The sequence below is a fragment of the Pinus tabuliformis genome, chromosome 4_1 (assembly GCF_031772625.1).
Source record: "Pinus tabuliformis cultivar Carrire ecotype Pingquan chromosome 4_1, CPIR1, whole genome shotgun sequence".
In the NCBI taxonomy this organism is placed as follows: domain Eukaryota; kingdom Viridiplantae; phylum Streptophyta; class Pinopsida; order Pinales; family Pinaceae; genus Pinus; species Pinus tabuliformis.
Window position 1 is genome coordinate 249,733,792 of NC_142303.1, and position 72,089 is coordinate 249,805,880.

Here is a 72,089-nt window from a genome sequence, read left to right on the forward strand (position 1 = left end):
TAAACCCATGAGGGTTTTAGACAACAAATTTATCAAACTTCCCAGAAATAAAAAGGAGTTTTGGAAAACCTATGTAGTGGGGCAGAGACGAGGGGTGATACCCTAAAGGTTGTCCTCTGGAGATCCCCATGGGAACCCAACTACTCCCCTAAATCAAAACCATTCATTCTTAGTTATGTTCATATATATATATATATATATATATATATATATATATATATATATATAGATATATATATAGCAGACAAAATAAATAACAACCCAAGCTAAGAATGCAATAGGAATATTCTACCTAGGCCAGCTGCCTGCGATGTAGGGTCCTTTTGCTGGGTAGAACTACTCCAGAGATAGAACCTACAACAGGAACAATGCCTGGATCCGGTGAACCATCCAAATGGAAAAATAGGTAACTGGTTGACAGTGTGAGTTGCCTCTGAGTAGAATAAAGAGAAGAAGCAGCGGCCATCACCCTCTATAGTAACAAAACTAGGCTATGAAGGAAGAAGGAATCGACACTGAAAAGAGAATACCCTTCACCCATGAACCTGTGAAATCTACGATAGTTGAAGTATTCTATTTTACCTGAGCATGGATGTAACAAGGGTCTGGTAAGAATTGTAATGGAGGGATGAGCGAAGCTAGCCTCTCTGTAGAAGCATTGGAACAAATGACAGTAAACCTCAAATACCTAGAGGGTAGGTACACTTATCCAAAGAAAACAAATCCAAGCCATTGAGAGCCTCTTTCCAAGATCAACAGTGGAAAGAGTTCCATAAGGATTACTAAGATCGTGGATAGCTGGAGGTTGGTATCTCGGGTTCGAGAGCCATCCAACACCATAGCGAGGGTTAGATTTGTTGGTTAATGAAACTTTAACCAATGCATTTAAGACCCAAACCATCAAGTGGTAACCAAATTCCAAGAAAAGATTTGCTTATAAATGTCATTAACGCTAGGTAAGATGAGAAGGTAAGGTTAGGTACTCATGTACCTTTTAATAAATGATGATAGATTAATTCAATAAACGATATTAATTAATAAAAATGTTTTTACTGTGTTAAGTGCGGATAGATGTGTTACACACCTCAATGGATTTGATCCCTCTCGACCCTTGCTGGATGTATACTTAAGATGAATCTATACTTGTTTTATACTTTCTCTCTATATACATATACATGAAAATGATATTGGAATAAATGAGTTAATATAAATATTCAAATAGTCTATTTAAGTGTTGTATTAAAATATTTTTAAAAAAATATAAAAATTATACATTTCTTCACATTCAAAAGTGAAAACATAAGGTGTTTTTTTTTACTTTCAAATATTTTATCTTTTTAAAGTTAATATAAAACCAACCTAGATCCATATTAACTCTGGGTCTATCAAGCGCCGAGAGGGATCAAATATCTCGAGGTGCAAACCTCTTTTTTGAGTGCAAAACTTCAGGAAAGGTTTTCTCCTCGAGAGATTTGATCACTCTTAGAGCTTGACAGATCCGAAGTTAAGATGGATCTAGGCTGGTTTAGTCGTGTGCGGCCAAAGAAAATCTAACAAACATATGATTGATTTTATCAATAATATGTAAATTCATCTAATATTAATATAATTATTTTAAATATGCTAATCACGTCTCAGATTAATATGGTCATTTTAATTTTAAACTTGCTTAGTTACCTTAGTTTGTTGATATGATAAATATTGTTAATAACTTTAATGATGAAATGAAAATTTTGAATGTAAAGTGACAATGTAATAGTGTTGAATGATAGAAATTGTGAATAATAAGAATATAGTCGATTATAAATAGTCTTCATTGTGATTAATATCAAACTATTTTCTTCTACTATTCTTATTGTCACCCCTAATACTTTTGTCATGTTTTCATATCGATTGTCATCTTTTCATATCTATTATATGAAAATGATAGGTTAAATCATAAACAATTTAAATCTTTAGCTCAAGCTATTCTAGTAATCATCATACCTTGTCTCTCTTTATCTCCAATATTAATAGGTTGAATTACTATAACACAAAAATAAATGTACATTGTCAATAATTTTTTGTGCTTACAGTGAAATCAATGCACAATGTTAACCCAATCACTTTAAAATTTTTAGTTTAATTAAACTATATTTAAGATACTAGCTATTGATGATGATGATGGTGAACGTCCGCTAAGACCAAGCATTGGTCTATCGGACCTAAAGAAATAAATTATTTATTTTGATTTAATATTTTATTCCTATGCTCAAAAAGCTTGGAGACAAGCCTCCCAAGCTCACTATAATTTTGACATTGTAAAAGGCTAGGAAGGTCAGTATTGGAACAAATACTGTGAAACTGAGATCTAATGTGGTTGTACACGGGGCACTCTAAGAGGAAGTGGTTTTCATCCTCGATGTTCCTATTCTCACATATATGGCAGATCCTTTCCATCCATGGCATTTTAGGAACTGCCCAATGACCTGTTTCACTATGGAGCTCATGAGAATTCGTTCTAATCTTTGATATATTAATTTTCTTCTTTGAGCTAGTTAAAATACAGAGATATTTTTTATCTTCTAGGGTGGGGTTGATGACCTTCTTATAATAACTTAATTTTCTTTGAGCCTGCTAAATCTTTCTCACACCACATTTTTTCTTTGAACTTAGAAGTAACAATATCTTTAATGTTATTTATGTTTTGCAATGCATAATTCTCGTTGATCTCCCAATAGTTTAACCAGGCCCTTGTGTATTTATGCCACCCCCAATTGAGCCTTAGGTGGTTTTGGCTGGAATTTAAAGCTAGCTTAGGAAGTCTATGATCATCTATGTTATTGAGTTTGTGCTTGTACAACAGAAACCTAATCATGGCTAGACTCTCAATAGGGGAAATACCTGCTTAGGAGAATAGGATAGGGTGTATTACTTTTAATTTTCATGTTATAAGTTATAAAACGCTTTCGGATTTTCTCAATATTTCTCCATGATTCTTTGGAGATGCTGCAACCCCAAACCTCATAGCCATATAAGATAACAAGAGTGACTAAAGTTTCAAAGAGGAACCTCTTTTTATCCCACATTACGAGGCTTGTTGTTTTACAAGTATTTTCAAGACCAAAATAAGCTTTCCGGCCCCCATTAATCATTTTCTCAATGTTATGGTTCCACTTGAGCTTGTGATGAATATCAATTCCTAGGTACTTGTAAGAATACACTTCCTCCAAGTTAGTATTGTCATACATAAAATTAGCGTAAGTGTCCTTCTTGGATTTGATAATCATAACTTTTGTTTTGTCAGTGTTAACAATCATACCCATGGTAGAGCAGAAATCCTTAAGAAGCCTGAGTTGCTTATCAAGATTAGATGGGCACCTTTCCAAAAGAACAATATCGTCAGCATAGAGAAGAAGGATGACAACTATCCCAGCTAAGATCGTGCCATCAGATCCTGCTTCCTCTAAATAGACTTCGAGCTTATCGATGTAAATGCCAAATAGGGTAGGGGAGAGGGGGAAACCTTGTTTAACTCCGATGTTACACTTAATATCTTTCGGCCACCCCTCATTGCTCTTTAGCTTGGCAATTACATTCTCGTATAACCTTATTCTCAACTCAAGAGGAACCTTTAGCTCTTCTAATCTATTCCAAAGGTTGTATCTAGGAACCTTATCGAAAGCCTTTCTAAAGTCCACAAAGCAACAAAATAAATTGGATTTATCATTACGACATTCCTCCATAATGATCCTAAGCGTAACGAGGTGGTTGTTGTTGAGTGATGCCTTCTGAAACCTGCTTGGCCTTTAGCCCACTTACCTTCACTTTCAAGCCATATGCTTAACTTCTTTTCCAAAATACTACCATATAACTTGGCTAAAAGAGGGCTGATCATAATTGTCCGATAATTAGAGGGGTTATTTGTATCCCCACTTTTAAAAATAGGGATAATGAGGCTCTCAGTCCAAGGTTTAGGGAACCCTTGCTTGACTGCTTGATTGAAAAGCTTGTGGATGTGGGGGATGACGACAAGACCTCCAATTTTTAAGATTTCCGCCTGGTAACCTTCAATGTCCTTAGCTTTCCCATTAGCGAGGCGATTAACCCCAAACTTAATGTCTTCTAAAGAGAAAACTTGTTTCGTTGTGAGCAGGGTTTCCAAATTATCCATGACATTTGGAGATTCATAAAGCTTTTTAAGATACGAATTCCAATCGTGAAGAGAAATTTTATTATTATTTTTAGTTTTCCTAGTCAGATTTCGCCTCCAAAATTTCTTAGGAGACCTTAGAGAGGTGTAAGAGATTCTCCTGTCTTTGACGAATGTACTACCTCTTTTTCCTTTTAGTTAGGGCTTTGTATATTTTTATCTTGTCCCTTTTAAGAGATTCATCAACAGCTTCCTTAATTGCTCTCCTCGCACTTTTAAAATCTTTGTCATACCATGGATTGGTTTTGCTATTTCTTTTATTATTTGAAACTTCAATTGAGAACTTGTTAATAGAATATGAGAGGATTGTAGTAAAATTATGATAGAGGTCTTCTATGTTGTTTATACTAGATAAAGGAAGCAAATTGGTTTTTAATTCATTTAGAAAGAGATCATTTTTATTTCTATCAAATATTAAGTTCTTTTAGCTGTAAGTATTATTTTTTTTGGGAACTCTATGCATGACAAATTTGAGAGTTATAAGTAAAGGTCTATGATCAGAGTCAGGTTCGTGGACGTTTAAGATGTAAAAATTTATTATTTCATTGTATAATGGGAGATCGAAAATAACGTAGTCTACCACGTTGCTACCAAGTCCATGGATGCAGGTCATCTTGCTGGAATTGGGCCACTTCTTCAGACCGTTGCAAATTATGAGATCCTGAGACTACAGAGCTTGACTAGCTCCAACCCAAACAAATTTTCCCCGAGGTCATCAGCGCTCCTTTTGTACCTACTAGCTAGAATAGGGTCTTCGTTTGACCAAAGAGGATTAGGGTTGGAATGATTGCTTAGAATAATAGCTTGGTTTTTTGAAGTTCAAGCATTAAAATCACCTATGAAAAGGATATTATCGTCATACCTTAGGCTAGAAATATCATTCTCTAAACCATTGTAAGGGTTAGTTTTATCTAGATTCTTCTTCTTATAGAAGTTAATATTGATGGGGGAAAATAACATATTGCTATGTAGGACTTTTTATTATTAATGTCTCTGATCTCTATCCAACTATATTGGTTGTGAGGGTCATTTTTATAAATCCTAGCATGGGGGGAGATGTTCTTCTTAATGTAACAAGTTATTCCCCCAATGCCTCTATGGGAGGATTGCTTGTTCCAGGTAGACCATAGCGTAAATCCATCTATGTTACGGACCTTAGATTCTTCATGCTCCCAAGTTTCAACAAGCAAAATAATATCAACATCATTTGAAATCCAACTTAGCTTGGGGCCTTTGTTCCATGGGAAGCCCCAATAGTTCCAAGAAAGGATTTGGAGCATGTTTAATTTATATTGATTACTATATTTTTGGTTTCTATCTCGAATAAAGGCTTTTCTATTTCTGATTATTTCCCATTTTCCTTCCTTTCTAGCTTAGTTTACCTTTTGAACCTCCTTTCTTAATTCTGCTTGATCTTCTGGAATGAGATCTTCATTTATGAATATTCTCGTTTCTTTTAGACTTGAGGTTTTACTAAGTATGTCGTACTTATGATCAGTGGAGCTCACCTTTATGCGGATTAGTCTTCCTTTATTCTCGGTTAATTTCCCCAACTTTGTTGCTTCTGTGAGACACACTATTTCAATTTGTAATCTATTATGTAATTCTGTCAGGGCTAAGGCTAAAGTATCCTCATCTACTTCCTCTTTTAAACCGAAGATTATAAGGTTCAAGGCCCTTTTGTTACGTTCGTGGTCTAATTCTATTAATTTTTTCATTTCATCTTTAATTGGTTTGATATCTAACTTATCTACCACATTATTTAGGGTGAGGTGGCTATTAACTTTTTCTTCTAGTTCTTTAATCATGTCTTTCATTTTAAGACTCTCTAAAGTATCAGCATCTCCTTGCTGGGATGGTTGGTTAGTATCTTGGTCTTGTTTTTCTATAACCTGCAATCTAGTCTCCATTGCCTCCATTTTATTCTCCAGTAGTTCTATTTTATTTTCTATTTGTTTTTGGATCGTGTCTTCAAGAGATGCAAATTTATTTTCCAGCATGGCTTCTCACTCTTTTTGTAGCATGGCTTCTCTTTCTTCTCTATGTTTCTCTAAAGACTCTATATAATCATAAAGGCCTTGTAGAGTAACTGTGCTAGGTCTACCCTTGGTAATCTTTGGTAACTGTGGTGAAATATTCATACTTGAAATTATATGAGCAAATATGTATTATAAAAAGAAAAAGATAAGGAATGTGTGCACCTGATATCCACAAACCTGACTGCAGATCGCCCGTGCCCACCGCAGCCCGCAGACCGAAGAATATATGTGAAGAATATATAGAGTATGTTTTTAACTCTTTCACCGAGCCTCAGAACTCTGTCACCAAAGTATATATAGAGTACGTGTTTAACTCTTTCACCGAGCCTCAGAACTCTTTCACCGAAGAATATATGCAAAGAATATATAGAGTATGTTTTAACTCTTTCACCGAGCCTCAGAACTCTTTCACCGAAGAATATATGCGCAGAATATATAGAGTGTGTTTTAACTCTTTCATCGAGCCTGAGAACTCTTTCACCGAAGAATATATGCGAAGAACTATATAGCCATTGTAAACTATTACAACAAAAATATTATTATTAATTTTGGTTTTACTTAACCCTTAGAGTTTCTATCATTTACAACCAAAATATGAGGTAGTTTTTCTAAAATTATGTATGCTCTACAAATCCCTAAGAAATTGGTAAGCCTTCGAATATCAAATGTATTAAATTTATTAAAATTCAATACAAAACAAACTCTCAAACACTCTAACACACTAGAGCGTTTGATAAGAGACTAAGCATATGCTCAACATATTCCCTTGAGAATCAATCCAAAGCATTAATTAAAAAAATAAAAATAAAAATCAACATCTTTATCCACTTTAAGTTGAAATAAAAAACTTCCCACTAACCAACATTGCTGTTACTACCATCGAATAGTCCAAAAATATAATTATCATCTATATAAATATTTTTTATTCAACAACTAAATTGAGCAAGTTCGATGCCATTCTTAAGTGCAAAAGTAATGTATCCACCCATAAAACACTGTCACCAATTAAAAAAATTCAATTTATCCAATCAAAATACCTCTACTTCTCCATATTATAGTCTTACTGGCTTGAGACAGTGTGTCCAAACTGAAGTACATGTAATTCTCATTTGAGTTCAACTCGGTGGGCTCGGACCTCAGAGTTTTGATTCAAATTCGGAATTGAATATACGATTGGCATACTCCAAATCAATAAACATTATCTTGACTACATTATTAGATACACTCGCATGTATTTTTAAAAGTATCTTAATAGATATTATTGTATATATTCTCAAAAGTGTTAGCCAAAATGTTTATGTTTATGTATTATATGGGAACTTTTTAGGTTAACATTTCCTATTAAAATTATAAAATAAACAAGTTAATATTAAAGGTTATATATTAATATTATATTAAAAATTAAATGAATTATATATTTAGTTTTTATTTTTTATTGAGAAATAATCGAAGTTTTTTTTACTTGCAATTACTTATTTTTTTTACAATAAAATATTTATTATGGTTTATATATGTATGATTGGTTAATTTTATTTAGAAGTATTGGAAAACATCAATGTTGGCTGGATTGATATTAGTGTCAAGGTAAAATATTTAAATATTTTTAAGAAGTAATATAATTTTATATCAACTTTAGAGAGATAAAGTAAATAAAAGTAAAAAGTATTATATTTCACTTTTTAGTATTGCGAAGATGTATCATTCTTATACTTTTTAAAAGATTTCAATACAATATTTACATAGACTATGTCAATGTCCAGATTAACTAATTTAATTCAATATCAAATATGTACTAATTTATCTCAATATATCTCTCACACACATAATTTTAGTCTTAATCATCATAAAATATTTCAATATGCAAATAAAATAAGTAATTGAAAGTAAAAAAATATAGTTATTTTTAATAAGAGTGAGATGTGTAACTCATTATTTCTAATAAGAGCGAGATGCGTAACTCATTCAATTCGTAATATAAAATTAATATGTGGAATTTTTTTTAATAATAATAAAAATTCAATATGAGTGATAAATAAAAGATTTGAAGACTCAAGATGTAATATTGATGTGTATTTAAAAATATATTAATAATAAAAATATTTTAATATTAAAAATGTGGTTAAAAATAAATTATTATAATGCCTATGTTAGATACAATATTTTAATGTCAATTTAAATAATGAAAATTATAATTATATATATCAAATCTAGTAATGGTAGAGAGATAAAATATTTAGATAAACCCTTTTTAAGGCTTTGCAAATTAAAACAACTTTTCACCTCAAGAGATTAGATCCCTCTGGACCCTTGCTAGAGTGATAGTTAAGATGAATCTATACTTGTTTTATACTTTCTCTCTATATACATATACATGAAATTGATCTTGGAATAAATTAGTTAGTATAGATATTCAAATAGTCTATTTAAGGGTTGTACTGAAATATTTTTAAAAGCTATGAAAATTATATATTTCTTCACATTCAAAAGTGAAAATATCAAATTTTTTTGTTTTTTGTTTTTTGTTTTTTTTGCTTTTTTACTTTTATTTGTTTATCTTTCTAAAGTTAATATAAAATTATGTTACTTCACATGGATATATTTTATCTATGATTGGAACTGAGATTGGAATATTTTTACCACATCTCCTTCATTCTAACCATGTATATTCATTTTTATTTTTTTTATTATAGACGATATTATTTTTCATTTTATTTAGAGAATATTTTACTCTGTGTTGAGTAAAGAGAAAATGACACATCACTCTCATAATGCCCCCATAGACACAATTGAATGCATACTTATATGTCATACTATTTACATATAAACAAATATTTTATATTAAGTTAACAATTATATTATTCAACTTATATATATATATATATATATATATACACTAGCTTCAATAAGCCTTTTGTATAATATTTTGATTATGTACAAATCTCCTTCATATAAATATATGTTAAAGTAGTCATATATTCAACGGGAGGGGTACAACTTAGAATTTTTTTTTGAACTAACTTTAGAGTAAAGACATAGCCAAAGGTTATTGTGGATATTAAAATTCTTTATTTGTTTGTAATATGAAGACATTAATTGAATATACAATAATTTAATATTCAATGATAAAAAGAGAAAGAGATGGGGAGAAAGAGAGAGGGAGGTGGGAATGAGAGAGAGATGGGGAAAAAGATAGAGGGAGGTGGGAGGGAGGGATAGAGAGAGATGGTGGAGAAAGAGAGAGGGAGGTGGGAAAGAGGGGGAGAGAGAGGAAGGAAAAGAGAGAGGGGGGGGGGGAGAGAAGGAGAGAGGGAGGGAGAGAGATGGAGGGGGAGAGGGAGGGTAGGAAGAAAAAATAGATATAGAGATAGAGATGGAGAGAGAGGGAGCGATGAGGGGCAGATGGAGAGAGAGAGAGATAGGAAGAGAGATGGGGGAGAGAGAGAGAGGGAAGGAGCGAGAGAGAGATGGGGGAAGAGAGAGAGATGGAGAGAGGGTAGGAGAGAGAGGGGGAGAGAGAGAGAGAGATGGGCGAAGCGGGAGAGAGAGCGAGAGAGAGATACGGGGAGAAAGAGAGAGGGAGAGAGAGAGAGAGATGGGGGGAGAAAGAGAGAGGGAGGTTGGAATGAGAGAGAGAGAGAGGAGAAAGAGAGATGGAGGTGGGAATGAGAGAGAGAGAGAGATGGGGAGAGAAAGAGGGAGGGAGGTGGGAATGAGATAGAGAGAGATGTGGGGGAGAAAGAGAGATGGAGGTGAGAATGAGAGAGAGAGAGAGAGATGGGGGGAGAATGACAGAGGGAGGTGGGAATGAGAGTGAGAGAGAGGAAGGAAGAGAGAGATAGAGAGAGATGGGGGGGAGAGAGAGAGATGGGAGGAGAAAGAGAGAGATGGGGGGGGGAGGAAAGAGAGAGAGACGGGGGGAGAAAAGGAGAGGGAGAGAGAGATGGGAGATAGAAAGATAGAGGGAGAGAGAGACGGATATAGGGGAAGAAATAGAGAGGGTAGTGGGAATGAGAGAGAGAGAGAGAGAGAGATGGGGGTTAGAAAGATAGAGGGAGGTGGGAATGAGAGGGAGAGAGAGGAAGTAAGGAAGATAGAGAGAGATAGAGAAAGAGAGAGGGATGGGGAAGAAAGAGGGAGGGAGGTGGGAATGGGAGGGAGAGAGAGGAAGGAAGATAGATATGAAGGGATAGAGAGGGAGGGGAAAAAAAAGACATATAGTGGCAGAGGTGGAGAGAGAGAGGTAGTGACAAGGGAAATATTGAGAGATAGAGAGAGGGAAAGATGAGAGAAGGAGGGAAGAAAGAGACAAGGAGAGGAGAGAGAGAGGGAGAGAAGGATGGAGAGAGAGGAAGACATAGCGATGGAAGGGGGGACAGGGGGGGAACGAGAGAGAGAGAGAGATGGAGAGAAAGGACATAAGAAATAGAGGATGGGAGAGAGATAACGAGAGAGGAAGGGAGTAAAAAATATAGAGAGATAGACGTGGAGAGAGAGAGAGAGGGTGACAAGTGAGAGATGGAGAATGAGCGAAGGGGAGAGGAGAGAATGAAATAAGAGGGAGAGAAGGAGAGAAGAGAGAGGGGGAGAAGGGGAAGAGAGAGAGTGGTAGACACATATATTTAGTGGGGAGATAACATGAGAGACAAAAGGAGAGAGGGAAGGAGATACTAACAAAGTTAAAGGGTGAAGGGGAGAGGGAGAGAGAGAGAGAGAGAGAGAGAGAGATGGGGGAGAGGCAAAGGGAGGTGGGAGAGAAAATGAGAGAGATAAAGGATGAGAGAGACGACATAAGAGAGAGAAGTAGAGAAGGAGGGAGGGAAGAAGAAAGACATAGAGAGAGAAATGTGGAGAGAGATAGAGGGAGTGACAAGGGAGAGATGGAGAGAGAGTGTGGGAGAGAAGAGAGAGGGAGGGAAGAGAGAGAGAAGGGGAAGGGATATATATATATATATATATATATATATATATATAGAGAGAGAGAGAGAGAGAGAGAGAGAGAGAGAGAGAGAGATATAGATATATATTTGGAGAGAGAGTATGTATATTTGAGGGGTGAGATAGAGGGACAATGTGATAGCCCCTTTGGGCTAATTCCCTCTTGTAATCATTTGTAATATTCTTGTGATTGAAACATAAATGGATAAGATATTGGGACACATATTTCAAAGCTTGGGGAGAGAGATTTCTTGGGAAAATGGAGGAATCTTGGTTACTTTAATGAAAACCATGAGAGGTTGATTAAAATGATTTAATGGGGCTAACTATGTTTTAAATTTAGTTGGAGAAAAGAGTATGAGCCGATGATCCTCTCGACAAGTCCACAAGTAAAATAGGACAAAATTAAGTTTTGAGAATGGGTTGCACAGGTAGTGAGGTCATCCTGGGCAAGTGCATGACCATGAAACCACATATGGTTACAACAATAGTATGGAGGGTCATGGAGAATCTTGTCACAAAAAGGATAATGTTGCACAGGTAGAGTGGGCTAGTGAAATTTCAAGGATAGACAAACAAAACCAAAATTCAACCAAGAACGTAGGTAATTGATTGATTCATTCATTCATTCATGAAGGGATATTCAACCGTCGAATGGAGGGATATCAATTAACGCATGGAGGCATTGAGTATCCATTCACGTAGGCATCCAAGCATTCATGTATGGAATTCAGGAATTCATTCAAGGGAAGAGGAATCATGAAGGGCCAATGCTCGAAGGGGGAAAGAGAGGACGAAGAGAGAGTTTGAAAGGAGGGAGATTTCTCTAGTGGTAATTTGGCTGAGAAACCCTATCGAGCATGCTGGCTAAGAATCATAAAGTAGAGACTTTCCTTAAGGATGATAAACCCACTCAAAATTTTGTTGGATTGATAAATCTACCTTCTAAGAGAGAGATACAAAGGTATTTGTGGGACTGATAAACCACTAAGTGTTGCCTTACGACTGACAACATTGATGCTTGTTCTCACTAATAAATTTCCTAGAGGGGTAGTCTTTATGCTCATACGACAACTTATCCAACTAATAAACCTTCCATGCTAAAATGAATATCCTCTCTTGGAATTGAACTGAAACTCTCTATGCTTGCAAGAGTCCATGCATTGATTCTCACCAACGTAAATGGATTTGAGGTGTAGAAAACAAGAACTACTAAGAACACATGTGAGAAATATATATGTATGTAGGCTATGTGTGTGTGTGTGTGTCTGTGTATATATATATATATATATATATATATATATATATATATATATATATATATATATATATATATATAGCCAAGGGGTGGACCAGTGGTTAATAGTTGGTGACATGTCATATCCCACATAAGCTTAACAAGGTGACATTGTACAAACAATACTATGAAATAGACCAGTTAGGAAGATAATATGAGATAATTAGGAGTACCACATGGGTGCCACATTGCAAATCCCAATGATGTGGCAAGAGGTTATTGGCTAAAAATTTAAATGGCACAAATTTTGATACAAGTTTCAGATTAAGGGAAAATCCATACTATCAGAAGCTTTCATCGAGTCGAATGAAATGGCGATTTTTATTTTAACTTTTGAGGATTTTAAAAATAGATAAATTTGATGACCCCATTTCCATAATAACACATTGGGGTTTGGGTCATCCATTGCAACTCCTCCCTCTACCCTTAGTATGGTCTAGGTGGTGGATGGAGGTATGTTACAAAGTGGTATCAGAGAAAAGGTTCAACATTAGGCATTTGGGAATAAATATTGGAGCTCTATTTCAGAGTAATGTTAGAGCAGAGGGTTCAATGCTTGGGTCTCCAGAGATGATTTGAAGCTCTAGCTTTGAGTGTAATTGTTGAACAAGAATGTGATCGTGTTCTACTCACAGCATTTGATTGCGGATTTCATGTTGGTTCTAATGATGTTTGGATTATTTTGATAAATGTAAAAACATTGGATGTGTTTGCTATCAAGCATCTTGAAGGTCTGGACAACTTATTGTTGTGACTTAGGATGCTTGTCATTCCTTTAATTTTTGTAGGATTTCATGCATGGTTATGTGTATTATAGTTTGTATTTTACCAAAATTGTTGATTAAATAGTGTTCCTTTACATACTTGGAATGTGCATGACAGTGTGTCTCTAATTTAGAGTAATGTGTTTTCTCATGTTTGCAACTGGGTATTGTGTGTAGCATTGAGTGTGATGGTTGCATGTTGATTGAAAAATATATTTCATGCATGTACATGATGATCTCATAATTTTGGAAATGTAAAAACGAAAAATGTTGAAGTGTTAGATCGTTTTATAACTAAACTTTTAAGATTACAAATGCCATGAATTCTCACCTTGGAAAAGAGGTTGGACTTAATGATTGTAGCTAGCATTAGTAAAGAGGCTATCATTTTTAAAAAAATTTAATGATAGTATCAATAAAGAGGTTGACTCTAATTAATGTTGATGTTCTTGATAAAAATAATTGATTTTTAAAATCTATGATGGGATGATGGTAAACATGCTAATATATACATGTATGTATTTCTGATTTTTGAAACCTTGCTAATGTAGATGTTTAATTTGTGTCCTATTTTGAGACATGTGACTGATACGAATTTTTAGATGTGTGTGCAACTATATATCTACATGCTTGGCATAGAATGGCATGGATAGCATCTAGTATTTATTTTGCATTGATAGTTCTAACAACTGAATGTATATGGAAGTGCATAGGAAGATTCGATATAGAAAGATAAGAGTAGCTTGTGAGAGCTCTCAAGAACTTGTACCAACTATGTGTAATGCTAGAAGAGAGGGCAAGAGGAAGGGAGGCATCTCATCATGCCCCTTTGATAATCATTTAAAGGATCCCTCCTTGGATAAATTGAAGTGGCACTGCAAATTTAAAAGGATGCCACAAGGCCTTGGAGAGGGCTCAAGTTGAAATTTTACACATGACACATTGAAAGCATTAGAACTCATGGGAATGGGTTGATGTGGAAGCATCAATGCCTTGTTGATTGGATCCTTATATTTATTTCTATTTTCAATTTATTTGGCTATCAATTGTATGCATGGCCATGATATTTCGTTTTGCGGTTTTATGATTGATGTCATGAAACTCTTTTTATTGTTACCCTCATTTTATTTTGATTTTTTCCTTTCATCTTTAATGATTTGGGGCATTGGGAAAATTTGTTGGGTGTGGAAGTAAAACCATTGAGCTTTAGGGGAAGGGCCGAGTGGAACCCATTAGAATATGCGACTTGGGTAAGGTTGTGTGTATAAATAAAGAGCCATGAAGGACAATGAGAAAGGCTGGAAATGAGTAGTGTCTACTTGAGATGGATGAGAACATGTTGAACAAGTTCTAGGAAATATGGAGCACTAATTGTGAAAATGATCCAGGGAAAGGTCATTTCTAGTGTATGTTGGAGCATCATTCTTGAATGCAACAACAAGCATGAATGAGAAAAACATATGTAGGCTGAAAATTTGTAGTGTGTGAATGACATGAGAAAGAAATGTTGAGTCTAACAAATCACTGAACATTGCAATAAAAATGAAATAACTGATAGTACTAATGGAAGCAACAAGGTAAAAAGGTAAAATGAAGTAATTTGAGTAACAAATACCTTGGCCGAATTGGGAACTATTGTTCTAAATTTTATAAATGCCTTACATGGATAGATGAGGTTCTCTTACTTGACATTACTTGATATATATGAGGCTTTCTTCATGAACATGATTGATGAATAAATGAACATATGAAAATTCCATTGTAATTGACAAGTTGTGTGAGGAATCATTCTTGTGGAAGGATGATTGGTTATGCTTATAAAAATTGATGAACATATGAATGGCATGATTGGGATAACATAATGAAGTTATCCAATGAGATTCCATGTTATGTGAGGAATCCATTGAATAAGTGGTAAGTCTTCTTGTTAATTATTTAATTGTCATGTGATTATGAATTTCATGCACCCATGTTTATATTATGTTATGATCACAAAATGTTGAATGTTATGCCAATAGACATACTAACTACAAACTGGACCTTTGGTCAAAGGATGGGGAAAATATATCACTATGTGCTACCTTGGGATAAAAAACCACTCAACACATATAGTTAAAGAATATTATGCTCATTGAGTTGTTGGGCAAGAAACTATGTAAAATGTAATTGTAAACTGAGTTGCATTTATAAACATCACTATGATTTATGCGTGTGTCAAACATGTTTTATATTTGTGTTTTGGAATTAGAAGACCAAGGATGGTGTTCCTTAAGGGGGTGGGGTTTTTGACATCCCCTTTGGGATAATTCCTCTTGTAAACATTTGTAAATATTCTTATAATTACAACATAAATGGTTGAGATAATAGGACACAAATTTCAGATCTTGGGGAGGAAGATTTCTTGGGAAAATGGAGAAAGCTTGTTTACTTTAATGAAAACCATGAGATTCTGATCAACATTCTTTAATGGGGTTGAATGTGTTTTCAATTCATCAGGAGAGCAAAGGGTAAATCTATGTTCCTATTAAGCAAGTCCACAAGTAAAAGAGGACAAAATTTAAATTTCATGAATGGGTTGTGTGGGTAGGGAGTTCGACCTAGGGAAGTGCATGACCATGAAACCACATATGGTTGCAATGGTAGTATGGAGGGATTCTATCATGAAAGGGATAACATGGTGAAGGCAGATCGAGCTAGCAAAATTTCGAGTTAGATAAACAAAATAAAAATTCAAGAAAAAAAAATGAGCCATTGATTGATTCATTCATTCATTCATGAAGACAGATCCATCTAAACCATTCACACATGGAGGATTTGGTGATCCATTCATGCAGGCATCCAGGAATTCATGCAAGGCCTTCAAACATTCATTTAAGGAAAGAGGAATCATGAAGGGACAATGATCGAAGGGGGGAAAAGAAGACGCAAAGAGAGTTTGAAATGAGGGAGATCCCTTTGTTGTTAAGTTAAAAGGAAATTCAAAGATCAAAAATACTACTATAATATAAGGATGTAGCACACAATCTTATTGTTTGTTTTTTATCATACTTTTTTCATGTTTGCGGTGCATTTTTATTCTTTATGTCATCTTTGTATCTTTTCAAATATTTTTAATGCTATCTTAGTGACATTATTTACTTTATTAAAATCTCATTCCCATCAATTTCAAATATTTTGTATCTCTTGTACATCTTGATAGAATCAAATTAATGTCCAAAATAGGTGAAAAAATGCATTTTATTCTGTGTTTGTCCTATACATGCAGTGGATACACCATCTATATGTGCATTGGATAATCTCCATTATATGAACCTATTAACTAAAAATGCATGCTCCACACATAGTATTTAATATTTGAAGAATTCATTTACTAAGAAAAAAGTTAGACCCACATTGATATTAATGAAAATTTTGACATTAATCCAACTTTAGTTGATTCAACATTGCAATATTTAATTCCCAATCTTTATGCTTTCTCATATTTCATGAAAAATACAATAGTGACAAACATTAAGACAAATAAGGCACTTTAACTTTAGAATATATGTATTTAACAAGCTTTATAGAATGTCCTTTTGTACAAAACAAATATCTCATATATATATACCATAAATATCATAAAATAGAGAGAAAGTGAAATAGTTTATTATATATGGGGCACTTACTGAGTTCCAAATATGCTTATAAAAGTTAACTTCATGAGGCTATAATAGAATTTCTTCTAGATCTACTATGGTAATAGCTCAAAACTTTGTTCATGCTTTCAATTACAAAACTCCGTTTTTCAACACTTTTCTAGTCCTAGGCTGAAAAAAGCTTTCATACATTTGCATGCAAATAAACTAGATCAATATAACATTACCTCTAATAGAAGGAGGATGATAATGAGAATTTGATGTGTCAACTATATTTTCTAGAAGACCATATTGAAAAGTTCAAAGGGTGAGAAAAATTGGTTATGTAAACATTCAAGGCTTTTATTGAAAGCAAGTTTATTTTATTTTGTAAGTTTTGTTAAGTAAACGTTAAAAGTGAACATGTCATAAAAGGGTGTATACATGTCTTTAATTTTTGGTTGAAAAGGAGATTATATCTTATAATCACATTAAGACATAATCAAGTCTCATTGAGAGGGAAAACTTAGCATTTGAATACCACACTTTAGGGGTTAGTTGATAGAAGAGTTTTAATGACACCACATTAATGCAATTGGGGGTTGGTGGTGCATTTATGATCTAGAAACCTAAGAAAATGAATGTCTTGTCATGTACTAATAATCATATCTTGATAGGATTGTGAGGGGTTTATGTTAAATAGGCGAGATGGATAGGAGATCAAATAATTAGGATGGTGCATACTTCAAATGGTGTTGATCATGGGAATGAGATTTAGATCAAGGATGTATATCAATGGAATGGATAGGATTGGGGCATAACTTTCTTTCCAAAAAATTCATAATAAAATTAAGGAAAGATAATGATTAAACTCACAAACTATGACTTGAAACCTAACATCAAACACGAGTTGGAAATAAAGTAGAACAACCAAGAAAAGGTTGATACTTTGGTGGGTAATAAGGGAATCCAAAATATGACTTATATGTGACTACATTTGTTCACAATTTTAATGCATTTTACTTATCCACATGTTAACTATATGAATTCTACTTATCATTTAACTTCAAACATACATCACTCAAAGTTAGTATGTGGAAACTCTAACTATTACAAAGGGTATCAAAAGTTGGGTTCTAAACTCTACATATGTGAGTCATAAAAAGTACCAACTAAATGTATATTTACTTTCATTTCTTCATATTCATGAACTTAAATTTAAAACCTTCAAGTATCCAACTTTGCATCATGCAAAATGTATCATGTTTTATAATGCAATTTTATAGTATGTTTGCTTTGAACAACTTTATTTTAAAATTTATGTATGAACCCAAATTCAAAGTAGCTCTTCTATATAATATGATAACCTATTCATGAATGCAACATGTACACCATGTTTTATACTGTAATTTGAAGTTATGTTTGCTTTCAATATTCAACAACAACTTGATAAAACCCAAGTATCAACCCACATCCATAGTAGCTCTAGACTTCTACAACATGATACTTGATTCATGAATGTAAAATGATTGCTTTGAATTTATTCATTGAACTTGATAAAACCTAAGTATCAACCCACATCCATAGTATATTTTCTACAACATTATAAGATTCATCATGAAAAACTTGTCCTGTGATTTATTTAATGCAAATTTACGTACATAGCAGCTTTTATATACAAGATGATAATCTATTCATTAATCTAAAATGTACCATGTTTTATAATTTTCAATTTTAAGTTATATATATATATATATATATATATATATCCTTTGAATATTCATTGAACAACTTGACAAAACCTAAGTATCAACCCACATCCATAGTACCTTCTACACCATTATAAGATTCATCATGCAAAATGTATAAAGTCAAAAAAATTTACATTAAAGATGAATTCATAATAAAGAGTTCTATGAAAAAAATGTCCAAAATTTATATCATGTTAAAAGTTTATAATAAAAATATTATCAAATATTAAAGATCCATTCATAATAAATAGTTCTATGAAAAATATGTCCAAAATTTATATAATAATAAAAGTAAATATAATAAAAATATTGTCAAATACATATATGCATAAGGAGCATCTCACTTGCATCTACAAACTATCATCATCCTCATTGGTGCCATACACAACATGTGTAATATGAATATATACATAAGATTGTGTACTTTTAAATTAAATTTTAATGTATCAAAATTAAATGAGAATTTTATCAAAACAAAATCATAAAAGGTTTCAAATTCCACACGATTCCTTGTGGTATTCACCCTGCATTTTTCCCTTGTGGATGCTCTGTAGAAAACATGTACATGTATATATTAAAATTTTAAAATCACACATGAAAATGCATGAACTCGTAATATTGAAAAAATTGTAACAACTTTTTCAAATTGTCTAGATGACCAATCCTCATGGTTGAGTCCATCGCTAATGTCACTTGAGAAGGAAAACTACCTTCAAAAACCTAAAATTTAAAATTTTTGAAATTGTAAGATAGATGTCGTGTTTTAACAAAAAATGCTTCAATTTACAACGAAATAAAGTTGAAATATTCAATACTTGTGACAGCCAATTTATGTCACATCTCCTAATATGGAGGAAGAGAGTCACATAGTGTTGAAAATGTTGAATGGAATGGAAATATGTTAACATTGAATTATGCATTTATTTCTTTTACAAAAATGTCTTCACAATACTGATATAATAAAAGTAAATTAATAGTATGGACATGTTCTTAAAAAAAACTAACATCTCTCAACATATCTTTCTTTGAACCTGAACCCAACAACATTTTGTTATCAAAATTTCATTCAACAAACAAGTTAACTACAAATAGTGAACATATGAAACATTCATGTTGGATTATATCTTATTTTTTTTACAAAATATATGTGAGTATAATGCCCTCTTATAAACATTAACATTAAAAAATATGTTCTGAACATTAACACATACATCACATTACATTAAAACATCAACCCTAAACATTCATATGTTGATCCCATGCCCTCTTCCTCATGACCAATTAGGTCTTGCCAACCATCACGAAAAGACTTTGCATATGCTCTAATATCTTCAATATTCATATTATCTATTTCCATATATGATTTGAATACAAAATCAGCACATGCATCAACTTGTTCTCTTTGACGATTTATACTGACATCAATTCTAGTCAATGTAGTTTATATGTTGTCTAGAATGGAATCCCTTGCTTCTCGACCAATGTGAGAAGCGACATCCATCTCCAACCAAAATTTACCAAACGTGGTGGTTAAGGTACCAAAGGAGGTGGAGGATGAGGCAATAAAGTATCCCTAAGTAAACCCTTCTTATCATATGTTTGATCTTTTCTAGTACCATAATATTTGGCTTGAAGGTCACTGTAATGAGGTTTAATACCCTAAAAAAGACTACATAAAATAATTGGGAAAAATAATGTGGAACCACGTCATTCCATCGAAGCTTGCTATATGTTGCAAGCAACGTATTATATAAATGCTCGGCTATTTGAGGGTGCTTGAAATATTTCACCTTCAACATCTTTCTTTTTGCCCCTTCTTTAAAATTAAACATAGATTTGACATGTGATTTTGAAACCCTCCTATTTACCTCAACCCATTTATCAAGACCCATCATTGTTTCCTTACAACACCTCATCATATATATAAAGTCATTAGTTGTTGGCCCAAGGTTCTTCTAAATATAAAGAAATGTACTTAGAGAGGGAAAAAATATTTCTAAGTTTTTTCGATTCTTTGCAGGGAGCTCCAACCTCCCAAGATTGTCGTTCAATTTTGAATAATGAGCTATGCACCTCTATAACATACATTGTTGGATATTTGTCTCCCAAGGAAGGTCATTAGGAATATTTGATGGATAGGTGGTAATTGACGTATAACCTTCTTGTTGATGTCATCCTTCGCCTACGATAATTTTCTTCTACATTTTCACCCCCTTCTTTAATATAATTACATAAATATTGAAAAATTTCAATGCATTTATATACATGCAAAATAAACATACATGTATATGTACATACAATTTATTTATCTATAAATAAATTTAAATTATTTAGTTTACCAAATGGAGGTGCATGATCTGATTAAGATTCACTATCACCCTGATAATTTTTTAGCACCATAACACTCAAGTACATGAGTTGATTGATCTTATTGACTACCAGGAGAAGGTTCAACACCCTCATGCGATGACCTAGTGAAAGATGCTTCTAAAAATGATGGAAATTATAAATTAATAAAGATAAATTGACAAAAATCAATTAAATATGTATTTACATATGATCTGACCAATTTATCATTTAAGTTTTCACATCATATCTATATATATATATATATATATATATATATATATATATATATATATATATATATATATATATATATATATATATATATATATATATATATATATATATATATATATATATATATATATATATATATACCACGATGATGATGTAACAAATGATGGTCCTCCACTGATTTACTTGATACTCTCCTCGATGTAGTGAGAGATGCTTCTAAAAAAGATGGAATTTATAAATTAATAAAGATAAATTGACAAAAATCAATTCAATATGTATGTACATATGATTCTACCAATATCATTTAAGTTTGCACATAAACATATATATACCACGATGATGATGAAACAAATGATGGTCCTTCCCTAATTCATCTGATACTCTCCTCGATCCACAACGACCAATCTCGTTAGCATGCATAGAAAATCATGCTTGAGTCAATGCATGAGACTCATTTGTTGCTTTATTCTGTTTACACCTCAAATAATCAAGTGGTGATTACTCATGCGATGACGAAGACCCTCGATCCATCCATATATATATATATATATATATATATATATATATATATATATATATATATATATATATATATATATATATATATATATATATATATATATATATATATACATATACATATACATATACATATATACATATATACAAATATACAAATATATATATATATATATGACCGTTCAGAAAACCTATGTTACCTCATGCATTTAAAAATATTTAAAACTACTATTTAAAAAGATCAAAACTTCAAAAATTAATAAGATAGATAAAGTTAACTATTTAAGGTTTCTTCAAAATTATTTGAGGTATACTTCTCTTCGAACCAAGATAAATATAAACAACAAGTAAATACTCAATATTTAAATGTTGAATTTAAATATACTCAAGAATAAAAAGACAAATGCTAAAGTGCCCATCTTGAGAATTAAATACAAATTTCGGCTTGAGATAAATATAAAAAACAATTAAATACTCAATATTTAAATTTTCAATTAAAATATAGTCAAGCCTAAACACACAAATGCTAAAGTGCCCATCTTGAGAATTAAATACAAAATCTGGCCTAAGATAAATAGAAACAACATGTAAATACTTAATATTTAAATATTCAATTCAAATATACTCGAGACTAAAAATACAAATGCTAAAGTGCCCACCTTGAGAATTAAATACAAAATTTCCTTAAACTTGTCACCCTGTTAATTCACCAGGTAGTGATTACACATTAGGGGCACACTTAGTATAGTATTGAAAGAACCATGTGGTGATTAAAGACACCATATTTATAACTAAAAACCATACACATATCCGAGATATCTTACATATCTTACATTGTCCATAAATAAATTTTGATGGAGTGGTTCTTGATACCAATTCATCTTTCGCACACAAATCTTGAGATGGAATTGTCCCATACATTAGATCACTAGACATCCTATTAACATTTGAAAAATGACTTATGCTAAATGACTGAAATTGACTAGCAATAAGGTTTGCTTCTCTATGTAGTTGTTTTAACTTCTCCTTTTTGACTTGGTACACACCCTTCATCTAGTTGCACAAAAGTTCAAATTTGGTGAAGGATACAATGCCATTGGACCCATAATCCCTAGTTGTTCCTAAACCTTCTATAAGTGAATATACTATGCTTCATTGTTTGTTGCCCCTTTAGGTACATCCCTTTTCCTTTGGAGGACTTTATTCGTTGCAATATTTTATAACATATACATAATCACTACTTGTCCTGGATTGGGACAAAAAAGTCCATTAAAATCAATAGTATATTTATTTTTGTAAATGCCTTGGATATAAAAAGTTTGCAAATGTCATTTTTTTATCAAGAAATTTAGGGCAAAATGATGAGAAAATAAGTATCTAAGATCAAATTCTATCATAGAACATATTCTTGGTACTAGGTAGATGGTTAGCGTGGAAAGTGAGGAGAGGCACTTGGTTTGATTGGGGGAATATCCCTGGATCGAAGGAGGGGATATTTACTTAGCCTCTTCAAATCTAAAACATCATCAAGAATATTGTTACAATCCTAGGGTTTGGTTTCTGAAACATCATCAAGGAGATTGTTACCAGCCTAGGGTCTGGTTTATTCTTGTATAGAGACATATGAGAAAGTAGTCTAACTTTAGCAAGGAGGAGTCCAATTTTACTTCCTTTGGAAAGTTTATTGTCAATTTCTTGCTTCAAGGGGAGAGATCAAACTTGTCAATTTTTAGTACTGTAAAGTTCAAAATTAGTTTTTTGATAACCACACAGAGAACCAATCAATAATACCCCACACTTTTAGTCTGATTATTCATGACTTGTTAATTTCTCTTTGTTGCAGGTCATCAAAATTTTGGTGGCCTAAGAATATTGTAGCAGAAGAAGATGGTTGAATGTTTTCCTCCCATTCAAGATCCATCTAGTTCATGTGAGAGTTTCATTCTAGCAAAGCAACACAAGGAAAATTTTCTTAAGGGAGTGTCTTATTAAACAAAAGCATCATTGTACTTGATTCATACAGATCTATGCGGTCTAACAAAAATCCAGTAATAAGAGGTAGATACTAGTTCGTAACCATCATAGATTATTATAGTGAAATACTTGGGCGTATTTAGTCACAAGAAAATAAGATTGCATTCTAGCAAAGCAACACAAGGAATATTTCCTTAAGGGAGTGTCTTATAAAACAAAATCCCCATTGTATTTGATTCATACAGATCTATGTGGTCTTAAAAAATCCAGTAATAAGAGGTAGTTACTAGTTCCTAACCATCATAGATTATTATAGTGAAATACTTGGATGTATTTAGTCACAAGAAAATAAGAAACATTTGATAAGTTTTGAGAATTTAGGGAAATTGTAGAGAAGCAAAGTGGTCATCGGATTAAAGTGTTAAGATAAAATATAGGAGGTGAGTATGATTCAAGAGATTTACATAACTTCTGCAAGTAACATGGGATTCAAAGACAATTCACAACAAGGTATACACCTCATCAAAATGGTGTGGTTGAAAAAAGAACAAAAACAACACAAATATAACTAGAAACGCATTGAAGAAAAACCATCTATCAAATGATTTTTGGAGAGAATATATTCCACTAAAGTGTGAAACACGAAGTTTGAAAGGAAGCATGGATAGGTAAGAGTTTCACATTAGTACACTTAATAATATTTGGTTATGTGGCATATGCCCATGTGCCTAAAGAGTTGAGAAGGAAGCTAGATGATGGAAGTTGAAAGTGTAGATCATTATTAGGTACAATGATTATTACAAGGCATACAAAGCATAAAATTGTATAACCTAGTGGTATATTAGGTACACTGATTACAATGATTATTCCAAGGCATACAAAGCATTTCCAATTGTATAATGTTGAATGATTCCTTTGGAATTAAACTGCATCCGAGGTTTAGAAATATCCATTTTTTCAATTGAACACTCCAACTATTATCAAGGAAACTTATAGAGGATAACCTTGAGGAGTCAAATTATATTTCCAAAGATAGTAATAACTAAAAAAATAAAAAATGAAAAGTTAAGAAAAATAACCACTAGGAGAAAAAAGAGTTAAGAAAGGATAAATAAAGAATGAATTTTGAGAAAAGGTTAAATTTGAAATACAAGAAAAAAGGGGTATTAATACTAATTAAATAAAATGATATAAGTATTAAATATGATTATATTCTTAATACATAATGTAATCCAAATGTCTTATTGGTTCTTGAGGTAAGGTCCTAAACTACTTACTATAGATGCTCTTGTGTCCTTGAGTCTCAGTAAGTACACCAAAGAATGTTATTGCAGTCCCATTAGGGGAATTTTGAGGTCTAAAATGGGCCTCTTAAGAAAAATGTACAACCAAAATAAACTTTATAAGAACCAATAGGATTGAAGATGATGATGTCAACCATGGGGGATGATTCACCATTTTTGGAGTAAAAAAGTAAAAAGATTAAAAAATAATAAAATAATAAAGCTACTTTTTCAACTCATATTTTCAACTTATCTCCCTAAGGTTTTACACAAATTTTGAGCCAGAGTACTCCTTGTATGAAAAATTTAATTCCTCATCCAAGGAGTTCCCATGTTTCATACTTTTAAAGGACTCTACTACAAGAAAAATGAGAAATACATGAAAAAACATGATGGCAATCACGTTTTTAATGTATTTCTCATTTTTCGTGTAGTAGGGTCCATCAAAAGTATGAAACATGGGTACTCATTGGATGAGGAATCAAATTATGCATCCAACGAGTGTTTCCACCCAAAATTTGAGTAAACCCATAGGGAGATAAGTTGAAAATACGAGTTGAAAAAATAGTTTTTCTTTTTTCCCTCTAAAATTTGATGATGTAATATAATCTTATTTTAATATTTCCACTATTATTTTATAATTTCATTAGGAGGCCCATTTTAGACCTCAAAACTCCCCTAATGAAAATCCATATGTAGAAATTTTGAAAATAGGAAATGATGATATATTTATTTCTAAGGTCAAAAGTGTTGCTATTCGATCTGAATCCCTAAGTTACTGGTTGTATTCAGGGGCTATCATTCATTCTCTTTTTGTTGGAAAAATGAATTGAAAGGTCCAACATGGTTTTCTTGACTAAATATATAGTAGCATAGAGTAATATATAAATACATATTATGCACTCTTCTATTATAAATTTTCTTATATGTACCAGATACCCAAACAGTGAACAAAGACTGATAAAAGGAAAGAATTTATATAGTAAAACAATTATTTTCTTTATTGGAAACATAATATAAATTTCTTAAACTTTATTGATATGAAAAAACCATATAAAAATTGTTTTTTTTTAATAGAAAAATAATTTATTGATAACAAAAATCTAGAGGAAAACTCTACTTTTCTTAATAGAGGAAAACATTCAAATACACATGTTTCATACTCATTCCTTTTGAATAGAAAAGGAAAACATTTAAACATTCAAACACTGGTTGCATGTTGCATACTTGATTTTTTATATGTAGTGAATTATGCAGTGAATTCTAGTTGACACGAGGATTCTTCCAACAAACCTCCATCGCTTGAAGGACCTGGAAGTATTCCTATGGTGCCACACAAACATGCAAAAATGAATTCATTTCCAAATTCAATACGAAATTACAACTCCATCCAATGCAAAAAAATTGAATCTCAATAAACCCACAACAATACTTCGAGCATGAAAAAGACCTGCATAAATGAACCTCCACAACCCAACATACCTACAACAATACCTCCAATGCTAAATAGACTTACTATAATTAATCTCCACTTCCCAAAAGACCTGCAAGAATTCCTCGTGCGCCACGTAGACCTGCAAGAAAGAATAACAACAGTGCAAAAAGTCAGTAGAAAGAACACAATGGGAAAAATTTGAACCTCAATAGACATGAAACATTACCTCTAGTGCCCAAGACACTTGCAACAACGATGAATTCACAACAGTGCCAGCCAATAATTCAAAACACAAAACTATATACAAGTTTTGTATATAATGCAACAATGCCAAAAGTCAATAGAAAGAACTTAACGGGAAACATTAAATCCAACCAAAGACACTTGAAACAACAATAAACTCACAATAGTGAAACAAATTCACAACACTCACAACCGATAATTCAAAACAAAAAACTATGTACAATGTAATAGTTCCCAAACTCAATAGAAATAACACAATGAGAAAACATTGAACCTCAACAGAAATTGAATATTACCTCCAGTGCCAAAGACACCTACATCAATGATGAATTCATAGTAGTTCCAACCAAAAATTTGAAACACAAAACGATATGTAACAATGCAACAATGCCAAAAGTCCGTAGAAATAACACAATCAGAAAAATTTGAACCTCAACAAACATGAAACATTAATTCTAGAAAAAAGACACCTACAATAATGATGAATTCATAGTGTTAACCAATCCATAGTGAATTCGAAACTCAAAAGTGTATACAATGCAACGTCAATGAACACAATGGGAAAATTTTGAACCTCGACATACATTCAAAACATTACCTCTAGCTTCGAAGACACTTGCACCAACGATAAATTCAAAACAATGCAACAAATTCATGACAGTGCCAACAGATAATTTGAAACACAAAATTGTAAACAATACAACAATGAACTCAATGGGAAAAGTTTGAACCTCAATAGAAATGAAACATTACCTCTAGCGCCAAGGAAACCTTCAACAATGACCAGTTCACGATAGTGCAAAAAATTCATAATAATGCCAACCAGTAATTCGAAACACAAAATTTTATACAATGCAACAATGAGAAAAAAATTGAACCTCAAAAATAGACATGAAAGATTACCTCCAGTGCTAAAGAAAATTGCAACAACGAATGCAACAAATTCACAACAGTTCCAACCAATAATTCAAAACAAAAAAATGTAAACAATGCAAAAAACTTGAATAGAGCTTAGGACTTGCGTATATATAATAATTTGTTTGACCAACAAGTGTTTTCGTCTGAAAAGTTTTTTTTTCAGCCGTAACTTTTTTTACTGTCAAATTTCTTTTTGGCTAAAAATACTAATGGTTGGATTTTCCCCCTCCGACCAAAAATCTGTTGCACGCAATTCAATGTTGTCATTAAGTTAAATTACAAAAATTTTGGTTGAAATTTAGATTTAATTGTTCGGCTGAAAAAATTAGATACTTTGGCTTAAAAATTGAATAATTCAGTCGAAAAACTGCAGTCACAAATTTTTCGTGGGAAATTCTTGTGAAATTGTAACCAAACTTCACATTTTCACCCTACTTCCTTCCTCAATGGAGTGGTTGAGGAAGAGATCTACATTGAGCAACCTGAGGGGTTCAAAACCTTTAGTAGGGTGACACATGTGTGTAGACTCAAGAGAGCCCTTTATGGTCTCAAGTAGGCACCTCGTGCTTGGTACACTTGCATAGATTATTATATAAGTGGATTGGGCTTCACCAAGAGTGAAGTAAATGAAAATCTCTACTATATTATGGTATATGGCAGTCTTCTCATCATATTCCTTTATGTGGATGATTTGATATTGATAGGAGATGATAGGTTGATTCAATCTTGCAAGGAGGACCTTGCAAGAGAGTTAGAGATGAAGGATATGAGTTTCATGACATACTTCCTTGGCTTGAAGGTGTGGCAAGGAGATGGAGAGATATTTATTGGACAGGGGAAGTACACCTCTGAAATTATTTAGAGATTCCATATACATGATTGCAAATCCATGGATACTCCTCTAGTTACTAACTGGAGGAAAGACGATGCTTCTAGAGGGGAGGTAGTAAATGGCACTATCTACAGAAAGTTAGTGGGTCCCTTGATGTACTTGGTGAATAGAAGGCCCAATATTTGTTTTACAGTGAACCAGCTTAGTCAGTTCATGGTGGAGCCTACCAAGCTTCACTAGAAATCAGCAAAACATGTTCTTAGATACCTCAGAGGCATAGTAGACTTTGGTTTATGGTACAAGTCAGATGATGGAGTGAAAATCCAAGGCTTCATAGATGAAGATTGGGTAGGGAGTCCCTTAGATAGTAAGAGCACATCAAGATAAATATTTAGTGTTGTGTCAATAGTAGTTTCTTGGTACAACAAGAAATAAATATCTATGGCACTCAGCTCAGTAGAGGTTGAGTATATGGTTGCTAGTCAAGCAACATGTGAGGCTATTTCGATGAGGAAGATAATGGTTGGTCTCTTCAGTCAAGGGATGGAGCCTACATTGATCCAATATGATAATCATAGTGTTATAAAACTCTATGAAAATCTAGTGTTTTAATGATAGGTCCAAGCATATATACATCAAGTACCGTCACCTTAGAGATTGTGCGTAGAGGAGGATTGTTACCTTATAGTACATTCCTACATAGGAGTAGGATGCATACATCTTGACAAAGGCTTCGTCAAGATGTAAGTTTGAGTTCCATATGATCAATATTGGGGTTCTCCATAACCATTTTATTGCTAAGAGGGAGTGTTAAATTGTAGCAAGAAAAGGCTTCATTTGAATTATGCCTTAGTCAAATGAGGAAATTTGAATTTCCATTTCAGTAGGATGAGTTGGAAGGAAATTATCAAGAGTGACATGGACAAATCACTCAGTTGAGTTAGTCAATTCGATTTTATGGGCTATAAGTAGAGTTGTGTGCAATTTGGTGGCTAAGATAAATCTATCTAGAGGTGTTATCTTTAGTGAAAGTTAGTTATCTAAGCTCTAGCATAGAATAGAGTCAATATGAGTTCAGTTGTGTAGTTATAACTTCTGTTAACTCACTGATATTTCAGTTAATTAGTCAATTTTCTAAAAATATCACTAGTCATTCATGCAATTCGAATTGCTTAGTGAAGTGAAGGCAAAAAGCATAATTGTAAACATTATTGTATACTAGTGAGTGTATAGTGTTTGCATGTAGCAGGTGATCCATTTCTCTTGGGATTTGCGCAAGGAAATAAGAGATTTCCTATTCTTTAGGAGAAGGAATTGCACAAGGAAATAGGAGGAAGAAAGAGGCCTATTTTGGCTATGTATTGGCTAGAGAAGACTGAAGAGGAGGAGATGAGTATTGTAGTGTAGGTTGAGCTTCAAGCATTACAGTTGTCATTGTAATAGATGATTGTTCTCATCTGATATAATACAAATGGAGGAGGAGTTTTTCCTAATTGGGTTCCCTAGTAAAAACTGTGTCCATTATGATTGAATGATTACATGTGTTTCTATTGTATGTTTTCCCTTCCGTAGATTGAGTAGAAGAAATTTGTGTCTATTGTTTTTAGTCTGAATTCATTAGAAATTGCAAATTTCAAGTTATTTATGCATGATCAATACAGGTTTGATGTGTTATCTTGATGATTGAATGGTTCAGTTACAAAGGATTGAAGAAGGCTACAAAGGTTAAAATCAATTATGTAGGTGTCAAAAAACATAAGGAATAAGTTGGGCAATTTCTAGCCCGAGCAAAGAAGTTCTTCTCTTATGCTCTACCCTAGCCGCATGGGGGAGGGATTATGAGTGAAGCCAACTAGCTCGAGTTGCATGGAATCAAGCATATGAGTGTGACCAAAAGGCCTTCGAGCCACATGGAGGAAGGTTTTTGGGTGTGATTGGGCTTGTAGTTGCAAAAACCAAAACTTGCAAACGAAACCAAGGCTTTTACTCATTAATTTTTGTGATTGGTTTTGTCTTGCACGGTCATCAAAATCCATTTGTTTACCTTCCTGTGGTATCTTAAAAACAATTGTTTTATCCTGAGGTATTTGGAGAATGAATTTCTATATAAAGGAGGTCAATCAAGAGCGAAGTGGGTGTGCAATAAATGAAATATTTGTGATATAATTTTTTATCCATGTGCACACTAGGGAATGGGTAGCTTAGATATGAAGAAATTTGTATAGATCTAAGAATATGGAGTTAACAAAAGAATAAGTGAAGCTAGATATAGTTGATGAATGCTTTGTTTGTTGAAATGATAGAGCATAAAAGTTTAGATCACCAAGTTTTACAAACTTGCTTGATAGACAAAGATATGTTAGAGTATATGAATGGAGATCACTATTTATGATTAAGGTAATTTTCTTATTTGGTGTAGTGACATATGCTAGATTGTTGGTTACATTCTCATTCTATTGTGTGGAAAATGTTAAAGACCCTTGATTTTTCTTGCTATCTAGAGAGTATTTATAGAGAGTGTTTTGAATGAATGACTCAATGTGTGAAAAGATATGTGTTTAAAATTTTTCATCTATAGTATAACTTGTTTGAAAATGATTAGATCTACACTTGTTAAATGATGAATTACTTCTAGATCTATATGGTAGAAATTGCGAAGGATCCATAACTAAGCTTGCTTGAGTCTTGAAAGGTTGTTGTAACTAGCTTTCTCAATGCGTTAGTTGCTTGAGTAATTTGAATGTGTATGTAGATGACATAGGAATGATGATCTTCCTGGACAAAGTATGTTGTGATTCCTTGTATGTTGCAGAGATCTAAATTTGTAGAGGCCATGCTTGTCTCTTGATCTTCAAAATTGAGTTTGTTGTAGGACCACACATGGATATCATAGTGAATGTTTTTCATGCTAACAGTGACCTATTATTCAGTGACATATTTGTAGAGAATTTGTATTCTTATAATACTTGAAATTGTTCTCATGTTGGCATAGAATTGGTTTATGCTACCATGACATATTTGACATGACTTGATAGGATAGATATCTATTAGGAAAATATCGAATGCTTGTCTTACTTGATTGAAGGGTCTACAGTAAATGAAGCTTATGCACATTGCTCAAAGAGTGAATCTAGTGACAAAAGTGTTATGAATTATGAACTTGTTTTATATGCTTCTATTTTCTCTTCTCATGATGGTGATATTATGTGCTATAGAGGCCTTAATATTTGTGGTGTGCAAGATTGATCTAGATTTATGAAGGAATGAAATGAAATATAGATATAGACAAAAAAATTACAAATAAAACATAACTTCAATTGATTAATAACAAAGTACTGAAAATTGTTTACGTGCAGAATGGAAATAAACTAGCTTAGGTGATAGTAGATTATATATGAGAAGAGATATGGTAGCTACATGCCTTCTAAATAATGTTACAATGAGGCTTGAATTCTAATTTATTATTGAGAAACAATGGAAAACCCTAAAAATCCAAAAATCTAACCCTAAGAGATGAAGCACCAAAAGTATGGCATACAATCTTTGTTTGATGCATACAATACCTCATCAAAAATATCTATATGCGGACTACAAATTTCTATTGCAAACCCTCGCCATGGTCATTGATTTGTGTGGATGAGCGTCTCCTTCCCTAGAATGTAATGTTTTCACTGTCATCATGCTTACACGATGGAATACATTTCTTTATCATAGGTGGGGTATTTTTGAATTGTATCGAAAAGTGTCTCACTATGATAGGACACCAGATGTACCTATTGGGTGAGAACTGCACCAATAGGATAGTTGGAGGTGCATGTCTCACTTTCAAATGGTTGTTGCAGGTCTAGCAATGTGATTACAAGTGCAGAGTAGAGGTGGTGCTTCAACTCAACGAACACCTTCTATTAGGATTCAGACTAGAAAAAAATTACTTTCACTCCACCCTTGGTAATTATGATTAAGGGGCCAAGTTATATGAGAGAATCCTAACACGAACCTCCGATAAAAATGGGCAAGACCCAAAAAGTTTTGAAACTCTATTAGAGTGGTCGGGGCTAGCCAATCTTGAATGACTTGGATCTTAGCTGGATCCACATGCATGCCGTGCTCATTAATGATGTAGCCCAGATATTGGACCTGGCTCATGAAAAATGTGTATTTCTCCAAGTTGGCACATATTTTGTTCTACACCAGGGTTTGAAGGAACCGTCAAATGTTTTTTAGGTGCTCTTTCCAACTCTTACTAAATATGAGGATGTCATCTAGATATACAACCATGAACAAGTTGGTGAAGGGCTACAAGATGTCATCCATCTACCTCATAAAATTTAAAGTGGAATTTTTCAACCCGAAAGGGATGAACAACCACTTGAAAACACCCTCCTTGGATTTGAAGGAGGCCTTCCATACATTGTGGGTACTATTAGCACCTCATGATAGCCAGACTTCAAATCAATATTGTTGAAATAATTCCCCCCCTTGGTTTGGTCAAGAAGGTAATCAATTTGTGGGATTGGATACCTATGCCTGATAGTGATTTCGTTTAGTGCTCAATAATTAATGCAAAGTCTCTAAGTTCCATCTTTCCTCTGTACAAGAATAATCGAGCTCCCACAAGGTGAGGAACTTGGTCATATGTGCCCTTTTTGTAGAAACTCCTTGATATACCACTTGATTTCTTCATTTTCAAGAATGGAATGGTAGTAATTCAGCCCATTAGGTAGAGGTGCTTCGGGATTCATATCAAACAATTGCTTGACCTGATAGTGAAAAGGTACCCCTGTGGGTGAGGAGAATATGTCTGAGTATTCTTCCACAACCTTATCCACCCAATTTTGTTGCGCGGGGAAACCCTTCATGGGGGCCATGGATGTGGCCACTATATTCCCTTTTCTTTGAGGTCGAATCGTAAAGAAAAAAATTCCAGGTCTGGGAAATGATCTTACTGCATTACTTAGTAGAGATAAAAAATATGGCAGTAGGGAGGGCTACCTCTAGTATCCTGTATAAATTAATTCCCAAAGTAATAATAATAGTGTGAGGCCTACACTAATAAATAACATGATGCTTCTACAATTATGATTGACCTAATAACACATTACAAACTTCAAGAGGAGAAACATCACATAATACCTCATTCGTGAAGGGCTTGATGTTGTAGGGAAGGCAACATTGATGGCTGACGCAGAGATCTCGTCCTTGGTGAAGTCACCTGATGGTGTATGGTTGCAGGTGCAGTGTGGTTGGTAGGCCCAACTGCTTCATGACCTCTGCTGAAATGAGGTTCTTTTGGCTTCTGCTATCAACAATGAACTACAACAAAGCACCCTTCACCCAAATCTATGAGTGGAGAAGACGCTCCCCCTCCTCTAGATCTTCAGGCTCAATACTCTGGACATTATTTGAGGCAACAATGGCACTAGGTTCTACATCAATAATCTTATTCCGTTTGTCGTTCTCCTTGTCAGGTTTTGGCTCAGAATCAGAACATGCATCAGACTCTGAAGCTTTCAGCTCAACCACCAATGACTGCTTGGCGCGACACTCAATTGTGTTGTGAGTGGAGCTCTTGTGTAACTCAAAACACTTTCCTATGTCCTTCTTCATCTTCATGGTTCCATAATTTACTTGCAGATTTGATGGGTTTTCCTGGATCTCTCCACCTTAGCTCTGCCCTTTGTTATGTGTTTTGGGGGCGCTGTTGTCCTTCTTCTAATTCACAAATCCAATGTCGTATTTCTTTTGTTTAAAATTTTGTTCAATATTCACAACATATTGGTATGTTGCGCCAAGCGAGGATATGTCTAGAAAATCCATTTCTTCCTTAATGTATTTTTGTATAAAGCCATGACACTTAAGCACCATATGTCACTCAAAGTCTTTGATACCCAACTTTATGTGTAGAGTATAAAAAATATTTGTGCACTCATGCACATCTTGGTCCCTTTGTTGTCATAGTGTGGTCCATTGTATATACCATTCCTCATAGCTCCCCACAAGGTAATATTGTTCCTTAACAACATCTCTAAAAGAGTTCTAATATGGGCAACCATAAACAGAGAGGGTTCCTTGGCCCTTTTCTCACAATAAGTTTCCCACCAGTCCTTGACATGGGGGGTAGCCTTAAGCAATTCAAAAGTAATATTCTCTCTATCCCATAAACTATGGAACAAAAGTTAGCCTTCCATCATATTCAACCCTTTATCTACAACATCTACATCTATTTGATCTTCGAATATAGGGATATCAAAGTTCACTTGTACCTTGAAGGGGGCGACACCTTCAAAGTGACTACTGGATGAAAATGTGTCAATGGGGGGAATATACTGAAGGATCTAGGAAATGGTTTCCATCATCTCGTTCCCTTGCCGCTTGAGGGATTCTTTGAGAAATAATTTGATAGGATCTCCTTCTCCCTCATCCTTCTTTTCTTCTGCCATCGGAGGTCATTAGTCTCAAGAGGGACGGTCTTGCAAAGGCTCAACCAGTTCAAGTCCCAACTCCATATACCTCGACCTCGTTGGGGACATGCATTAAAAAAAGAAAAAGAAGTTTGCTTTGATACCACGTATTCAGATTTATGAAGGAATGAAAGGAAATATAGATATATAAAAAGACATAGAGATACATCGAAAACAGAACTTCGATTCATTAATAACAAAATACTGAAAATTATTTACATGTAGAATGTAAATAAACTAGCTCAAGTGATGGTTGGTTATCTATGAGAAGAGATGTGGTGACTACATGCCTTATGAATTGTGCTACAATGAAGCTCAAAAGCCTATTTATTATTTATAAAAAATGGAAAACCCTAAACATCCAAAACTTGGCCCTAGGAGATGAAGCAGCAAAAATTTGCGGGCCCCATTAGTACATCAACTTTCTAAGGTTGTAAATTTGGCATATGATCTCTGTTTGATGCATATTATAGATCATTAGAAATATATATTAGATAACTACAACTTTCGACTACAAACCCTTTTGATTTTTCCCATTTTCCCAAAAACATCATTTAGGGCCTCAAAATGGCTCGGAAAGTTCATTACTTGAAAAGCTGCCAAAAATAGTAAATTGTGCTACAATTAAGGAAACTAAAAGAAACAATGGTGGGGGACCAAGTGGAATAGGTGGGTGGCCACCAATATCCACCTAGATCATTTCTCCTCCCTTGTGAAGAAATGCTCCCCATTGCGTTGAGTGCCTCCATTAGATGGGGAAACTTCTATTGAACTTGGTCCCTGGTGAGCCACTTGCCTTGGTGCATGAGTTAGCTAGCTTTGAAAACCTGATAAATTTGGATCTTTTGTTGGCGAGTGTTCTTGATATGTGTGTCTATGATCCAATTATTTGTGGTATAATCCATGCACTCTAGGTATAGCTTTTCTGGTGCTAGTTGTTTTACAATGTCTGATGTTTCTAGTAATGGTGGAAAGTATGGTTGAAGGAAGTCCACATGAACACTGGGGCAGGGAAGGAATGAGGGAATGATGAGCTCAAAAAAATTATCTCCCACAACGTTGGTGATGGTGTAAGGTCCATATCAAAGTGGTCTAAGCTTTTGATGGGATTTGGTAAGGAGTTCTTTATGTAAATGTAACCAAATTGTTTTTCTCACCTGCAACTTGTGTGGCACTCGATGTTGAATTGGACTTATCCAAGATGTCATGCACATGTTGTCGGATGTGTTGGATGTGTTAAATAAACTAGGTTTCTTTATTAGCCTCAAATTGTCCATGTGTGGATTTTGTTTGTGTAGTCGCATGAGGCATGGAAACATCAATCAGACACAATATGTTGAAAACCCAAACCCACTTGAAAAGGACTGTGACCAGTTGAGCTATGGAGAAATATTTTATAAATATGCTACACGTAAGGAATACTCTCATCTAGTTTCATGGATTCTTGGATTTGTACATGCGTAGTGTGTGCACTATCATCCTATTGACAACTTGCATCTGGCCATTAGTCTGGGGATGGAATGCAGTCAACTTAGTGAGATTAGTGTCCAATAATGTCTAGAGGCTCGACCAGAATGTGCTCAGGAACTTGGTATCCCGATCTATTATAATGGTCTACGGGATTCCAAAACGTGCCCATACTCTTTCCAAGAATATTTTGGAAATTTCCTCTGTTTTGATGCTCTTCTTGCAAGCAATGAATATATCCATCATATAAAATATGTCCACGACCACAAATACATAGTCACTACCATGCTTGGTGTTGGGTGCTAAAAGGTGTCTTTTAAAACTCCTAATTGCCTCACATTAATTATCAACCTGGGTAAGTGTTTCTATTCCAAGAGTGTACAAAATATGTGCAAGCTATAAATCCATAGAGTAATGCTTTAAAATAAGTTATTGAATTCAATACAAGAGTAAACGGATGCAATCATAAATCTCAAGCTTGTAACTTTAAAGGAAATAATTCATCTAAGCATCATGACTCAATCTCAAACAAAACCGTAATTCAATCTTAATCAACCAAATTCAAATGACAATCAACCGAGAGCACCATAGCATTAATTGAGCTCTTTCAGCTGGACTTAAACTACTGGATAGAAGGAAAGCATTTAATCAATCACGCTCTATTCTGTAATTAACCAGAAATGATTCTTTAACTGATAGCTATGTCAATCCATGCTATGAATTAAATAAAACCAACTAGGATTGTGCATTAATGAAATGAATACCAAAAATCCAATTCAAAGAAAATAAATCAACTGAAAAGCTCTAAGCAGGAAACGAAAAATTCATAAAACAAGGAAAAACAGTAAGTTCCACCAGAGACCAGGTCCTAGCCACCAGCAAACACTGCTTAGCTATTTTAGAATATCCGAATGAACAGCAACGCAAGTTGTATATTAATCATCAAAGTCACTTGTCATTACAATATGATCTTGTTCTTCAGAATCACACTTCTGTAAATTAAAATTACAATCCAAGTAAAAGATGAGAGATCCCTCTTTAGTCTTCCCTTTTATAGTCAAAAGGAAAAAGATAAATGTGATCCCTTAGGATCAGGAAATCTTGAGGGATTCACAACTAAATTCTATCTTTAGAAAATTCTTCTATCTCACGCTGATCTTCTTGACTCGTTCCTTGGTTCAGTTGCACACAACGCGTCTCATTTTCCTTGATTAGCTTTTGCTGTTCTGAAATTTTTGCGTAAGAATCATGAAGGAACTGGCCATTTCTTCTAGAGCACACTTATGTTTTCTTTGTACCAAGTTTTTTTACAGGTTACAGGATAATCAAGTATTCATTAAGGAGATTACATTGTGCGCACAATTGGTCTTCAAATGACTAAATTCATGAAAAATTCTAAAAACAAATCCATGTCCACAACCATTACTTTGCAACTCCCATTTTGCAAAAGATTTTCCACCAATTGTCAATCCATAAAGCATACCATTTCCATGTCCATTTTTCACAGCAAGAGTATTTATTCATACACCATGCATTTCCTTACATCCATTCCTTACAAGTATATTGTCATTTTCCATGTCATTATCATTCCCCATCATTTCCGCAAATAAAATCCTGCTTCTATGGATACCATTGTGTCAAAGTCCTAGAGTCTAATTATCCTCTCATTAAAAATTGCCAAAAACCATCATTTGGGGAGGGGGGAATTTCACACTTCATTTTTTTTCCCTCATTCATATTACATCTTAACCCACATAGTCTTCCCACAATAAAAACTACTACAAAATGATGAGCATATGATTGATCTCAACAAAGTAAATAATGATTGTAAACACAAGAACCAATCATTAAAAAGAGATCTCAACAAAGTAAATAATGATTGTAAACACAAGAACCAATCATTAAAAAGAGATCTCAACAAAGTAAATAATGATTGTAACACAAGAACCAATCATTAAAATATGTAAATGCTTTGCAAACAAATAAAAGTTATCCAAAGATGTGCAAAGTTAAAAGGAAGTCCATGATTGAAAGATGTTTGTTACACAAGAACCAAACATCTTGTAAAAGGAAGCTCATCTAAGAATCAAATCAAATAAGTCATTGTAGTAGCTTGCATGAGGACATGCAAGAGCTTCAGTTGGGGAGTATGTTGGGCTCCAAAAATGTCATACAAATATCACTCACTACCATACATTTTTCACCTATGCTTCCATTATATCACTCACTATTCACCACCTTGTCACTCCATTTTCCCTGCTATTCACCATTAATGGGTCTCATTTATATTTTCCAAATATTGTTTATTTTTAAGCATTTTTTAGAGAATTTCTTGATTAAATATTAGAAAATAATATATTTTACTTTATATATGGAAAGTGGGTTGTTTTTGTGACATGTGTAGGTGCCAAGGAAGCTTCCAAGACACCTTTATGTGGCCATGAAGGATCAAATTCGAATTTGAGAAGATAAACCTCATGGAGAAGATGATGATCTCATGGAGAAGATCAAGGACAAAAGGGGGTTATGTGTCTAGATGATTGAGAGATGTATGGAACTAAAAGAGAGATTAGTGGATCATCATTATGAGTTTGTTATCCCATTCCATTGTATAAATAGGAGTACAATCTCCTTCATTTGTAATCTTAGAATCTTCATTTGTAATCTTAAAAAGTTGGTTTGTACTTCATGATGGAGATTTTGAAATAAAGACTCATACTTTGATTTTGTTGCTTCTACATTTGAGTCCCCTTTGAAGTGGTGTGCTTGTGGAGTTATGGAGGGCCCCCATGGCCTCACTTGCATGCTTATTTTAGGCATAATTTAATTTATGTTTTTATTTCATTTCAGCTTTTAAGTTCTTGTTAGATATTCTAATTGTTGGAAGAAATCTTAAAATTCATGTGTTCTTGTAAGGGAACCTTAAGATCTCCGACAAATTAGGAATCCCTCTAGTTTGTTTGTTTTATTTCATTTCAGCTTTTAAGTTCTTGTTAGATATTCTAATTGTTGGAAGAAATCTTAAAATTCATGTGTTCTTGTAAGGGAACCATAAGATCTCCGACAAATTAGGAATCTCTTTAGTTTGTTTGTTTTATTTCATTTCAGCTTTTAAGTTCTTGCTAGATATTCTAATTGTTGGAAGAAATCTTAAAACTCATGTGTTCTTGTAAGGGAACCTTTAAGATCTTGGACGAATTAGGAATCTTTCTAGATATATATATTTTAGATAGGCACTTCTAAGTTTACCTTCCCGGGTTGACATTAAATTAAACTCTAATTTTCATCCGCATTTTAGACCCAACACCTATTGATACTCCTCTTCCTAGAGGTTGGAGGAAGGAGGATGCCACTTCAACAGAAGAAGTGGATGCCACTGTTTATCGATAGTTGGTGGGGTAGCTTATGTATCTGGTCAATACACGACCTAATATATGCTATGCTGTTAACGAGCTTTCACAAGCTATGGTTAAGCCAACCAAGCTCTTCTGGAAGGCAGGCAAGCATGTATTGCGTTATCTTAAAGGCACATCGGGATATGGATTGTGGTACAGACAGGAGGATGAGGTGAAGCTATGTGGCTTCACAGATGCAGATTGGGCAAGGAGCCCAACGGACAGAAAGATCACATCAGGAGGGGTCTTCAGTATCGGGTCGACAACAGTTTCTTGGTACAGTAGGAAGCAGAGATTCATGGCACTCAGTTCAGCAGAGGCCGAGTATATGGCATCAATTTTGGCTGCATGCGAGGCTATATGGATGAGGAAGATCCTGGTCTGTTTGTTCGGTTCTTACTTGGAGCCTACTGTGATTTACTATGATAACCAGAGTTGCATTAAACTCTCGGCTAATCCTGTATTTCATGATAGATCTAAGCACATTGACATTAGGTACCATCATATCAGAGATTGTGTGCAGCGGAGAATCATGTTACTTTCATACATTCCAACAAAGGATCAGGATGCTGATATCTTGACGAAGGCACTCACCAGGAGAAAATTCGAATACCACCGAGGCAGGATAGGGGTTGCTGATAATCCATATCTTGTTGAGAGGGAGTGTTGAGAATGCAACAAGATTATGGAGCTTAGTGGAAAGGAGTCGCCTTCACTAAGTGGGCCCGCAGGCAAATTATGGTGCAAAGTCTATTTTTAGACATATGGATCATGGTCTATGAGTTGCAGGATGTTGTTTATGGATGATTGGTCATGTTGGGAAAAATAGATGGACTTCTATTTCTGGTTCACAGCGGAGTGATCAAAGTCTATTTTTAGACTGTCAAGCTAAAAATAGAAACAGTCAAATATTATTAGCCCTTAGTAATATTTGGACTCTAAACATTATCTTATTCTCTTGGAGCACTTCAGTTCGAGCTACAAATGTGGCACATGCAGCTGTCAGAAGGAAATATGCTTTTCTTATGTGTTAGTTGAGCTATTGCATGGAGGACTTCAGTTAGAACTCATGCATGTGAGTTCTGTGGAGTTGGATGTGGAGTTGATGGAGTTGTGTTCAGTTGAACTAGTTGTATTCAGTCTAACTAGAGAATACACTAGTGATGAGTTGTGTGAATTGATTGTTAATTAGTTCACTAATTATTAACTCATAAAGTAACTGAATAATACATCAGTTAACTCAGTGCATGGATAGTTCAACAGAGACAGGTGTTAGAGGTAAGTGAAAGGGTGAGTTGTGACTATCAGTTGTGCATGAAATTTGCACAAGCATGGATTGAGTATGCCCATGAGGATTGCGTAGTATATGCCCAGTGAAATAGCCTGTTCTCACATGATTTTCACTTGGTATTGTGCAATAGAGGCAAGCAGAGTAGCGGAGGAGATTTGAACCTATGACTTGTTCGGATCTGAGCTAGTTTTGTGTGTAACAGGTGGAGATAGTGTTGGATACTTGTGAGGAGTATTGTACTATGTAATGTTACGTGTTCTCAATCATTATAATATACAGATAGTGTGGAGTTTTCAGCTGTATGCTTTCCCCGGGTTACATACTGTGTTAATGTGTGCATGCGATTGATGTTTCATTGATTTTAATGCTGCTAAATTGATGATCAACGTAGAGTAGGTTATGTATTATGGATGTATTCCGCAATAGTGTATAATCGGGATAATCTCTGTGAATAAGTGTCATATTATTCAAAATTTCTACAATATGTTCTAGACATTAAGTGATCTTACGGTTCATTCTCTCCTTGGTATTACTCACACTTGATATGTGGCTTAACACCTAATTGGTCCATGATCTCTATTTAAAGAGCATGGAGGGTCATCTGTAGGGCGGCCATTCATGAGAGAAGCTTATGTGAATTTTCTTTATTTTATTAATAGATTGCTTGAAGTGGCCACGTTGGCTCAGGTTGTGGATTGTTTCCCTCTTTGAGGGTTTTAACCACGTCAATAATACTGGTGTATTGATCTATGATCTGTTTGTGAGTGGTGTCCTTTGGTATTCTATCTGCGGAACTTACCTTGTAAATTCCTACAAGATGAATCATTGATCATATTTTCTTTAGTCTATATTTTTGGGCGTGAAAGGAAGGTTCTGCAACTGAGTGCAGAGAGTCCTTGGAAGAGTCCACAGTTGAGTGCACATACCACCTACAACTGGGTACGTGGGTCGATAAGTTATATGTATTGAAAGACCCATCTTAATAAAGAAGACAAAGTTTTAGAAAAATCATGTGTATGTATGTTCATTATTTGTGTTTATACATACTGTTATGAATGAATTTTACTGAATTATGTGAAAGAATACATGTGATATCATTCTGTGATAAGTTTATGCAATAAGTACAAATCTGTGAAGTAAAGCATCAACGCGAAGTGTTTTGTATATGTGAAGTTATAGTTAAGCATAAAACATAAGTAAACACATGGATGCCACAACGTAGTATCCCTCTAGCTGTAGAAACCTAGTTTTGCAACCTCCCATAACCACTTCGGGTGACACTGCGATCTACTTGTAGGTTGTTGCCGAAAGGGCTAATGGTTGAGGGTTTTGTTGGTGCACATTACACTCTGAACCTCAGTCAAGCCCCATTAAGCCAACAAATGGTTCTATTGCTGGCACTGGGATTTGTTTAAGGGTTTTGTTGATGTGTAGTACACTATGAACCTAGGTCAAGCCCCCTTAAGCCAACACATCTTTTGAAAAATGAGATGAACAATATTTCATTTACTAAGTCATAGACAAATATTAATAATATATCAGATATATATGATAAAATATAATGGAGCCATTTGTAACGCCCAATCCCAAACCATTTTATGTTATGATTAGTTATTATCCTACCTACTAAAAGATTGATTGCTTGATAATTTCTTATTGGTATTATTAGTATACATACAAGGTATGTCTAAGCTATCTACATACCCATAACTCACATGGATACGTTAGTATTCTATGGTCTATTATGCTTGATGATTAATTAATGATTAAGCTAATGATTAGCGTTAAGATTTATTAAGATTGATTATGATTTTAAGTATAACCTTATGAATAATTTAATATTAAATTAATTTTAGCTCTCTCATGACTCTTTGAATTTGATTAAATAACTAAGATCATTTAATTATTTATCATGTATTAATTCGTATTATTTGGTGGGGGCCAGAGAATGTCAGTTACTGTTATAGACATTTTTGTGCCTCGCGTCAAGGAGCATGGAATGTCAATAATTACAGGGATCCTCAGTCCCTAAATATGTTGTTCTTACCCCTAAAAGAACAAGGTCATCAAACAACAGCACTTCCAATCAGTTCTCCACCTGAAAACACTTCAAAAACAGGCTTATTTTGGATCATGTCAGCTGCTTAACTGAGCATCTGCGCTGTATTGCAACTGTCCCACTCTGTACCTGCGCTGGAAGTCAAAAACAATGAAGGCTACCTGCGCTGGGCGAGATTGGCCAAGTGGCACAGTCATCCTGCAAGGTGTCAATTGCCCAGGAAGCTTCCAAAATGACACTTGGTTCATGAGATTCGCCCTGTGATGAGTAAGAGGTACTTGATCACCATGTGTAAGCAAGGACCTCCAAGTGGACACACGAACTGAAGATTAACTGAAGATGGAGAGGACACTAGTCAGCTATATGCCAGCCTCCAGCTGACTCATCCTTTCCTCTTCCCTCCTATATATAGAGCTCTTCTATGAGGTCTAGGGAGGCTGGAATTTTGTATAAGCAAGGAGGTGCTGTTGGTATACCGCTAGGATTATTGGGTGATTGTTTTACTAGAGGTGAAGAGGAGAGTTCTTGCTGCCGAGGAAGTGCTGCTGGATTGGATCCAACATCATTGGTTGTAACTTCCTCTGGAACCCTGTTACTTTCTATCAATAAAGTTTGCATGTTCTCCTATATACTTGTTTTACATAGATGCTTTGTGTTTACATGTATATTTGATGCACCCTAATCCATGCTTCAGTTATGAGTACATGTATCTTGTAGTTCGCTCTCTTGTTTTGTGCAGGATCTGTATGTAGCTGGATCGGCTAGGAGAGCAAAGAGCTGGGAGCAGGATACAAAGAGAGAAGGACAAGGATCGACTAAGCGCAAGACACCAGGTTGGTTGACCTTCTTACTATTCTCTCTGTACTTTCATAAAGTGGAACATGAAAACTTTATCATTCAGTTGTTGCTAAAGACTGTCACCTTTAGAAGGGTTAGTGTCATCCGCATCGGATACTTTTCCCCACAACAAACTGGCGACTCCACTGGGGAGCCTAGTATCTTGTTGTTGTTTGTAGTATTTTGCTATTCATTTCTTGAAGAAAAGAGTACCAAATCGAAAAGCTTTTGACTATATCAAAAGCGAAGTAGAGGGACTGCTACTCTTGCTCCTTTGCTGAGCAAATTCAAGATTTAAAGAGCTAATCTACAGATGAATCTTTACTCTTTGTGATAGATCTTTATCCTCTTGATCATCCCTTAGCCTGTACTTGACCTATAGCTTTTTATTTCAGCAAATACAGTGCATTTTTGAGCTTTTTATGACCCGGAATTCTTAGCAGACGTAACTCTCGTAAGTCAGTGCAGGCTGTCCACAGGCAGTCTGCATTACAGCGCATGTGTTCCCTTCGGGAACTGCGCTGAGAGTGAGATTGGCAGACTAGAACCTGCGCTGGTCCAGTTAGCCCTTGTCTTGCTCAGTCTTCCTTTTGTGTCTTGGCCCTGTTTGCACTTGTTTTTGGCTGATTGCTTGCTGGTTATTGTACTTGCTGTAAACCACTTCTCCTTGACTTTATTCCGCCTCAGTTGTGTGATGAAATTGTAAACGTTCTTTCAGTATTTCTTGTTTCAGTTACAATTTCCCATTGTGAAAAGCGAACCTAGTAGCTGTGGCCTCTTAGATCCTGAGCTGTAAAAGTATCTTTGCGATCTTATGAGTTAGTGTTATTACTGTTCATGGCTGTTTGAGTTGGTTTGTTTTTTGCTTTATGGTTTGAATTCATACATTTTTAGTGTAAAACAAGTACCTGTAAAGCGTCTTTTCATTTAGACAATACTTGTTTGTTTACACTTCAAATTGAATTCGAAAGTCATACAACAGTTTTCCTTTTGTTAGCATCAACATTAAAGGAAAAGAAAAGAAATACATGCATCTTGCATTTGCATTTTTGATAAGTTTGGGTGTATGATCTAGGAGAAAGTGCATTAGTTTGTGCTTTGTGCTCTGTGTGGAAAGATATTGTTTTTCTCTCCCTTCAGTAGCTAGGATTTTCAAAGCTAAAAAGATTGTGAAAGCTTGCTTATCATTTTAGCTGCATTTAGGAATTTGTACCAATACATCTCGTGGTGATCCTGAAAGACAAACTGATAAACAAGATCAACTTAAAATATATTGAATGAATCTAACAACGCATTGTAACATAACGCTCACAATAGAGGTCTAAGTAGAGACGTGTTCCGGCGTCGTTAAACGTAGTGACTGTCGATCTCTACGAAGGTGGGTGATTCCTCCTGAGGGACGATAGCACTAATACGGATTTGAGCTCCCGCGTACCGTCGCGTATATTGGGAGACCCCTATAGGCAATTATCCTTTATCCTTAGGAAGCCGTGTCGACCGCCCTACTGATCGCGATGCAGTGAACACAGCATTCACGAAGATCGACCACCCGTACCGTAAAACGTATTCTGTGGTTTCGCGAAAGGTTTGGCACACCCTCTGCCTAGATCTCCAGAGCAGTTTCTTTTGGCTCTTTTCAAACTCTATAATTGAAAAGGTCCAACCGAGCATTTGTCACTTCGGGCTCGTTAATACATCGAAGGCGACTAGAGTCATCTTTAGCTTTTTCTCGACTCTTAAAACATGAAAAAGCAAAGTTGTGTCTAAAAGCGTCTAATAAAATTCATTCAATACGGAAACATAATCCCCTTTTTTGTATTTTAGTTGATCAAGTAATCCGCAACCGTGGAGGAAAGTCAATTAAAACCCCGTCGTTCAGGGAGACTTGCGAGTCAACCACCTTTGTCTCCGGAACCGAGAGTAGTACGGACGAAGCGAACTCGCTTGACCAGGTCAAAATCTCCTTTTAAAGTTAGAACGGAAGTTCCAACAACATCCGAGATTCTGGTCACTCCCAATATTTCTGGAATCCCTGCCTCTATTGAAGAAGTTCAACAGAAACAGAAGGACAGTTGTACTGATCCTAGTCTGAAAACAAGTACTTGCATAACTGAACCAGTTCCATCTGAAACCGGTCCACAGAGTCTTGTTGTTCAAACAACTGTCGCTGTCGAAGCAACCCCTTCTTCGGCACCAGAAATCTTTTACGGACCTGACGGTCTGCCTCTTCCTCCTGGTCTGATTGCAATAGAGGAAATCGTAGAGGACCAGCAAGCAAATACTCCAATTCATTTTGGAGTAGGTACCACTCTTTTTCCTTCTGCATCAGAAGTTTGTCTATCGCCACTGGAAGTTCCTGAAGAATCGTTAGGAAGTTTATTGGATAGACTTAAAATGTCTGAACAACCGTCGACATCTAGGACTGTGCCAAACGACACAGCGACAGCAGAAGCTCCTGCTGCCATTCCAACGATGTTTGCCGGCATACCAGCCGTCCCGACTAGCTCTCATCAGCTAGAAGGAGTCCACCCAGGGACTATTATGACAACTTGGTCTGTTCCAGTTTGTTCTTCCGGTATAATACCCGGTAATTCTTATGTTGAAACTAGACAAATTGACCCCTTTGGGAATCATTTTGGACCATCCAGTCCTCAAAGGCCATCTATACCCTTGAGCTCCGGATTGTTACCGTATGGGGGGCAATATGCTCTTTCACTTCCCCTTTCGGGGGGATACCCATACGGCAGTTATCAACCGCATTCAGGTTTGACTGAAGTAACGACGAGTGGTTGGGTGCCTATGTTACCCCAACAGCCGAGAGTTGTATATTCTATGCAACAATCTGTACCTATGTCTAGTATCCCGACGACGCCAGCAATTGTAACCGTGTCGCAAGTTCAATCGATGCCTGTTGTATGTCAACCCCAAGTTGTAATGCAACAGCCTATTGACCCCGCAACACAACCACAATCGCCAATTGCCGGGACGACACAGATACAAATGGGGACTATAACCCCGCATCTTGGTCCGTCGGTTAGTGTCGCACGGCAAAACATGGCTTCACAACCATGGATGGTGCAATACCAACAACCTCAGTTTCAACAGGTGTACCAGGGATCTGAGCAACAGATCTTTGCAAATAGTGGGCAACCCTATATTCAAAACGGGTTAAACCAACCACTTTACAGTGGCCAAGCCCACCAGCCATATCAGTCATATCAACATCAGTTGCATTATGCTGGTTTGCAAAGACCTACTGCTCAGGCGATTCCATCATATCCAGGGTACGCCTCGCCAAACCTGAATCAACAATTGCCATTCGTGGCAACCTTAGAATTACCAGATTTACATCGTTTGACGAACGATCCAATCGCCTATGCCCATTGGTGGCCAGCGATTCCTCACAAACTTCCTTCGGACATTCCTAAATTCAATGGAAATCCGGGCGAAGACCCGTCGAATCATGTGATGACATTCCATCTGTGGTGTTCGTCGAATACCTTGAATGATGATTCGATAAGGCTTCGCCTTTTCCAGAGGACATTGACTGGTCCGGCGGCCAAATGGTATATTGAATTACCTAGAGCCTCTTTCGACAATTTTAGTTCCCTAGCCACGACTTTCTTAACACACTTTCAGTTACCTATAAGGTACGAAACTGGAACAGAGATCTTGACCAATTTCAAGCAGACAACGGCCACACATATATCTGATCATATACATGAGTGGCGTCGTCGTCGCAGAATGGTAAAGACCTATGTTCCAGATCAGCTATTAGCTGAGTGGTTTATAAAGTCGCTTCTGCCGGCAATTACAGAAGATGTGGCCAAGGGAGGCGTCGTAACAGAGGAGCAGGTTATTGCTCGTGCTCAATATTTGGACTTAGTATATACTCAGTCGGGCACGCTCTATGATAAGATACCTGATGCCCCCAGACCGGAATTTTCAATCCCTCCTCCTCCCGGATCGAACAGTGACTCTCATGCCGGTGATGGCGTGATTGGAACTGCAAACGCTAAGTCTACAAGGGATTCGAATAAGGAAGCCCGTAAGACTTCGAATCAAAAAGCAAATCAGGAGATTCTTGCTTCGGAGGTAAACGCTGTATCTACGGATAAAGACAAAAACTCCAATCAACCAGGAAGCAAGAAGAAACAAAACAAAGGGAAGAAGAAGAAACAAGGTGGATCATCCCCTCAAAAAACTTCTTCAAACCCTCCTGGGCAAAAGAAACAATTTCCTCCATGTCAAATATGTGATGAAAATCATTCAACAAAGAACTGTCCGTTCAAAGCTGAGTTAAAGAGGTTCCTAAAAAGTTCCCAAACTTCAGCTGTGTTGACTGATCCGTTTCCTGCCCCAGGTCAGAATATGGTTGATAGTGGAAATGCTTCCCCGTCTCAAGTGCTTATGCTGTCGGTTTCTAAGCAAAGTGATGCTTTGATATCGACTAGGAATAAAGATTATGGGAATCCGCCGGTGTCGAACGACAAAGGGAAAGATCAACCCAGTAGTTCGACAACAACTTCGGCAGAAGCTGTACCCCCCCTCACGCATGAATTAACAATAAAGCCGCCTAAGGGAGTAGTCCACAAGTCGACATTCAACCCTCGCGCCAGAGCGGCGCAACACTATAATGTAGTGGAGGATTTGGCCCAATCGCCATCTGCTATGTCGACTCTTGAGGTACTACAAAATTGCCCATCCCAAAGGCAGGCATTGTTATCAGCAATTGGTGGAGTGGATCCTAAAGATTCCAATCTTATATCCTTTGATCACAAAGGATATGATCCTCAGTTACCAGCACAATTAGCTTTCCTTATTCAAGTAAAAGCACTCAACAAAACTGTTCATAGAACGATTATTGATGAGGGTGCATCGACATGTATCATGTCGATGAGTTGCTGGAAAACTCTTGGATCTCCAACCTTGTCGCGATCTTCGACGACATTAAAAGCATTTGACGGTAGGTCGTACACTCCGTACGGTATCCTAAATAACTTTAAGGTTGAACTAGGAGGAAAAACAGTAGAGATTGATGTTGAAGTCATTGATGGCAATCTTGACTATAACATCCTACTGGGAAGACCATGGATATATGCCATGGCAGCTGTAGTGTCGACATATTTTAGGAAGATCGCATTCCCGTTTGAAGGAGGGATTACGATCGTCGACCAACAGAATTTCCTCCCTAATGGTTCACAAGTTACTGGAAGCATTCCCCTGATCCATGGGAGCGACCATTCGATAAAAGATATAGGAGTAGGCTTGCTAAAAGATCCCACAATGATGGGGACTTTCGCGTTGCCACCTCCTTTCCATGAAGGGAATATCCCGTTTGTAGCAACATGCAACATGGTATCTTCGTCAAAGGTCGCAGAGGACAAAGTCGTCATGGATCATCAAGTGGTATTGCCACCTAGCCCTATTGAAATATTGTAGCAATCAATGTTTCAGGCATGGGAGGCAAGCCCAAATGAACGCTCGTCAAGCGTTTGGGTAGATAGGTCCGAAGAATATGGTACCCCATTAGATCCATGGTCAAAAGTTCATGGGACTGACGAAGGAATCTTACAATCAATGATGATTGAGGGGGCACCATGGAATGATCACCACCATCGTTCCCTTCTTCCAGAGTGTGAAGAAGAAACTCATCACGACCTATACCACCCTTCAGTGTTTGAATTCCTAACAAATACTGTAAATACGGTGGATTCAGAGAGAAACCTATCCAATATTGAAGAGACCGTAGCCATAAACATCTCGACAAAATCTGATGTTGTTGAGAATATTCATGTCGGCAAAAGTTGTTCCCCTTCAGAACTGGAAGTATATAGTGCTCTCTTTCGCGAATTTAGAGATGTCTTTGCATGGTCATATGATGAAATGCCAGGCATTGACTCGAGCATAGTTGAACATGAAATTAAAATGTATCCTGATGTCAAACCAGTAAGACAACGGCTTCGGCAGGTACATCCGAAGAAATCCGCTGCCATTAAGGCGGAAGTTGAAAAACTCCTCCATGCTGGATTCATCTACCCGGTTCCTCTAACCGATTGGGTATCGAATATTGTCCCTGTTATGAAAAAACAAGGGACGATAAGAGTGTGCGTCGACTATAGGGATGTAAACAAAGCTTGTCCAAAGGACAACTACCCTACACCCTTCATCGACCAGATAATTGATGAATGCGCCGGATGTGAAATCTTTTCCTTTATGGATGGATTTTCCGGGTATAATCAAATAAATATCCGCCCACAGGACCAGTCTAAGACTGCATTCATCTGTCCGTGGGGCACATTCGCTTATCGAAAATTACCCTTTGGTTTAAAGAATGCAGGGGCGACGTTTCAGAGGGCAATGAATTATGCCTTTCATGACATCAAGAACATTGTTCAACCTTATCTCGACGATCTTCCGGCTCATTCGCGAAAACGGACTGATCATCCGCGGCATTTGAGAGCAATATTTCTGCGTTGCCGACATTATAAGATAAGACTCAATCCGCACAAGTGTGTGTTTTGCGTTGGTTCTGGTCGTTTACTTGGCTTTGTTGTCTCTAAGGATGGGATTCGTCTCGACCCCTGTAAGGTTCAGGCAATCATTAATTTGCCTCCACCTTCAAATTTACTTCAGATTCAGAAACTCCAAGGGAAAGCAAACTTTCTGAGGAGGTTCATTCCAAATTACGCAGAACTTGCCAAAGGTTACACTCATCTTTTGAAAAAGGATGTACCTTTTGTCTGGGACCAGGTTGCGCAAGCTTCCTTTGACGCTCTGAAAGATTTCTAGTAAGAGCATCATTAATGTACGCCCCGGACTATCAAAGAGATTTTAACCTGTATCTAGCTGCAGCAGATACGACCATTGCGATGGTCTTGGTGCAAGAAGTCGATGGAATTGAACATCCTATATATTATTTAAGTAAAAACTTAAATGATACAGAAAGTAAATATTCCTATGTTGAAAAACTAGCGCTTGCTGCTGTTCAAGCGATTCAAAGGTTTCGACATTATGTCCTCTTTAGGAAAACTACCGTTTTGTCAGATTGCAATCCCATGACATATATACTGTCGCGACAGTTGCTTGGGGGCAAATATTCAAAATGGATAGCCATCCTTCAAGAGTTCGATTTAGATTTTGTAAAATCCAAATCGAAGAAAGCTCTAGTTTTCGCGGAATTATTATGCGATCTCCCATCGTCGTCCAACGATGAAACATCAGAAGAGTCAATCGTGGATGAAAATTTGTTTCTGATATCAGTAAGCAATGAGTGGTATGGAGACATCATTATTTATCTCCAAACCCAAAAATTTAGGCCTAATACCTCACACTCAGAACGGAAACGTATACGATACCAATCAAAAGACTACATGATCGTCGGTGATACACTTTACCGTCGGGGCGTCGATACGGTTCTGAGGAGGTGCCTTACCCATGAGGAGGCCGAAAAAGCCCTGAATGATTGTCACTCAGGCGCGTGCGGGGGACATCAATCTGGATATGCAACAGCACAAAGAATCTTACGAGCAGGATATTTCTGGCCAACTATGTTTAAAGATTGCATAATAGCTGTCAGAAGTTGCCATGCATGTCAGATCTTTGATAGCAAAACCAGAAGACCACCCGCACCCTTACAGCCGATAGTTGCTGTTGGGCCCTTCGCCAAGTGGGGCATCGATTTCATGCATTGTAACCCCACCTCGACCGGGGGGCATGGGTATATTATAGTCGCTGTTGACTATTTTACCAAATGGGCCGAGGCGATGCCTACATTGGATAACACTGGTGAAACAGCTGCCCTTTTCTTTTTCAATCATGTAGTCGCCAGGTTCGGCGTTCCGCAAGCTATAGTGACAGATCATGGATCGCATTTTCGCAATCACATGATGGTTGAATTAGCTGCCAAACTAGGGCTATCACACGACAGCTCTACCCCGTATTATCCACAAGCCAACGGACAAGTTGAGGCAATCAACAAGGTCCTGAAGCGTATGTTGCAAAGGATGATCGGGGTTCACAAGAGAAGATGGCATCTAATCCTGTACTCAGCATTATGGGCTTACCGAACCTCGGTAAAGAACGCCACTGGGTTCACACCATTCCAATTGGTGTATGGCCTGGAGGCAGTCTTACCGATCCAGTGCGAAATTTCGTCTCTTAAACTCGCAATTGACCTCCTCCCCGGAACCTCAGAAGAAGAGGCTCGTTTCCTGGAATTGATCCAGTTGGATGAAAACCGTCGTGATGCCGCTTTGGCAAACGAGGCTCATAAGAAACGAGTCAAAGCACAGTTTGACAAGAATGTCAAACCGCGCAACTTCTCTGAAGGTGACTTGGTTTTGCTTTACGACCAAGAATCCGATAAATTAGGAGCAGGAAAATTTCAGTCCTTATGGATGGGTCCCTATATTGTTAAAAGGGTGTTAGCAAAAGGAGCCTACGAGTTAATGGATTATGACGGAATACCACTGGCGCAACCCCGTAACGGGTTGTACCTCAAGCGTTACTATGCCTAAATAGTAACCTGAGTGCTTTTGTTGTATTTTGTTTTTGCTAAAATGTTTGTTTCGGTAGTAATCCACCCTTCTCGTTTGTTGCAGATGTCAAATTATTCTGATACATATGTGGGATATGCCGACGGAGCGAGTCGTAGTACGCGGAATTTGTCCTCCGCTGCCTGGGCCATTTTTGATCCAAGCGGCGAGTTAGTGAGTTTCAGAGGTGTGTGTATTGGACGGTCAACAAACAATATCGCTGAGTATAGTGCGTTGATCGAACTCCTCTCTGATACCATCGCTCATGGTATACGCCGACTAATTGTTAGGCTAGACTCACAACTTGTGATACTACAACTCACTGGTATATATTCAGTCCGCAATCCAGCTATTTATCGTATGTTTCTAAGAGTTAAAATTTTGGAAAGAGAGTTTGATTCAATTCAATACCAGCATATTTCCAGAAACTTGAACACATTAACAGATTCATTGGCAAACTATGTATTAGATAGACATTTACAACATATATAAAAAGAGATGCATCGGTGCTATGTAAGTGGATCACAAATAAACTGAAATAAACTCCGAAAATCAAAATATATAAAGTTGTTTATAGTTTGTACATAATGTGCTGTAATCAAAACAAAATTGGTCATATGACCTAGAACTCAAAAAGATGCTAGGGGGCACCCTAGCCTAGTGGTGCTCATGAAAGTACGTCACGGTCTGTGCGATCATGCGCAAGAGACGAGCCCATCGTCTAGGCACGCCGATGGTGTGCCGCTACAACTGTAAAGGTAACTCGTCAATCTGTACATCCGGAAGACCACGAGTAAGGCTCTCAACCTGCTCCTGCACAGCTGCAAGTATCTCAGTATCACCAAGGTCGCGAATAACAACTCTCCTAGCAGGCTCTGCTGCTGGGGCAGCAACTGGCGATCGTGGACGAGCTACTGGACGAACAGGACCAACATCTGCATGCACCCAAGAGTTCGATCAGTTTTGAACAGTAAACATCATGAATGAAAACAATAAACAGTGATATGGTCAGAGATTTTACCAATAGCACCCCATTGCTCGCCGTCCGGAAGCACCAAGTCCGGATCACCTCGGTAGTCCATACCCACATATGGATACTCAGAAAATGCCATCTCCTGACGCTCGAACCACCTAAAGAAGGACTCAGTGAATGTAATATGAGGTTGACCAGCATGCCGGGACATATGGTCAACCCACCTCTGCATGCGTGGCTCGGTCGGAGAAGGCACATCAAGCAAGATGTACTGAGGTTGCATCAATGGGATTTTCTCCAAGACAAAGGCAGTGAGAATAGAACCAAATCCAAAGTTCTTCAGCCCCCCGTCCTTTACCTTGGTCAATTGACTTTTCATCTGAATAAGTACTGCATCACACCAGTTAAACACTTTCGGTTGGAGACACTCCAAGGCGTGCTGCATATAAGATCTGTTGGCAACATGCAAAGCTGCGCTACCGGCCATCCTGCCAATAGTAAACAGAATGGACCTGAGAGACCTATCAGTAATGTCACGGATATTGATCTTGCCGTCTTTGCTCGGCTGTGAACCTTCCCGGCAATACTGACGGATATAGTCTCTGGTGGAAGTAGTCCCTCGAGACGTACCTGACAAAGAAATGGGAGCACCCCGCCTTGACAGCCCAGTCAAGAAGTACATGTCCTCTATGGTCAAAGGGAAGGACTTCCCCCTAATCTGGAATACTTGGTTAACAGGATCCCAAGCATCAAGCATATACTGCAGTAAAGAAATCTGTGCTCTCATGCTAGAGATACGGAAGAACTTCAGTAGGCCACAGTTCCGAAGCGCGCTCACCGTAACCGGGTCATGGAGTGCAACCATGTCCTCTGCTTCATGTTCTCGTTCTCGCCATGTAAGGGACATTTTGTTCAAAGTTCCCTGCAAGCAAACAAGAGAAGGAGTAAGTTCCTAATTTTGATGAAAAACTGGCGAAAAAATCATCAAAAAACACATGCAGGATCAGTCTTTCTAGGCCCAACGCAGGCAGAGAAGCTTCCCCTTGCGCTGAGAGGCAGTCTGCTTTAAGACCACCTGAAATACAGCGCAAGTTTCGAAAGGGAAACCTGCGCTGATGCCAGGGCGCTCTAATGAAACCCCTGGGGCCCAGAAACCCTGAAAAAAGGTGCATGAAACTGAAAAAGGAAACCATGAAAGTAAAGGGCTAAGGTTTAGCTCCTACCTGGTCCAAACGGCGCCGAAAATCGTCCACAGAATCTCCCGGAATCAGCTGGTGAAAATCAAGGAAGAAGAGGCACCTCCAGAGCTCCAACAAGCAAAATGCAAATGAAATGGTAAATGAGAGGTAAAAACACCTTTTTATGACTTTTTACACAGTTTAAAGTTAAATATTAGGGTTATAATCTCGTTTTCATGCAAATATTGTCCATTTCTAACAAAATTTGTTGCAGCAATTGAAGATGAAGTACTACATTTGAAAAGAGAAAAGCTGGTAAAAGTAAAAAATTAAATTTGACCATGAATCGAGCAGTTTTACCACGGAATTTATGCTCGTTAAAAAATAGAAAAGTGCGAGCAGAGTTTTTCCGCCAAAGTTCAAGCTCATTAAAAAATGAACCTATCTCGGTAAATAGCCATTGCGATCGCAAATTTATAAGCCTTAAAAGCCTTGGTCGTGTTTTCATCCATCACCTCCATTTCATTTGGCCGATCGTTCACCCCCATATGTGTGTTTACCTATTTTGAGGAACAGCTGCGAAGAGTGATTTCACCTAGCCATCCTTGTGACACTACCGTGATTGGAAAATTCCAATTTGTACCTGGAATCAGTTGCTATCCCTGTTTATCACTCGTTCCTCAAAAGACGAGTCTTCTTTGAGCTCTTTTCACTGACTCGTAAAATATGAAAAGTTTGCCGAGTTTTTTGGCCTTCTAGCTCGTTAAACGACCGAAAGCTATCCCTCCTCTAGATTTTAATCTTTTTGGACCTGAGGGATTATTGCACAAAAAGATCGAGCGCTTGTCTTGTTCGGCTCGTAAAAGTACCGAATAGCCATCCCTTCTGTATTGTTTTATACTTTTTCGGACTTAAGGGATTAGATGACGAAAAAGGCATTACGGAGTTAACTTTATGTACCTTTTTAGACTCTCTAAAAATGAAAAGGACCGAGTTTTCTTTGTCGTTAGACTCGTTAAAATGATTAAATAGCGACAAACTTGTCTTTAGACGAGAACGAGTTTCCCTATCGCTAGGCTCGTTAAATCATAGCGATGGGCTTGCCCGAAGGGCAGGTTATAGAACAAGCATATGTTATCCTCCTCAAGCTTGACAAAAATAAAGAGGTACTGGTCAGAAATGACTGGGGAAAAATTGGGAGAACATCAAAGTTTAAAGGTAGCAAGTCACTCTTGGACATGACACTTTTCCTCCGTACCTTATCGGGTTGGGTTGTTTCATTCACCGGTCTCATCACCATGGTCCTCGCCACACCATCCACATTTGGGGTAATGCTGCCGATCCATCGCATCAGTGTCGTTATATGTTCAAGAGGGGTCATTCTGGAAGTGTCAACCGTGTCCCATCCACTACCATACATTATCCTTCATCCATTCATGATCGCCACCCTGAATCATATTTCACAGTTTGTTTTCACCTCCACTAAAGTCATTAGCTCCGTTCCGTGTCATTGATGTGGGATTCATTAAGGCCCTCCTTTGACGGATCGCTTCTTGTCGACTTCAGCTCATTATCCAAGAAGTTGATCTAGGAACACCCCCATCAGTACTTTGAAGCTTGCATGCCTCAATGGCAAGTTTCTCACTTCCGGCGACAGGTATACATCAATGACCTTCGACCAGAAGATTTTGCGTGGCGTTCGACGCCAAGTCCTTTTTCACGCCACGTGAATTGTACTGCAGTACCTTGAGGGTCATCGTCATTATTGGTGATCCCTCTCGCGCTTGTTAACGGTTTTCATTATTGACCGGTAATCAAGCGATGTCTTTCCATGTTCGACTTCAGCGCAATTCTCACATGGATCGACTTGTACTTAGAGTGAAGATCGAACGAGTTTGAAGACCCCGGATCTAGTTTCATCCATCCGGGCTGCGATATATATTCAGGAAATATAAAAACATTTGCCATGTACATCATTGCAGCAGATGATCATCCTATTCAAAGGATGATAGTTTCAGCAGAAAATTATCAGTCTATCTTCAGACGATCGTCTGTCATATGTACCAAAATGTATTTATAGAAAGCTGAGCATGGGAATGCCCGCCTCAGCTAGATCATGAGAATAATGATGAATGAAAAATAATGTATTGTATTGTATTGTATTACAGGGCACTCTCCTCAGCACTGGAACGAACTTCGGATCCTCTAGCTAAAGCATTTCACCCGATAAACGGCCTCATACTTTAGGGGGCAACTGTTATAGACATTTTTGTGCCTCGCGTCAAGGAGCATGGAATGTCAATAATTACAGGGATCCTCAGTCCCTAAATATGTTGTTCTTACCCCTAAAAGAACAAGGTCATCAAACAACAGCACTTCCAATCAGTTCTCCACCTGAAAACACTTCAAAAACAGGCTTATTTTGGATCATGTCAGCTGCTTAACTGAGCATCTGCGCTGTATTGCAACTGTCCCACTCTGTACCTGCGCTGGAAGTCAAAAACAATGAAGGCTACCTGCGCTGGGCGAGATTGGCCAAGTGGCACAGTCATCCTGCAAGGTGTCAATTGCCCAGGAAGCTTCCAAAATGACACTTGGTTCATGAGATTCGCCCTGTGATGAGTAAGAGGTACTTGATCACCATGTGTAAGCAAGGACCTCCAAGTGGACACACGAACTGAAGATTAACTGAAGATGGAGAGGACACTAGTCAGCTATATGCCAGCCTCCAGCTGACTCATCCTTTCCTCTTCCCTCCTATATATAGAGCTCTTCTATGAGGTCTAGGGAGGCTGGAATTTTGTATAAGCAAGGAGGTGCTGTTGGTATACCGCTAGGATTATTGGGTGATTGTTTTACTAGAGGTGAAGAGGAGAGTTCTTGCTGCCGAGGAAGTGCTGCTGGATTGGATCCAACATCATTGGTTGTAACTTCCTCTGGAACCCTGTTACTTTCTATCAATAAAGTTTGCATGTTCTCCTATATACTTGTTTTACATAGATGCTTTGTGTTTACATGTATATTTGATGCACCCTAATCCATGCTTCAGTTATGAGTACATGTATCTTGTAGTTCGCTCTCTTGTTTTGTGCAGGATCTGTATGTAGCTGGATCGGCTAGGAGAGCAAAGAGCTGGGAGCAGGATACAAAGAGAGAAGGACAAGGATCGACTAAGCGCAAGACACCAGGTTGGTTGACCTTCTTACTATTCTCTCTGTACTTTCATAAAGTGGAACATGAAAACTTTATCATTCAGTTGTTGCTAAAGACTGTCACCTTTAGAAGGGTTAGTGTCATCCGCATCGGATACTTTTCCCCACAACAGTTACGAGACTTAAAGAATGTGTAGGTGAACCATTAATGAGGAATAAATATTTTGGGGAAGGAGAGGGAATAAGTCTTGGGAGGAGAGGATGGCGAGAAGGAACTTTGGTCATTTTGTCATATTTGGGTTTGTTGAAGTTTTTGGGAGAGAGGAGAGGAATAAAGTTGAAAGAGTTTGGATACTAAGGGCTCTCTAAGGAGGCTAAGAGAGGTGATAGGTACTTGATGACTTGAGCACACGGTTTGAAAACATTATGGGTGGCAATTAGGGCTTGGGCAAAAAGGGTTAGAGAATTTGTGGAGGTTCCATAGGGCTAGGACGTTGGAAAGGTTTTTACTAGTTGGTTGGGTCATAAATTTAGTCAGGTGGGCTTGAAGGTCATGGGAAGGAAAGCAGCATCATGGAACTCACTAATTTCAATCTTGTTTGTTTGTGTATTTTTTGCATTGAACCAATCATATTATGCAACAAGTGTTATCTAAAAATATGTTATAGCAATTGTTATCTGAAAATTTTCAAGTGCTGGAATTGAATTACAGGTACTAGAATTGAATTGATCAACTTTTTCACATGTTATAACTACATTTCATTGTCTCTAAAGGTCTAAGGTCATGTTCTACGAGACCAAACTTGTGAAATTTTTGGTGCTATGGTTTTGATTATTTTTTTCCCAATGTCGTGAAGGCCTCTTCAAATAATACAACCATCTTATTCACTGTACACTGATATAATTTGAGCCCAAACAAAGGATTCACACGGACTACTTAATTCAATGTGACTACATTCAGGAAGAATGGAATGGAATTTACAATGACAGATGTAAAGAAGGGAGCTATTTTTTTATTACACAAAGTACAGATGATAGAGGTGCAACTGCGTTTACAATTATAAATTTTCCAAACATTGACCTTAGAATTGTTGGAACAATTCAATGAAAACATTTTCTTTAACATCCAATGATGGAAGTTCGAGCTATAGTTGTTGCATTTGCATGCATGGTTGTGAAGGATGGAATAAAGTCACAGTTCAAGAGGCTTGGTCGAACTTTTAGTGGAAGATATAGTAAAGAATCATCCTGATGTCCAACTTAGTAGATAACTATAATGGGGTTACGAGTGAAGTGGATTCCCTACCATTTGTGAGGCCTATATATCAAAACTATGATTCAAATAATTTCTAAAATATTCCATTTTGAGTAGCATCTATAAAAGAAATCTATGGCTGAAAATTTCCATCTTCCTATGGCCCCTAGTTAAATGGAAAACCTTAACTTGGAATAACATTCAAAAATGAAATCATAGGAACATCTCTTGCTATTCTTTGTGCCTTCATGAAGCTAAAATGTGGAGCACTTATGCAAGATTTCTCCCTGTTGCAATCATATATTGAGAAATCTACAAGCTAGCATGAAGAGATAAAATCATGATCTATCTAGTCTCTCTTAAATTGTTAACAATTGGAGGGATCGTCCTTTTAACTATCGTAACTAGAGCCTCATTTGCAATACCCTTCTAAGTGTCCTCTTGTGGATCTTTTGAAAGAGAGGAATTATTGCATATTCAAGAATCTCTCCCTCATCCATAACTTTCATTGGATCATAGCTCAAAACAATGTAAATGAATCAATTTCCATGCAAAACTCATACACAAAGACTAGCACTCCTTATGTGAGGAGGTCTTACTACGTCATAGTTAGTTATCTATTCTAGGAATTAATATTGCCCCCTTCTCTTCTCTACAAGAATTTCCATTCCCTCCTCTTATATCCCTCCTCCCCTTAATTTTCTAAAGCTCATTTTTTTACGGCACTTGAAAAGGTAACCCATGCATGGTGGGATACTGTAGTAAAATTGAAAGCCTTGCAAGATGTACTAATGATTCCCTAGACTCAAGGCTAGACAAAATTTATGGGGTGGGAGATTCTCAATTTGTTATAAACATAATCAAATGAATCCTAGAATGCACCTAAATTAGAAGAATGTCTTGTATTTTGATACATGAAATCCTACTCATATGAGTAGCATTTCTCCTTTCTTCCATTTTGATGATCATCCCAACCCACATAAGAAGAATTAGAAATAAAATTACAGATAAACTAGATAATCATGTAAATGTATCATCATATTTTCAAATCTTATCCTCACGAAAGCCATTTGAGGACTCTCCACTCAAATAATAATCTTGGACTATATCTAAAAAACAAAAATTTCCCTTACCAAACTCTTTTTATCTTATTCCTTCATAATATTTGTTTGTAATTCTTAGTCTGTTATTAGCCTATGTAGCCCAATTTTTACATTTTGGTTTTTATATCAACAAGAGGAAACATGTTCTCTTATATTTTAAAAAGGTTGACATTCCAGGTTAGATCTACATTTCCCAATGACATATAAGCCTATATCACTAGGTCATAATATGTACTTCACGTTTTCACAAAACATAAAATGTTTCCTCCATAAAGAGAAAGCTTAGCAAACAAATTGTATGCCACTTAAATCCATGATAGTTGTAAAAATGGGTTGATAATGTCCTAAATTCCAAATTATTAGTATCATTATGGTATCTGTCCCTAATAATATTTTTCCATTTCTAATTACTACCCATTTTCCTTCATTTATGTCTTCATTTGCTACTTGAACTTAATCTATGTCTTATGGATATAAGAAACATTTTTGAGAGATCATGTTTTATTTTAAGTATATTGAAAATTTATGTATTTGAATTGATGCAATGACAAATACCCTTCAAAGGAGAGTGTTTCTTCCCCATATAAAGTGCTACATCCAAAGGATATTTTCCCCAATATGATATTTGTTACCCAGAGGCAATACATTGTATCCTATGCAAATTGAGTAAAAAGTATACTTCCTGTGTTTTTTTTATTGTATGATGATACATATTTGTTATGTTTTTAAACTTATAAATTGATTTTTTTTAGATATGTATATTTAGAAAGATAGCATAAGAACACATAAGAAAATACACAATTATAAATCAATGAAAATGAAGGGCCATTTTACCTCAACACAATAACTTAAACCGACTCAACTAGGATATGATCCAAAAGATGGATTGGATATTTAGGTATTTTAACTATTTCATGTTGTCTCTAGATAAACTTCTATGTGGTGGAAGAGAATTAGGAAGGATATTATCATGTTATGAAAAAAGAAATAAAAGGAAGTTGTCTTGACTAATTGCATAAGTTTAGTTATGGATAAACTACAACTAGCTTGCCTAAGCAAAAGTGAAGACCAAATGGAATCCATGCAACAACTAGTTCATCAACTTGTTACTGAAAATGTCCAAATGAGAGAATAGGTAGAGCAGTGATAACAACATAATAAGAAACATAAGACATATGAGCTATCCTTTATACTTTAGTAGGAAATTGTCACGTTTAAAGAGGTAAAGAATAAACTACAAGAACCAATGGATAGGCTAAATACTCTTAACATTCTCCTCAATTACTAGCTAAGGAATTTGACAGTCGCCTGTAATGGATTTCATATTCAAAAGGTACTTAATAAGGACTTGTTGGAGAATAGGAATTGAACATTTGATCCTTGAGAAGTGTCACCCCTTATACTTGGTTTCAATTTGGTTGCCTTCTACATTGGGTACTTATTAGTTTGGTCAATGACTATTCTATGTCTTGTTTTGATAAGCTAAGTGTGCAATGCCTTCCAGGTTTATAATAAACAATCCTTAAATGTAGATATATGTAATTTTCTACTCATCACCTCAAATTTTCTCATCAATTTCCCCCTTTAAATAGGTTAGAATTATTGCATTCTTGCATTCAATATAGCTACTAGCCCCATAGGTGCACCCATCATTGTAATGATCACACACATATCATAGTACTTACACACAACTAAGCATGGGAGCTGAGCCAAAATTTGAATGGTCCTCTCATACCAAATTTTGTGAGGTCTACTTGGGACCTCATACCATTGAGAGTCACAAACTATTATTGGGAAATTTTTCAATATCAACATGTATGTGAATTATGGAATTGAGGTCCAGAATAAGGTTGAGACCAAAATATGTGGTCATTTAAGGCCTTAAGTTGGTTCCTAAAGATTTTCTGTAGAATTTTTCAAGGTGGTAGAAGTATTAAAAATGAGACATAAAGTTGATTCCTCCAAATATTATACTCTAAAATATGGATGAAAAATAATATATTAATACAACCACAATTATTTATACTTTACAAACCTTCCTCTTGGATCGTATCTAACAACATATGAACAAATTATTTTACCTAGAACATCTAATTAAAAGGACTATTAACATTTCTTAGAAGAACATAATATGCCATCGTCAACATCCTCCACCTCCTCAAGTTAAAAAATAATATTAGGGGAAGGAAAAGTTACTTTGAATCTTAACACACCAATAGGATTAGCATTGAGGGGAAAGCTCAGAAATATCTGATTGCAGAAAGGAGAAACCATTCCACATTACTCTCTGAGTTCACTCAGTGTCGAGATGAGCTTGGAGGAGTTGGAGAAAATATTCCCTCTCCAGAACTAATGATCTTAGCCCTCCTAGGCATTCTAAAATCCTGGCACAACTATTGGGACTTTATAAATGGAAGGGACAAATTACCAAATTGGGAGAGACTTCGATCTGATTTAGTGCAGGAAGAAATTCAACGGAACACTAGAGATGGAGTAACATCCAAATATGAGGAGGAAGATAATTTTGCCTTGGTTAGAAAGGGAAATAAGGGAAAGGGAATGAAGGCCCAAAGCAAACCATAGACTAGCCAGAACAATGGCAAGAATAAGGACTTGAGCAAGATAAAATGTTTTCGTTGCCATGAATTCGAGCACTATGCAACAAAGTGTTCGCACAAGAAGTATAACAAGAAGCCTTCAAGAGGAGCAGGAGGTGAAGCACTTGCCTCAAAATTCGAATTACACTTCACCCTGATTGCATGTATGGAAAACACTATAATGAGGAGTGTGTGGTATATATATTCAGGGGACTCGTTCCATATGACATGATGTAAAGAATTCATTAGTAACCTAGAGGAGAAGGATCTCCAGATGCACATAAAAATTGGGGATGATGGGTGGTACAATTCCAAAGGAATTGGTACTATAACCTTTAAGAGGGAGTCAGGCTCCCATCCTCATTTGAAATATGTCATGTATGTACTTGGATGAAGAAGAAGTTGATCTCTATAGTTGTATTGGAGGATCGTGGCTACTGGGCAAGTGAAACAAATTGGAGTTTGTGTGAAGAACATTGTTAGGCCCCTATACTACTAGTGTAACCCCTTATTGTTATTAGTACAACCCCCTTATTATATTTTTGTACCCATGTAGTCCCCATATTGTTACTATTGTGCCCCATAGAAGCCCACTATTGTTATTATTGTGCCCTTACATTATTATTGCTATGTCGGCTCTGATTATATTATGAACCCTTAGACTCCTATATATAGAAAGGAGGTCTTGTCATTTGTATCATCTAAGAATTGTTCATTTGTGTAATGTAAAGGAGGTTGCCCCCTCGAAGAGGCTTATTTCTAAGGCGTTGATCTATCTTTTCTATCTTTTTGTGAGCTGGTTTCATAACATTTGGTATCAGAGCTGTGGATTCTAGGGTTTCGCTGCTCCAAACTGGTCATCGTGGAATTTGCGCTATAATTTTTTTTCTGCGACGTTTCAGATGCTAAAAACACAACCCATTTGGGATGAAATCATTCTGAACCTCAGGTCTGAATTACAGAGGTTTTTTCACTATATTTGCAGAGATACGATCTGAGGAAGTTGGCCTTTTTGCAGACTCACATTCCATACAGGTGACCTGGGGAAAATCGTCATAACTTTTGTTTTGAGCATCAGATTGAAATTTTGTAAGAAGTTACAGAAAGAGGATGGATTGTAGTTTCTTGTGTATATTTTTTAGATCCTAAGGTTAAAACAATGACATGTGACACTTCATACAAGTTCGCTCTTCTGAAAAGGTATATAATCAGGCCATCTTGGGAGATTGTGCATAACTCTTTCTTGGAGAATCCAAATTTGATCAGACAGGTGGCATTGGAAAGAGGACACAGAGGGATACTGCAGGTCGCAATTCCAGAACTAGAAGAGCAGAAATTATAAAGTTATAGTCATTTCAATATCGAGCTCCTAAAATCAAGAGAAGGTGATATGAGGAAGTTTGATGGCAAGGATCCGATAAATTGGATACAACAGATGGAGAAGTATTTTGATTTACATGGTGTACCACTGTTACAAAAGGTATGTATTGCATCTTCATATTTAGAACCGGATCAATTTTTATGGTATAAATGGATTTGTTCTCGTAAACAACTTGTTACGTGGTCAATTTTCATGGAGGAAATGATAGCACATTATGAGGATACAAAGAGAAACACCTTCTTTAGCGAATTGATAAATCTCAAACAAAAGTGTTCAATGGTAGAGCACATTGAGGCTTTCAAAAATTGAATATAAGGGTAAATGATATTCCAGAGAAGCAAGGGATTGATGTCTTCATAGGTATTTTAAAGGATAACAATTAACATGAGGTTCATCTTTGGGAACCTGATTCATTGGAGAAGGCATTTAGGTGGGTAAGAAAAATTGAAAGTGAAATTATGGAAACAAGGAATCCCACCACTCACGACTGTAATTATGGAAATGTTTCTTATCCTTGCCTTCCACAACCTACAAGGGTTACACCACAACAATTGGAAGAAAAAAATAGAAAAAGGGCTTTGTTACAATTGTGATAGCAAATGCACTAAAGGTCATAAGTGTGCTAAGAAGAAACTATTTTACATAGAGTATGAAGAGGAGGAAGAAAAGGATAAAGAAACATCAAAAGAAGAGGATATAGCGAGAACCCAACCCCAGAGAAAGAAGAAATGAATCCGAGCATAACTTGTAAAGCATTGGCAAGAATTACCATTCCTAAAACTCTCAAGATAGAAGGACATATCAAGAAGAAAAAGGTTCAAGAAGTGAAAGATCACATCGAGAAAGAAGAAATGAATCCAAACATATCATGTAGTGCATTGGCCGGAATTACCATTCCTTAAACTATCAAGATAGAAGGACATATCAAGAAGAAAAATGTTCAATAAATGAAAGATCACATCCAGCAACAAGAAAGGAATCCGACCATATCTTCTAAAACATTGGAAGAAATTACCACTCCTCAAACTCTCAAGATAGAAGGACATATCAAGAAGAAAAGGGTTCAAGCAATGAAAGATCACATTGACCATTAACAACAAGTTCTCCAACTTTTAAAGGATAACGCCACTTTGGTGCAAAATCGAATGAAACAACGGGTAGATCAACATCGTAGTGAAAAATGTTTTGATGTAGGTGATTGGATATTTTTACTGCTACATCTCAAGCAAGCTATTTATGAGAAGGAAATGTTGGCAATACTACATGCACTTAAGAAATGGAGACCTTATCAAATGGGAAGACACTTCAAGGTAAAATTGGATCATGATAGTCTTAAATACTTTTTACAACAATTATTATCTTTATAAGAATAGAAAAATGGGTCACAAATATGTTGGGTTATGACTTTGACATCATCTATAGAAAAGGGAAGCAAAATTTTGTTGCAAATGAACTCTCAAGAAAGGATGAGGATTTTGAAGCATTGTTTTCTGTTATTTATATTATCCAACCAGATTGGATAAACGAAGCAAGGGATGAATGGAAGAAGGATGAAGAAGTATGGCCACTCGTTCAAAAGTTGCAGAAGATCCCAATTCAAACAATATTGCCAGAACTTGAAGAGGAAGGAAAAATCATATTGGAACCTGGAGCAGTCACAGTAATAAGAACCTGACAGCTACGAAATCGATCAATTTCAGAGTATCTCATCAAGTGGAAGAACTTACCCACTGAATATTCCACATGGGAGGACAAGAATTTTATACAGAAGCATCCAGAAATACTCAAGCGTTGAGGACAACACTTTTTGAAGGAGAGGGGCACGTTAGGCCCCTATACTACTAGTATAACCCCTTATTGTTATTAGTACAACCCCCTTATTATATTGTTGTACCCATGTAGTCCCCATATTGTTACTATTGTGCTCCATAGAAGCCCATTATTGTTATTATTGTGCCCTTACATTATTATTGTCATGTCGGCTCTGATTATATTATGACCTCTTAGACTTCTATATATATAAAGGAGGTCTTTCTATGAAAGATGTCATGTATGTACTTGGATGAAGAAGAAGTTGATCTCTATAGTTGTATTGGAGGATCATGGCTACTGGGCAAGTGAAACAAATTGGAGTTTGTGTGAAGAACATATACAAACTTGAGGTGGAAGCTTGCATTGCACTAAGTAGCAAGGTAGGAGAAGTGCAGAGTTGGGATGTTGGAGAACTCTGGCACAGACACATGGGAGACTTACACCATGGGGCCTTAAAAATCATGCAACAAATTACCACCGGTCTCCTGAAATGCACCCTTGACTAACATGATATCTGCAAGGGATGCCCATTGGGGAAATATGTAAAATCCACCTTCCAAGGCCGAGATAACATAGTTGGAGTAATCTTGGAGTGAGTCCACTCTAATGTATGTGGACCATTTTCTACAACCTCTACAACAAAACACAAGAATTATGTTATTTTTGTTTATGACTTTTTAAGAAAATGTTGGATCTTCTTCATGCAGAAGAAGGATGAAGTTTTCTCAAAAATTGTTGAATTTAAAGCATTGGTTTAAAAGGATACTGATAAGAAATAGAAAGCCCTGAGAAGTGATAATGGAGGAAAATATGTATCTAGCACCTTTAAGTAATTTTGCGCCAAAGATGGTATTAGAACAGAACTGATAACACCCCATAACCTACAACAAAATGGGGTAGTTGAAAGGAAGAACAAAAGAATAGTGGGAGTAGAGAGATCCATGTTGCATGATCAGCGGATGCCATTACACCTATGGGAATAAGCATGCAACAATGTCGTCTATTTGTAGAACCAGAGTTCTCATAGAATACTTGGCATGATCAAACCCGAAGCTTTCTATGGGAGGAAGCCAACTGTATCCAATTTTAGAATTTTTCGAGCTACTATGTATTTTCATGTCTCCAAGCATACCAAGAATAAAATTGATCCTGCAACTGAGATGGGAGTCTTTGTAGGATACATAGAGACACCACATAACTATAGGGTGTATTTGTCGTCACCAAGTGTGATAGTAATGAGGAGAGATGTCAAATTTGATGAGGATATGGTTATGAGATACTCTCTAGAGTGAGATTTGAGTATCCCGTCATAGGAGGATCTCATAGTTCCTAAGGAAGAGCCTCATGCAGAGATTTAGGAGGTTTTGGAGCAGCCACATGCAGAGGAGTAGACAAGAGGCCGAGTGGAGACACCCACTCAACCAAAATCTTTTGTAGATGGGAGGAAGAGAGCCAGAGAAGCTGACAAATTGGTACAAGATGACAAGAGCATGTGGGAGCTCCTTCCTCTTAGCACAGGAAGAGGAGGTCACGAGATAGGTACATTGGGTATGTGGCTCTCATTACAAAGCTCACTGAATCAGAGCCTTCTTTATTTAAGGAAGAAATTTCTCAACCAGTGTGGGTTGATGCCATGGTGGAGGAGTATGACTCCATCATGAAGAAAAATGTATGGGAGGTGGTGCTAAGACCAATGAAAAAGTTAGTAGTTGGTTCCAGATGGATCTATAAAGTGAATCATGCCGCTGATGTGAGCATCGAGAAGTACAAGGCTAGATTTGTGGCAAAATGCATCTCTCAGGTAGAGGGAGTGGAATATGAGGAAACATTTGCACCAGTGGAAAGATATTAATCTATAATAACCATTCTATAATTAACTACACATATAGGGTGGAAGATCCACTAAATGGATGTGAATACCACCTTTCTCGATGGTGTTGTTGAGGAAGAAATTTACATAGAGCAGCCAGAGGGATTTGAGACATATGACTGGGAGACATCTGTAGACTCAAAAGAGCCCTGTATGGTGTGAAACAAGCACCTTGATCATGGTACACTCAAATTTATACATATATCAGTTCATTGGGATTCACCAAAAATGAAGCAGATGCCAACCTCTATCACATTGTGGGATATGTCAAGTTGCTTATCTTGGTATTATATGTTGATGACTTGATACTTAGAGGAGATGAGTAGTGATTTGGAGATGAAGGATATGGGATTGATACATTACTTCCTTGGGTTTGAAGTATGGTAGGGTGATGGTGAGATGTTTGTGAGTCAAGGAAAGTACGCCTCTGAATACTTTAGAGATTTTACATGGAGAACTACAAGCTTATGGACACACCTATACTACAAACAAGAGGAAGGAGAGTGCTTCTTTAGGAGAGACAATAGATGCTACCATCTAGAAATAGCTTGTTGGATCCTTGATGTATTTGTGAACATAAGGCCTAGCATACATTATGCAGTTAATTAGTTGAGTCAAGCCATGGTTAAGCCCACCAATCTTTATTGGAAGGCGACAAATAATGTGTTGAGGTACCTTATAGGCACAACTAGGAATGGGGTATGGTAGAGGAGGACAAAGGGAGTGAAGCTCCAAGGCTTCACTAATGCATATTGGGCATGAAGTCCATCAGACAAGAAAAGGATTTCGGGTGCTATCTTTAGTGTTGGTTCTGCAACTATTTCCTGGTATAGTAGGAAACAGAGGTATGTGGCACTCAACTCAACAGAGGTTGAATACATGGATACAAGTTAAGAGGCATGTGAGGCCATGTGCATGAGGAAAATACTTGTGGGTCTTTTCAGTCAATATATGGATTTGACAATGATTTATTGTGATAAGCATAGTTGTATCAAACTCTTTGCGAATTGAGTATTTCATGACAGGTCCAAGCACATTGATATCATGTACCATCACTTGCGGAATTGTGTGCAGAGGAGAATTATGATGTTACAATACATTCCATCTGAGAAGCGGGATGCAGATATATTGAAAAAGGCATTGTCAAGAGGCAAATTCGAATTCCATAGGTGTAGGATATGGGTGGTTCAAAATCCCTTTCTTGCTAAGAGGGAGTGTTAGAAAATGTAGCAAGAAAGGCTAAATTTGACTTGTCCTTATTCAAATTTAGTAAATCGATTTTACAAATCAACAAGATGACCTGGATGGAAGTTAACTTGTGTGACATGACCTTGTCTACTTGTTTACTCTGTAAATTCTAGTTATAGGCTAGAAGTAGAGTTGTTCATGTGGTGCTACTAAAATTTAGCAATCTAATTTAGCCATTTTTAGTTTGACTCAGTTAACTGAGCAACTAGTTGAGTCAGTTGAGTCGTAGAATTGTTGTTAACTCGATGATCTCTCAGTTAAATTAGTCAATCAGCTAAAAATAACCCAGACATGCATGGAATTTGAATTTCCAATCTAAAGTGGAGGAAAAGGCACATTGTAATTATTAATTATATAGTAGTTGAGTGTACATGCTGGGCATTGAGGAAGACGATCAATTACATGGGATTTTCACAAGGGAATAATGAATTTCCCTATTATTTAGGACTTAATCTCCTCGGGAATCGTGCAAGGAAATAGGAGAAAGATGGGGCTTTGAATTGACTAAGTGTTTGCCAGAGCAAGACAATTAATAGGAGAACAAGTTTATAGTGAAGGGTGTGCTTCAGGATTGAAGCAAGACATTGTAATAGTTTCTCATTCTCATATGATTAATGAAAAGCAGTGGAAGGGCTTTTCCCTGTTGGTTTTCCCTATAAATAATCGCGTTCTTGTTTTTTTTTTATGGTTGCATGTCATTGCATGTGTTTCTAAATTGTGATTTCCATTTCGTAAAATAGTAGAGGAAATTTGTAATGTCTTGTTTTCAGTTAAAATACATCAGTAGTAGCAAATTTATATTAATTTTTACACTCTTAGGGTGTTGTAGGGTACAAATATCTTAGCGATGGGAAGCTAAAAATGTTTCCAACAATCCCGGTTCTGCCTGGAGCACTCTCTTGGCATTTATGATTCTCACCCAAAATAAAACAACATTTGGCCAAGTGTATAGACCCTGCCCTTACCTCAAATTTGATCACTGGGGTCGATGGATTATGGTTGGTGTCTATACACATGACTTGGTTCCACTAGGGTGTGGTTTCACCAGTGTCCACTAGGTGTTGGACCTGCTAACATGTCAACAAACTCATGTTCCCCCACTTCCTCTCAACCTTAAAATCATAGCGTCTATGGACTAAAAAGAAACCAAGGTTAGGTTCATAAAGCAAAACTACAACTGTTGTGCTCCCACCCTCTTGTAGTTTTAAGGAGACTCGTGGCCCAATTCCTGATACTTAAATTCTTAGTTTTGACAGAATAAATAGCGTAGGGATTGGTTAAACTAAGTATAGCCATAAATTTGGAAATCAACTCATTGAATATGAACACATAATTGTGCATTCACCATGCACATAATAATGAATAGCATATGCTAGGCACACTTTAAAATTCATGTGCATATATGACACTGTTCTAATAAAAAAGACACAGTGAGCATCAAAACTCAAAAATTCATTTACATTTACAAACACGTAAGATATTGCACCATTCACAATTTAACAAGATTCATCACACTCAATAAGGAAATACACATAAGAAATGTACACTTATCGATCTGTGTGTTTAATGATGACTGAAAAATGAAGGACAGACTTCAACTCTCCACCCAATCGTAAGCCAACCACATTGCAATCTTTCTTGCAGCTGGTTACCTTGACATAGATCCAAAGTCTTACAGGATGCATACTAAGGGAAATTTAAACTCGAGGATTAATCACATAACCAGGAGAAGGAGTCCACAGTTTAGTTAGTTTATCAACGGCTCAGCAATGGTAAGCACCAAAGTGACTCACCAATCGAATGCAATGACAAACAAATTGTCTCTAATCGTACCAACAAAGGTCGAAGGGAGATAAGTGGAATTGATGTCTAGGAAATCTTGCAAGGAAAACTTGTCGTGTTCTTCAGAGTCGGCTACCTCCACAAAACGAAGAGCCCAACAAAATGTTGTCTTTATATAAAATAACTTGAATGGTAAGTGAAAAAATAACCTTGGTATAGGCACGAGACAATAGAAGCGTGCAAGCTGGCGGACTTAGGGTGGACTGTGAGAGTCAATTTTGCAATTGTTAGATAATATTTTTTAAATTGATATGTTTTTGTATTAATTGTTAATTGTCTTAAATGAGTTTCGTTTTAAGTGGTCATTGTCTTAAATATAAAGTTTTGTCTTAAACTGTTTTTGTCTTAAATATAAAGTTTTGTCTTAAAATATTTATTTTTGTCTTAGAATATTTATTTTTGTCTTAAATATAAATTTTTGTCTTAAATTGTTTTTGTCTTAAATTTTATATTTAAGACAATTCAATTGATATTAAATTTTAATGTAAAATAACTAAAATAAAATAGTGACTTTTTAAGGCAAAAGATTTCTTTCGTCTTAAAAAAACATCTTAAAAGTACCCTTGGTGTAGTACTGCACGAACTATCATGCTATAGAGTTTGGAAAAATACATGAAAGACCACCATACAAAAGGTTGTGAAAAGACAAAAGGCTCATATTGTAGATACAATTTCTCAATGCCACCAAAGAGAAACATGAAAATTCTTGAACCAATTGGCTCGGTAGATGACACATTAAAGGAAAAAGTGAAATTGATATATCACCTCTTAAAAAATAAACAATATTACAACAACAATGTATTTGATATTTGACCAATTTTTAAACGAATTATATTTAACCAAAACTAATTACATCATATCAATACAAAGTAAATTAGTAGCTAAACTAAACTAAACAGTAGGAAATGCTAGCTATGCGACCTTATTAATATCATATGCTCAAAAAAATCATAATTCATTTCGTCTGTCATTTTTTAATTAAATTTAATTCAAATGATATAAAGGGCATAACTACTTTTGAGATAAATATCAAATTTTGATTTGTAAATACTACTAAGAATATTCCATAATATGATGTGGACTTTAAATCTCTACTATTCACCTAAAACTTATTGATATTTAAACTAAAATTCTGGAAAACTATTCTAATATATATATAGGGCATAGACCTCTTAAGAGGAAACACATGCTCTTAACTATTAGGCTCATTCAAAGTGTATAATAGAATCTATAATTAGTGAGAATTAACAGC